At 43.7% G+C, this 62,657-nt stretch overlaps 1 protein-coding gene across 1 annotated transcript; it reads right to left on the reverse strand.

Moving 5' to 3' along the window:
- Positions 1 to 33,623: 33,623 nt before the first annotated feature.
- Positions 33,624 to 36,220, reverse strand: LOC137323887 (ADP-ribosylation factor-like protein 4C). The gene has a single exon (XM_067987933.1). It carries the CDS (start codon positions 35,159 to 35,161, stop codon positions 34,583 to 34,585), a length of 579 nt encoding a protein of 192 aa, XP_067844034.1. The 5' UTR covers positions 35,162 to 36,220; the 3' UTR covers positions 33,624 to 34,582.
- Positions 36,221 to 62,657: the final 26,437 nt, after the last annotated feature.

Here is a 62,657-nt window from a genome sequence, read left to right on the forward strand (position 1 = left end):
TGTTATTCACCTGTTCACTTTCCCAGGCTGCTGAGATTTCTTGCTCTGGCCTTTACAATTATTAAAGAACTTTAAATTGACAATTTAAAGTTCTGCTGGTTTTTATGGTTTTCACATAGCTGCGTAACTGGATTATCATTGGCACTGCTGCGATTTTTTAAAATTGCAAGACTCCTTTGGCAGACACCTTTTCCCCCTCAGCACTGTTGCTGACGACGGCAGCTTCATTTGCAGCAACCAGTAGTTAGCATGGGACTTCCAATGGCAGTGCTGGGATTTGAAGTAGGAAGACGAGGAGTTCATGCAGAGGGAAGGAAGGCAGCTGCAACTGCACACCCTCTACTGTCTCAGCTCCCACAATTGGAAGGGCTACCTCCTCACGGTGATTCAGAATTGGGAGGTTGTCAAACCCGCCACCAGTCCAATTTGTCTCTCTGGAGTGAGCAGCCGCCTCCTTTTGAAAGCAAACAAATCATACCCTTTTAGCGCTTGGAAGAACAATGTCTAGACTATAACCCACCTCTTGTATGAGTGGATGTCTAAGCAGCAATGCAAGTGGTTTCAGATGGGCAGTTTCACTTGGCACAACTCGCAACGTGTGATATTAGAAGCATTTACAAGCCCCCGCCACAAAATTCAAGCTGAAGTATTGTGAACTTGGTGCAGTGCAGGTGTGAATAATGTGAGCCATGCGCCAGTGTATCCAGTGCTTTGTTGCTGCTACTGTGCCATGTTCTGGGTACAGTGCTTGTGACATGTACACTATGGACACAGACTTAATTTGAGCCACCAGACGACTTTAGCACTCTTCCTCGGGATGGAGAATATCTTCCTTATCTGCTCCCACGACTTATGGGTGTGTGAGACTGCATTCACTGGATCAGCCATCTGCTGCCATGCTTGCTACACTTTGGGACACTGGTGGGGGGAGGGGGATGTTCTGCTCAGACTCAAATATGACAAACCTCGTCTGCTACACTTATTTCAGCAGACCATCCAAACATCAAAGAGGAGAGTTCTGCCCACACTCTCTTGCCGAATTTCCACAGCTGCTCTTCAATGCCGAGGCTCACTCCCATTGTCCTTTCAAAGATGTAACTGGGTGACCTTCACTTTGTACATGGAAGTCCCTCAGATTGCCCACTGATACAGATACCATTCTGGTGCCAGTTGGGTAATAGAATGCCAGCGAAGTACCAGCTCAACAGGCGCAGTGCCAATCCGCATGTGGCAATGCAGGTAAACCCAGCTCAGTGTCCCCTTCTGAATGCATGTGTGGAAGGGGCATGACATCATGTTGTCCTCATGCACAGTTGTTGTGATGTCATCAATATGGCTGCTCTCTGTCGACCTCTCGCGGTGCCAACAAACGAGTTGTTTTGAGTGCTTTAAAAGAACTCTCCAGGAAAATCTCACAGTAAAAATCATCGACTGCAGTCATTACTCTGTTACCTGCTCAAGTTCAGTTGCCAACACTGTTCTGAAATGACACAAGATGAGTGAGTGCCCAGCACTCCAACTGACTCTGGAGCTGAGCAGAACACTAACTGCAAACAAAATCATAATAGAGCAAATGTACTCCCACTCCTTGGGCAGTCCAATTACACTGCTTGTGATTGAAGACCATACAGAGTCACTGCTGTGTTGAGCATCTCCTCAGCTAGTGAGAAAACCAGCAGAACAGGCCAGTTGTAAATTGGTGTGTTCACTGAGGTGAGAGATGCCAACGTTGGGGAATGGAATCTTTTTGGCACACTGTCCTATCAAGCACTCTTGAGTCAGGTATTGCAAGGGTCAAAAAAAAGAGTAAAGCTGCATCTACATTGCAGCTACAAGGAGAGATTGGATAGGCTGGGGTTGTTTTCCTCGGAGCAGAGGAGACTGAGGGGTGACTTGATTGAGGTGTACAAAATTATGAGGGGCCCTGATAGAGTAGACAGCAAGTATCTGTTTCTCTTAGCAGAGAGTTCAAGAACTAGAGGTCATAGATTTAAGCTGATTGGTGGAAGGATTAGAGGGGACATGAGGAAAAACGTTTTTACCCAGGGGGTGGCGGGTGTATGGAATTCGCTGCCCGAATTGGTGGTAGAGGCAGGGACCCTCAACTCTTTTAAAAAGTACCTGGACCTGCACCTAAAGTGCTGTAAGCTGCAGGGCTAAGGACCGGGTACTGGAAGGTGGGATTAGAATGGGAACCTGGTTGTTCTTCGAGCCGGCGCAGACACGATGGGCCGAATGGCCCCCTTCTGTGCTGTATCTTTCTATGGTTCTATGGTTCTATAGGTTCAAGCTCACCATCCACTCCTGGAAGTGGAACCTGCATCCCCTACAATCTGGAGTGCACCTTTTCCTGCCCAATATCTAGGTAAACAATAGCGAGGTTCAGGGATCACAACAAAGAACCCTTAATCTGTACAGCAGCTATTGGGATGTATCACGTGCCACCATGTGATTTTCCTCTTTTTAAAAGTTAGACTGAATACACATTCTAACAGACTAACACTGAGGTAAGAGTCACTAACTTATTTATTTTAAGCAGGCTAATCACTGTATTTAAAATTTATTCATTCATGGGATGTGGGCGTCACTGGCAATGCTGGCATTTATTGCCCATCCTTAATTGCCCTTGAGAAGGTGGTGGTGAGCCATCTTCTTGAACTGCTGCAGTCCATATGATGAAGGTTCTCCCACAGTGCTGTTAGGTAAGGAGTTCCAGGATTTTGACCCAGCGGCGATGAAGGAACGGTGATATATTTCCAAGTTGGGATGGTGTGTGAGTTGGAGGGGAACATGCAGGTGGTGTTGTTCCCATGTGCCTGCTGCCTTTGTCCTTCTAGGTGGTAGAGGTCACGGGTTTGGGAGGTGCTGTCGAAGAAGCCTTGCTGCAGTGCATCCCGTGGATGGTACACACTGCAGCCACGGTACGTCGGTGGTGAAGGGAGTGAATGTTTAGGGTGGTGGATGGAGTACCAATCAAGCGGGCTGCTTTGTCCTGAATGGTGTCGAGCTTCTTGAGTGTTGTTGGAGCTGCACTCATCCAGGCAAGTGGAGAGAATTCCATCACACTCCTGACTTGTGCCTTGTAGATGGTGGAAAGGCTTTCGGGAGTCAGGAGGTGAGTCACTCACCGCAGAATACCCAGCCTCTGACCTGCTCTTGTAGCCATAGTATTTATGTGGCTGGTCCAGTTAAGTTTCTGGTCAATGGTGACCCCCAGGATGTTGATGGTGGGGGATTCGGTGATGATAATGCCATTGAATGCCAAGGGGAGGAGGTTAGACTCTCTCTTGTTGGAGATGGTCATTGATCATAAAGGAATTTTAACTTGTCAACCAGTGCACCACCAGAGGAACTTGCTCTACCCCTCCCCCACCCCAACTCATAATAAATAATGTATAATCAGAATATTGTAGTTTTCTGGGCCATTTTATAAAAGTACAATTTATTTATTTCAAATTTCAAGATAAAATAAAGGAATTTGTTGTTATTGAAAATATTTGCAGAGAAGTAACATCAATGTTATTGCTATTGCTCACATAAGCAAGCTTGGAAATGCCAATGCCAAGTGCCCTCGAGTGCTAGAGGTGTAAACATGCCATTAGGGAGGGGAAGGATGAGCAACATTACTAGTGCCCTACTACCTGATTTCCCCCTTCTCTTGATGGTGCTAATGCCAGAAGCTAGTACTGATTTCACAACTGTAGCCAGAGTTATATCTTTCATCCTAAGACAGCTACAGATGAGGTAATCCATTCAATGCCTGCATCTGGAAAAGGACCCACAGCTCTGCCACCCTCCCTCATTGCCTCACAGCCCCCAACAATTTGTTTCCTAAATGATTCCAGAATTTTGGCCTCCACTGCTCTCCCTGGAAGTTCATTCCATGTGTTTGTCACATTTTGGATGAAGAGGAACTTCCAGACATCAGTCTTAAATTTGCTTCTCACAAGAAAATCTGTCATTCTCTCTCCCAAGAGGTTGTGGGTTCGGGTCAATTGAAATTTTCAAGACTGAGATTGATACTTTTAAGGAGAAGCTAGATAAACACATGAAGGAGAAAGGAATGGAAGGATATGCTGACCGGATTAGATGAAGTAGGGAGGGCGGAGGCTCATATGGAGCAAAAACACCGGCATGGACCTGTTGGGCCGAATGGCCTGTTCCTCTGCTATATAATTCTGTGTAATTGATAACTCAGATGTGTTGGTTCAGAAGCAGGTGTGCTTCCTGGTGCTATGAATCCTCACTTGATTGTTTCACAATCTTAGTCGGGCCTGTTCTTGGCAGGTATTAGGTGAAGCAACTTTCCAGCAAACAATGGAGGGCAAGTCTAGAAGACTGAGAAGTTGTTTCACCTAATGTCTATTAGTTGGTGCAGTAGGATAGACACTGACCTTTCACCTCTGGGATCTAGGCTCATATCGAGCCAGGACCCCTCTGTCTGCTCACTGTAAGGATTCTACTTGAAATGAGTCAAAACTCAGTGGAGAGAACAGACAGCGTTCTGACAAAAGCACAAAGGGAACGGAGAGGTGGGAGGGGTTAAAATCATCCCAGTCCCCTTATCGCTCCGAGGCCACACCCTTCCCGCCCGGCCACATTTTGTCTCCACTGACCTTGAAATCGGCCCAGGCTGCAGGCAGGCGGGGGCCTAATTTAAATCTTAAAGTTGCGGCCTGATGACATCAACGACGCCGCCACGGCATTTTAACTTCCACATTCGGGGGCCCGCGGGAGGCCAACTCCTCAACCATAGCGGGAGTCCATGGAGTGCCAGAAGAGGCCAAGGTAAGTTTGTTTCTGTGCTATACATTCTAGATAATTCTATGTGATAGATTTTTGTTAGTTAAGAGTATCAAGGGATATGGATCAAAGGAGGGTAAATGGTGTTGAGGTACAGATCAGCCATGATCGTAGTAAATGGTGGAACAGGCTCAAGAGGCTGAATGGCCTACTCCTGTTCCTATGTTTGAAATGGTGTCCCCTTGTTCGTGTTCCCCTAACATTTGATGTAGAGAAATTGTTCCATTCGCAGTAAAGGACTCCAGCTGTACAGTCACACCTTCCTAACTGCACTCCCTGTCCTCCATCCTCTCCTCCCAAAGAAGGAAGACCACTTACTCCAGGAGGGGGAACAGGCTGCCCATTGAAATCTGATTACTCCTAACCACAATCAAACATTAATTTTACAGAACCCAAATATAGCAGCAGGGTTCAATAAATGCTTTGCCATCAGCACTGGGGGAACTATCAAGGTTTCAGCTGGAACATTTATAGTAGTGTCAAGAAACTAGCCAGATTGAGACAGTTATACAGTTAGTGAGGCCCAGAGCCATGCTGTTTACAGACAGGCTGCTATACAGTTCCAGATTGGCTTCACAAACATGAAGAGCCTGGAGGGTAAATAAAGTATTTATTTTGCTGTCAGAACAGTGTGGATCTGTACTTGGTAATTATACAGTGAATATCATGCTATGGGTTTGGTAGTGAAGACAGATTTGTGCATTGTCTGAGCTGAATGACTCAGTAACACGCACTGTTCCTAAAGTGCTGATGGGCAACAAGCACTTGGAATCTGAATCCTACAATGGTCTTGTAAGAGAAAGAGAAGTCCCACTCTTTTACATCTGCTGTTCCCCACACACTAACCTAATTCTGGGACATTGTCAGGGCCACTGGGGGTGGAAATGGGTCATTGCCCCCTGCAGAAGATCAGGTGAATCAACCGACACTGTTCTCATGCAATACCGGTAGCTGGTTTCACATTAACATCTGCAGACCTACCTGCCCTCTCAGTTAACAGATGCTGCATTCCATTTGGGGATGAAGGGCTGAGGAGGAGCAGGAATCTCCAGTTATAGAAGCTGCAGATCATGATTTGCCTTAAATTCAAAGTTATTGTAATGTGAACCTCTCCCATTTTGTTTTTTCCAATGTGACTTCCATTTCTTCAGGAGAACCAGTGAGCTGAGCACAGACCTATATCACTGGCAGCACCAGTTAAATACCAACATACAAAGCAGTATTCAGTGGAATGGAAAACTTTGCTACATCTCTGCAGTTCTGAAAATCCCACGCCGCCCCGCTCCGTTTCCCTTACTTTAGGGGAAGATGTGGATGCAATTTTTGGTGCTTCTCAACTGCAATGGTCAAATTCTATGTGGACCCCCCTGTTTAAAAGATCTGTAGCTCCATCACAGATATTGACAAGAAAACACCAAATTCTACAGATTGCCAGTTTATTGCCAAACTTGTAAAATGACTGGCAACATTTTGTTATTTATTTTCACAGTGGTGCAAATCATAGGTAAAGTAAGGCGGAGTGGATTTTCTGAAGGGCTGTACTCGGTGCGGAGCCTTGCCCACAGGACCGCATATCAGGAAATTGCAGACGCACTCCCCATAATTTTTCGTCCATGGATGGAAAATTATGAGGCACACATCCAAATGTTCTCTATATGTGCTCCCAGCTTTTGCCTACATTCAGAAAGTCGGCCCTTATTTTTATTCACAGTGTGAAAAATGGTTTTGACAAAAAGGTCAATAAATAATATTTTGATATTTTCTTTGTGAAAAAAGGTTAACTCCACTATTTGGTTTTCTTTAGCGGGAACAGTCGGTCCAAACATTCTTTCTAGGGCCAGTCTGTGACACATTCGGGAAAAGGAACACTCAGGGCTGTCCCAGAATTCTATTGGGTTTGCTGTCAGTAGGCTTCTAAAGATGGTTGATTAGTAACGTGCCTGAGCTGTGTGGAGAAAGGTGATATGTAGTGGACTACTATAATCAGCAGGTTGCCAAGAAAGCCAACCTGCATGGATAACAGTGCCCGCTTAAATTACATGCTGCAATGCAAGAATATAATGACTAGAGACATCAAATACATTTTCAGTGCTTGATATGTCTCCCGCTCTCTGAAGTTGTGAGGTAAGAGAGTTAAGGAGGATAACTACTGATCTTGGAGGTTGATGTTGTTATTTTTTCTGTTTGAAGCAAGGACGATCCCATTCTTCTGTGAGGTGGTCTTTTGGCGCATCAACCAGATCTAGTGTCAGCAGGTTTCTGACCTATTGGGTGGTATAGCACTTTGAGATTGGAAGGCATTCCATGCTGTTGATGTTGTCCACTTGCTTCTCTTCCTCTAATTTTTCCTCGTCATCTACATCCTGATACTCAGATAAAACAATGGCAGCTTCTTCGCGGACTTTATAAAGGAAGAACTTGCATTTATATAGCGCCTTTCCCATCCTCAAGATGCCCCAAAGCTCTTCACAGCTAATGAAGTACATTTGATGATTGGTCATTGTTGTGAGATAGGAAATGCATCAACTAAATTGCACGCAGCAAGGTCTCACAAACAGCAGATAATCTGTTTTAATGATATTGGTTGAGGGATAAATGTTATCCAGCACACCAGGAGAATTCCTCTGCTCTCCTTTGAATAGTGCTGTGGCATCTTTTACGTGCACCTGAGAGTGCAAATGGGACCTTGGTTTAAACTCTCATATTAAAGACCGCACCTCCGATAGTGCAGCACTCCCTCAATACTGCACTGAAATATCAGTCTAGATTAAGTGTGCAATGGGGTATAAATTGGTCCTCATTGTGCACATTTGCAGCGTGGAAAACAGGGGGAAAAAGGACCAATTTCGGGGTGCAACATCCCAGCCCCGATCTGTGCCTGTGTTACGGGCGCCACCATATTGGTAAAAGTGGCTTTACAAGCGTTCCGGTCAGGAGTCTAAAACGTTCGATAGGCCCCGTGTAAATGGAGGGTCTAAGGCCTGGTTTAGGTCCTCTCGCCAAAATTGTTTGGGGAGCAGCAGGGCACTGCTTAAGATTCTTCAGTCCCCCCTGCGGCTGCCAAGGAAATGTAAGTCAGTAAAGAGAAAAAAATCTATTAGTAATCGTTGCTGTGGAGGCAGGAGGATCAGGAATGCTGCCCTGACTCATACAGCAGTCGCAATCAGCACCCCTCCCCCCAGCACCTGTTGCCGTTCCAACCCTCCCTCTTCAGGGACTTATCTGCAGGCCATTGCCAGCGAGGCAAGCAACCCAATATTCATTTCTTCAATCAGGCGAGGAGCTGCCTGTGGCAGAACGATAAACGGCGGCAGCTCACCTAGTTTATTGAAACAAGGTCCGAGGCCCAATTTCAGCCAGCCTTGGTCCTTCTGGTTGGGACCAAGTCGCTGGAGTGGGGCTTAAACCCATTACCTCCTGGCTCAGAGGCCTGAGTGTTACCACTGAGCCATGGCTGACACTTAATGACTTGAATGGACATGGGGGGGGGGGGGTGGGGGGGTGAGGAAGCTGTTTGTTTCCCCAAAAAATAACCTTATTTTGTCGAAACAAAGATAACCGTATACAGATTAATCATCTGTGTAGATCGGAAGGATATTTGGGAGTGTATCACCTTGCAACCGAGGAAGTTTATTTTTAAGCACATACTTCATCTTTGCTTACAAAACTCTGTGCAAAGCAGATAAAAATGGACAGCCTGTTTCTACAATCTCTGCATTGTGTTTCTGTATCTCTATCACATGAACTTAAATTAACTGTCTTTGAGATAATAACACTGTGAGTGAGACAAAAAAAAATCCTCTTCCCTTGGGAAGTAGAACAGAATGGCCACTTTTGTTACAGTAGAATGTCATTTCTTGAGAGTGAATGAACAGCTCCCCGCATGCCCTTGCTTTACAGAACTTTATTAGAAGTCACCTTTTGATTCTTTTGACGTATTCAGCTGTTTCTTGCAGTCACAAGCTGACAAGGTAGACAGGAGATGTCAAAGGTCATTTGAACCATCCCAGTTCATCCATCCAGAAAAAACTTAACTGCCTCCCACATCCTAACATCCGACTGTTTCTTGAACAGTTCTGGAGTACCTGCCTCCATAACGCTACCCAGATCATTGATTGTGTGGAGGACTTTGACATCGGTTCCTTTAATGTTCCTTTCACCTTAGTTTGAACCTACCCCTCATTGTCCTACTGTCATGGTTTAGTGCGCAGCACTGTTCCAGATTTATCTTTTCGGCACTGTTTGCTGCCTTATACATACATTCCAACCATGAATACTACCTAAAGCTGTCCAACAGCTTAAAATAAATAGCAGATAGAGCCCACGAAAAGTTGACAACTCAACAATGGCCCTGGTGGGTGAAAACATGTAGTTACACAGCCTTTGTAACTTAAGTGCTGGGTATACATAACTTTCCTTCACTTGTGTTGTGGAGAAAAAACATAAGTACATGGAAAGCTGAAGGGGAAATCAAAATGTTGAAGGATCAAACTAGGCGGTGCCATTTCCACTTCAGTTTTGTAAATTTTAATTATTTTATTTGGGCAAAATTTCACTCCGACGTTTCAGTGCCCATTGCTGTAGGTCAATGGCTACCGCACTGTCAATTGCTTGTTTCTGATTTAAAAATGCTTCATCTGAAGTATGAAGCTCGTGTTTGCTGAAATACGTCTTATGCCTTAGTGGGCTTAGTTTGCCATTTATCTCAAGTTGCCATGTTTAAGCTTGCTAAAGGTCAAGCGGTTATGTTAAGCTGTTTGATTTCATCTGATGCTCCAGGGGGTGGCTTAACTTACTGCCTTGGGCTAATGAAGACGTGAAAAAGTGCTAAAGTGCGTGTGAAAACTTGGACATCAAATACAATTAATTCTCCCCACCCTAGGTAACCTTAATAATGGTAAAAGACGTGGTGATTTGGCAAAGCTGAATTCCTGAATATCACGGTGACCCTGAAGTCCTGAATTTCCACAACCGCTCCTGAATTTCAAAATGCCCCAATGCCCACATTCAAACATACCTGGAATATGCACCTTTGCAGTGCATGTTGCACAATGGCAGCAAGATTGCTCTGGTTTCGCTCATCCCTTGCAATGGGGTTTTGAGGCTTGGAATGTCTGCTGACGTGATTTATGAAACTGGATCTGTTTTAGACAAGTTAAGCTGTCAATGGAGTCAGCCTTCAATGGTTAATGCTCTTTCTAATCCTGGGTGCTAACTTCATAATGGATAAGTATATATTAAGCTGGACAGATACGAGATACCAAGCATTCCTGGAATTCAACTCCAAACCCCACCCTGGGAGCCAGGCATTTTGTGAACTATACTGAGGAACATGTTTTTGGGATTCATCTCATAATACAGCATGGATATATTGGCAGTCTAGGCTCAGCTGTACTATAACAGAAAGCCTTGTAATGAGGCTGGTTTATGTGTAGGAGCACATTATGCTCACAGGGCAGTAGATTAAAAGTGTGGTTTGAAGAAAGTTTTAATTTAGGTCTAACTAATGTCCTCTTTATATTATAGTACTGCTGCTAACAATAGCCCCAGCTTCTGCCACAGTGCTGTTATGGCGCCAGGATTGCTAAGAACTATCTTAGTAAGTGAATGTAAAGAGCTACTGTTATTACTGGTCATGAGCTAGTAATAAGTTTCTGCACTGCAGCCCTGTATGGACCCCTTTCAAACCATTGGCAAAGGTCCACACCAGAAAATGAAAGTCCCAATTCTCTTCACCATGACCGAGCTGACCTCCATTGAACTGCACTGCATCAAATTCAAAAAGCTTGCCTTTGTTTACAAATATCTCCTTGGTCTTTCTTCACCTTAACTCTGCAAGCTCTTCCAGCCCATGCCCTGTTGTCTCTGGCCTCCTGACAGCCCCCTCCTGGCACTCCTTACTTGATTGTTGACCTTTCAACTATCTTGGTCCTATCCTCCAGAACACCCTCCCTAAGCTTCATGACCTTGCTCGTTTCCTCCTTGCCATTTAAAAGCATCTGTCCATGCGATCAACTCTTGGGAATTCGACAACTGCTGCTCTCCTATGTGAAGTACCTTGAGGAAAGTCCTTCCGTTAAGGTACTGTAGAAATGCAGCATGTTGCTTCTGTTCCGCCTTCAAACTTACACCGACCCAACTGTTTCTCTCTTACTGCCAGTGTGCTGAAATCCAACTCGCAATACAAATTGCTGGATTCCACAGCACCAGAAAGCCACAGACATTGCAGAGCGCTCCGAGTAGAAGGGGTTCTGAACAAAAGAAAGGGCAAAGGTCTTCTTCAACCAAACCTATTACCGGAATGCTTATCTTTAGAATTTTCCAGCAGCAGCACACTTTGTCAGTAACTTTATAAATAGAACATTAAAAAAAAGGTAGCTTATGGGTTCTAGGTGGCACAGTGGGCTAGATACTGGCCTTTCAACTCTGGGTCCTGGGGTCAAATCCCTTCACTGTTGAGGGGCTGGATCTTTGGGCACGCCCTGGAGATGCACCAGATTGTGTTCTCTCTCTCACGCCTCTTCAGTATTCTGCCAACTGTCTTCTTTCAAAAGAAATTGAAACTCCTAACAGTTCTTTTGACACAAAGCCTCATTGAAATAGTTAGTGTAATGCACGAAAACCTTTCTAACTAGATTCAGTGTTCTAAATTAAACTTAATAATCACATTATAAAATCCTCCCTGTTTCGTGACACACAGTCCTCCGTTGCCCAGAACCCAATTAACAGCAGATGAATCTATTGGGTCTTTTGATCTGAACAGATTCTTTCTTCCTCTTTCTCAAGGTCATGAAAAGACCAAAGTGGGCTAGTTGTAGGCAGTATTGAATTACTCGACATTCACTTCAGATGGTATTCTTTTGAATTTTAGAGGAACAACTGTGTTGAATACATTTAGCTCTCCATCTGCTCTTTACAGTATTCTAAGGGGAGGAGGAAACAACTGCTGGGACTGGTTTGATACAGTAGCTCAACCCCCACAGAATGCCCTTTTGGGGCTGTTATAATTTCGGGCCTACAATAGATATCTTAACGGCTGCAGTGGTATCAGTCACTCCCTTAGGCAGTCTGAGTGCCTTCTTTTACAGAGATTGACTGCCCTATTTCTACTTGTGCGGTAGTAAGATCCAGGAGTGTAACAATGAAAGTCCCTTGTGATCTGGACTGGATTTCAGTTTCTTTGAAGGCGAACCGAGTTCATGTGGGATGAGATGAGGTTTGGTTCAAATAGTAAGCCGCTTTATTCCACAGTCGGTAAAATCAATGGGATTGATGAGTCTCTTGATACAATGAGTACAACTTCTGTTCGCGCACTGTGACAACAATAAAGAATTGTAAACAATTTTACAACACCAAGTTATAGTCCAACAAATTTATTTTAAATTCCACAAGCTTTCGGAGGCTTCCTCCTTCCTCAGGTGAACGGTGTGGAGGGCTAGTTCTACACCGTTCTACACCGTTCACCTGACGAAGGAGGAAGCCTCCGAAAGCTTGTGGAATTTAAAATACATTTGTTGGACTATAACTTGGTGTTGTAAAATTGTTTACAATTGTCAACCCCAGTCCATCACCGGCATCTCCACATCATCAACAATAAAGAACACACAAGTGCTAGCCCACTCTGGTGGATCATTTAACTCAACTTAGAAGCACAGTCATTTCATTGCTGTTTGTGGGACCTTGCTGTGCGCAAATTGGCTGCCTCGTTTCCTACATTACAACAGTGACTACATTTCAAAAGTAATTCATTGGCTGTGAAGCACTTTGGGACGTCCTGAGGTCATGAAATGCCAGTCCTCTCCTTTCCTTTTAATCCATCAGCCGCAAGCCAAAGCATTCTAAAGATTCCACAAAATCTGGTTTCCAATTAACAATGAAGACAATACCAATTGTAACAAATTGTTCTGGGACATAACCAAATTCGGTCCTGAGTGCAATACAAACAGGCCATAAGTGAAGATGTGTGATTGTATTTCTCTGGAGTCCCAGCCACGTGATGGCTGCTGAGAATAGTAAAGGGTAGTTCTGTGATCCCGTGTTCCCGTGCTCTCAGCCCTTTCACCGACCTCCATTCTTATGGAGCAGAGGAGCACAGGATGGCAGAATTAGCCCTCTAGACTTTTACATCAGAGCCCGATCAATGCATTTCGGTTTGTTTACGCAGGGGCCTTAACATCACGCCTCCGAGCGTAAAGTGCTATTTGGTCAGATGGGGATGGTAAAGTATGGGGAAGGGTGTGTTCAGAATCCAAGATGTTCAGAGGCCTGTGGAGGACATCATGTTGTTTGTGGAATGGGGTTGGGAAGATTGTGTAGGTGAAGAACTATCCTGGCGTATGTATGCCGCAGAATTGTATTTAGGGCGCATATGATTGGTTGTTTTTTCAACTGAACCAGTCAGTAATGATACTATAGAGATGGTTCTGGTATGTGATGGGTTCCTGGTCACATGACTTTTGGCTATGAATGGTGGAAGGGACAGGTTTATGAGGCAGTGAATCCTGGGACTGAGCGCTCAAACTTCTAGGATGTGATTGGTTGAAAGAACAGTGCTCTCTGCTTTTGCTTTATGATTCTGCAATCTGATTGGTCAAAGAGTACACTTTTTTCAGAGTTTCAACCATTTCTCAAATTGTGCTGCTCTGTCTTGAGGCGTGAACAAGACATCCCATCACCTATTGCCACAAGGAGCTGCAGTAGGACACCTGTGCAAGCAGAGTTCATTCCATTTACATAGATTCCTGTTTTGACAATTGCACATAAGAACTTGAGGGTATTTTGTATGATTCAACTGAAGTAAAGATGGGAGAGAAGTAAAACAAACTGCTTATGGTACAATATTTAAACTAGCATTTGGGTATTTCATTTATGACAATCACATATTCTCAACAAAGCATTTAAGGTGCAAACGTCTGAAGAGAAGATGGCTCTGAAATAAGAACTGTAGACTGGTTTACTCTTATCCTCTTCTCCACCCCCATGCCAATGCAATGGCAATAGATCTGGGAGAAATATCACAAAGAAGAAATCATTTTAGGGACTGCCCTGTTAGAGTTTGACTAACAGCCTAATGCACAGCATGACGGGAGAAATTGAAGTATACATGTAAATGCATTTTCAATTCACACTCATTCTCTGCTTTTCAGTTTGAGTCAGCTGTTTTTCTGCCTCTCTCTCTCTCTACCTCTCACGCACACACAATGGGAGAAGGGCTGTTATTCTCCATAATTAATGACCTGTAAAAAGAAATCGCAGGAATGCAGGGCTCTGAAACATGCCATTTCTGGTGATTCGATTTCACTAGCCTGACTTTCTCCGTGATTAACATTCTCCCAATTTTTTTTGTTCAAAGATTAATTTCACTTCCTAGCTTTTGGTGGGATTTTTTTCCAAGTGTGTCCGGAAAAGCTTGGTGTCAAAAAATGGGAGTCAGGTTGTGCGTTGAGAGGGTCGGCTTATGAGGCTGAGGGCTCTACTTACAAACATATACACTCAGGAATTGAAATTACACTCTGTGATATTAATAATGAGCATGCTCATGCATTTTGTATGAAATTTTTCTGTCCACTATGTTAATAAAAGTGTTATACAGCATAGATTTGAAAATCCTAACTGGAACCATCAATCTGTATCACTTACTACACACCAGTCAGCACCCTGAGGGTTGAGGGACAGAATGTTAAATGTAGGGGAGCTAATAATAAATAATGGTGCTGTTATAACACATTATGGAGGTGAAATTTATCTTGGTCTTGTTCAAAAATGTGCATTAGTAAATCGGCCGCCCATTTTACACCCCGCCCGATTTTCTTTTCCATTTGGAAAACCTAAGATAAATTTCACTCCCTGTAGATACCACAGCATGCTATGATATTCGAGTTTTAAAGGCTTTTGCTCAAGTGTGGAAAGACGAAAGGAAACAAAGTCTGTTAAACCATACATGCCAACCTACAAAACTCACAAAATCTGGCGTAGCTCCCAAAAATCACGACAAGTCAAAAATAAAACAAAAGACAACTCAAAACCAGCCTTAAATATGCGCCCATGACCAGAGATACTGCTTTAGGGTGAATGAATAAGTAAAATTCAATTCTTATTACTTGGGAAACCGAGATTCTTACTAGTATTTTGGGGATCACATTTAACAGTTTAACCTGTTTTTCTGTAAAAACTGAAACCCAATTGTTTTTCCTGTAAAACAAGTAGTTACGCTGCGAGTACAGTGGGACATGAGCTTGTTGTAACGTAAGCTGCCGGTTGCTGATATTCTATCACTTAGAGGTGAGAGTGACTGCCCTTGACATCAAGGCAGCATTTGACCGAGTGTGGCACCAAGGCACCCTAGTAAAATTGAAGTCAATGGGAATCAGGAGGAAAACTCTCCACTGGCTGGAGTCGTACCTACCACAAAGGAAGATGGTAGTGGTTGTTGGAGGCCAATCATCTCAGCTGCAGGATATTGCTGCAGGAGTTCTTCAGGGCAGTGTCCTAGGCCCAACCATCTTCAGCTGCTTCATCAATGACCTTCCCTCCATCATAAGGTCAGAAATGGGGATGTTCGCTGACGATTGCACAGTGTTCAGTTCCATTCGCAACTCCTCAGATAATGAAGCAGTCCGTGTCCGCATGCAGCAAGACCTGGACAACATCCACGCTTGGGCTGATAAGTGGCAAGTAACATTCGCGCCAGACAAGTGCCAGTCAATGGCCATCTCCAACAAGAGAGAGTCTAACCTCCTCCCATTGGCATTCAATGGCATTATCATCACCGAATCCCCCACCATCAACATCCTGGGGGTCACCATTGACCAGAAACTTAACTGGACCAGCCACATAAATATTGTGTCTACAAGAGCAGGTCAAAGGCTGGGTATTCTGCGGCAGGTGACTCACCTCCTGACTCCCCAAAGCCTTTCCACTATCTACAAGGCACAAATCAGGAGTGTGATGGAATACTCTCCACTTGCCTGGATGAGTGCAGCTCCAACAACACTCAAGATGCTCGACACCATCCAGGACAAAGCAGCCCACTTGATTGGCACCCCATCCACCACCCTAAACATTCATTCCCTTCACCACAGGCGCACCGTGGCTGCAGTGTGTACCATCCACGGGATGCACTGCAGCAACTCGCCAAGGCTTCTTCGACAGCACCTCCCAAACCCACGACCTCTACCACCTCGAAGGACAAGGGCAGCAGGCACATGGGAACAACACCACCTGCACATTCCCCTCCAAGTCACACACCATCCTGACTTGGAAATATATCACCATTCCTTCATCGCCGCTGGGTCAAAATCCTGAAACTCCCTACCTAATAGCACTGTGGGAGAACCTTCACCACGCGGACTGCAGTGGTTCAAGAAGGCGGCTCACCATCACCTTCTCAAGGGCAATTAGGGATGGGCAATAAATGCTGGTCTTGCCAGCGATACCCACATCCCATGAACAAGGGGAAAACTACATAGAAACATAAATGGTGGATTTAGAGGTTTCTGAAGGAATTGTGAGCACCAAAAACATGAGATTTATCTCTGGGGATTTGGAAGCAATCCCCTTGCCACTCCCCTGGGGAATGTTAAATTTTTATACGTTTGTAATGCATTTTCCAGCATTTGAAGGCTTTTTCATAGAATCCACAGCTGTGCCCTGGAACACCAATGATATGCGTACCTCAAACGGAATCATTTACACCAGCCTCGGAAAAGGCAGCAGCAAGAGGAATCAATGGTTCCTGGTACTGCTCTGAGAACATTGATAATTAGCATGTAATTATCAACTCCCTGGATGTATAATGTACATCACTCTCTCAGTATATCTATCGGTCTCTGCTGCAGTCCTTTTAATAGAATTTACATCACTTAGTCTCTCTAGTAGAACTTACGAGATCAATCTCTACAATATAATTCTTCCAAAAGGTTTGAAGTACAAATCCAGCATCAAGTGCCCTTTCATCACAAGTCAGCACAAGAGTCACCTGATCACATGGACACGCATACACGCAGGTTCTGCGCACATGCAGAAGATATTTGTACCAGAGCATTCCAGGGTAACCTCGGGGTAGTGTGGGAATTAAAAATTTCACCAGCAAATACTGAGAAGCAGACACCACTAGCAAGACATTCAGCTGTCGGTATAAGAAGCCAGCAGTTGGCGTGTATGAAAACACAGGCCATTTAAAACTGTGAGCGCACAAACAGGAGCAATGGTAGACTTTAGGACCAAATGCAATAATACACGGTGTATAACCCACTGTCTTTACAATTGCTAACACAGTATTTGGGTTAACACATGAACTGTCAAACATATTACAAGACAGTGACTATCCTCGTAAAACAGTGTACAATAAAACAGTCGTGGCTGCGTGGTAGCATTCTCGCCTCTGAGGCAATAGCTTGTGGGTTTCAGTCCCACTCCAGAGACTTGAGCACAACAATCTAGGCTAGCACTGAGGGAGCGCTGTACTGTCGGAGGTGCCCTTTTTCGGATGAGATGCTAAACCAAGGCCTCGTCTGCCCACTCAAGTCGATGCAGAAGATCCATGGCACTATTCGAAGAAGAGCAGGGGAGTTCTCCCCGGTGTCCTGGCCAATATTTATTCCTCAATCAACATCACTAAAACAGATGATCTGGTCACTATCACATTGCTGTTGTGGGACCTTGCTGTGTGCAAATTGGCTGCCACATTTCCAGCATTACAACAGTGACTACGCTTCAAAAGTACTTCATTGGCTGTAAAACGCTTTGGGATGTCCTGAGGTCATGAAAGGAATATAGAAATGCAAGTTTCTCTGCGGTAATCTCTTGATCATGTGATCCTCAGTCATTGAGTACACTGATTGCAATACCTGTATGTCAGGGACATAGAGCTCAGGAATCTATTGCAAAGAGGGGATAGGGTGAATCAGTAGCTGTTTGTTATATTGGGTTTGGTGGCATGTTAGTCATTCACTCCCAAAGTGCAAATTCTGCACAGCCAACAGCAACCCTGAGGAAACTTACCAGGTTTGCTAAGGCTGGCACCTGGGGAAGACCATATTTTGCCAGATCTTTCAGGCATTGTGCTCAAAGTGCAATTATATCAACAGTTGTCTTTGTGCTGTTTCTGTATGCCTGTCAACTGGGACATTATGTTTTGAGCTATAGTTATAAATAGCAGCTTACCTTCTGCCACCAGGTATGGTGATTGTGAGACAGTGCGGGAGCCTTTTGACTATTCTGCTGTGTATACACATGTTCCACATAAATGCAGAAGAAATTTGTACCGGAGCATTCTGGGGTGACCCCAGGACAGTGGCAAGGCCACTTTAAATCCCACACTGATTTTTGTCAGCAAACACAGACAAGCGGAGACACAACCCATGAGATGTTGGCAGGTTGGCATGTATGGCCACAATGTCCGATGGACACATCACTGCTGGACTATGCAGGCTGGGTTAGGATTGTGAAATAGGTGGATGTTACAATATGGAATCAGGCCATTCGGCCCAACCAGTCCACAAGCAAATAATTCTAATCATATTTGCGCACCCTGTACCCATTTCCCTTCAACCCCTTTCCCTTCATTCACCTAACAATCTAATCGTGAATGTTAGCATAATTTTTGCCTCAACCATTAACCCTGGAAGTGAATTCCAAGGCTCACAACTCTCTGTGTGAAGAAACTTCTCCTGCCCTCTGTTCAAAATCTCTTACAGTTAATCTTGTATCTGTGGTCCATCGTTCTGGACCCCTTAACCACTGCAAACAGTCTTTTACTGTCTCCAACCTGTCCCATCCTTTTATAATTTTAAAACTTCTATTATATCAGCCCGTAATCTGCGTTCTTCTAACGAGGAAAGACCCAACTTTCAAAGTCTTTCTTTGTATTTGTGTATTACTATTGTGTGTGGGTGCGGGTGTATTTGTGTGAGTTGCCTGGCAGCCCTGCTTTTGTTAAAGGTCAGAGGTTGAGAGCTGCAGTTCTCCACGTTTGTTGCACTGTACTGAACAGATGCTGCAGGGCTAGATACAGATTGAAGCCTTTTGTCAGCAAAAAGCACATCTGTTCAATTGGACCTTAAAATCAAGCCCAAAATATGACATGTCAGACCTCTCCTTCCATGACTCAGCACCAATAATGTTGTTCTTAAAACAAGTAATAAACAGAGTGCTTCTGAAAGCACTCGACAATAATGGGCTTAGTTGAACGCAGTAAAAAGTTCATTCAGGAACAATAAAGCAAGGCAGCATTAATATCGCGGATAAAATCAGTTATCTGTATTTAACTGCATGATATACTCTATCCAAGGCATAGTAATACATTACTCTGCCTCCTCCCCTGACATCGTTAAGCATTAATAACCTCTTGTGTATTACAAGGAGGAATAACCCTGTCCCTTAGGTCAAACGGGGCCTTTATTATAAATCAAATCAAAATCAATGCTTCCTGCAAATGCTTTTCCAAGAAAATATCAAGGAATCGTATTAGAACGAAACTCGAATGGATGTGGGTAGAGGGTCAGGGGGCACTTTAACACAACCTGGTCAACCCCAGTGGAATGGGCGAAACCGATCCATCTGGAACCATGGTTAAATTAAATTCTCTTCAAATACCCTTGGTTGGTGTAATGGGTAATATGAATTCTGGCATTTTTCATCACTTTTTTGTTCATCACAGAAAAGGATTTGGAAAAGAGTTAAGTGCTGAGTTTTAAATCAAAGTGATTTCTCATAGGTTTAAAAAGACACAGGCTGCAGCCACTGAGATGGAGGGGAGAGGGATGATGGAGTCACCTATCCCTATTGCTGTTCACAATGACCAGGGATATTATGCAATTCGTTATCTCAACTCTGCTAAGCCTAACAAAACCACCCCAATAATGGTGGGGATAATACTATCCATGTAAACCCAGCATAAGGTATCGGCTGGGAATATATGTTTGGGAGAGGAGGTAGTCAGTTTGGTTGACAGGCCTACTGTCGAACCCCTAAATGGGGAAGGAGTCGGTGGCATTGCCCTTCCACATCCTGTGAAAGGGGAAACAAAACACTTGGACAGGCACTAAGGTTTTTAAAACAGGAAATTGCATGGTACAGGCCTGGGCCTAAAGCTGAAAGTTAAGATACAGGAAGCCAGTATTTGCAGTTAGAAGTTGCCTCAAAAGAAAGGTAATGCCAAAACCAAATAAGTCAGCCCAAGAAGCATGAGGTTTATTATTATTTTCCTCACTTTTCGAGGAGAGAAGTGCAAATTGAATGAACTAAGTGAGGATTGCTTACAGCTGTTACTCTGTATATTTACCAACTGTCTGTAAAATAAAGCAGCTTAATGTTTCATACTTGGCCTCGTCTCGCTAACTTGTTATCAGTTTGCATTTGGAAAGATTGGAGAAGTGCACGAGGGCATGTGCAAAAGAGCAAAAGGGCATGTTCACTTCGAGCTGGGAAGAGAGCGGGGAGGACGATTTCTGGGTGTGAAACTGGGAAGGCAAATTGGTGGACAGATCGCGACCTTAATGAGGCCAATAAATTTTACTTACGGGCTTCATGCCTGGCAGCCAACCTGATTGACAGGCCAGCTGGCTGTCGGGCAGGAAGGCCTGTGGAAGCCGGCCGCACCCAGGGATCAGAAGGAGGGTGGGAGGGATCATGGGCCAGGGAAGAGATTGAATGGGCCGGGATGAAGATCAGTGGGCCAAGAAGATGATTGGGGGCCGGGAAGATCAGTGGGCTGAGAAGAAGGTTGGGTGGCCGGGAAGAAGACTGGGGAGGTGGGAAGATCTGGGGGGCCAAGAAGAAGATCGGGGGGGGAGGTCAGTAAGAAGATCGGGAGAGCCGGGAAGAAGATCAGGAGGGCCGGGAAGAAGATCGGGGGGGGGCCGGAGAGGAGATCGAGGGGGCTGGGAAGAAGATTGGAGGATCGGGGAGGAGATCGGGGGGGCCGGGAATAATATCGGGGAGTCGGGAAGAATATCGGGGGGCCAGGAAGAATATCGGAGGCTGGGGAGAAGATTGGAGGCCTGGGGAGAAAATCAGATGGGCCGGGACTTGGAGATGGAGGTCGTTGGAGGTCGGGTGAAGAGTCGAAGGTAGGTGGGGGTCCACCATGGGGGAGGGGCGGTGGTCCCCCATTGGGGGACAGGGAGACGGCCGATCGCGGGGTCCAGGTGAGCTTGTTGGGCCTGGAAGAAGCACTCCTGCTCCTCTGAGCCCACAAGCAGTGCAATAAAGGCATTCACCTCATGGATCCGGCCCTTCCCACCTGCTTTCGCCTAATGTGAATCGGAAACGATGGGAAACCCAAACAGGTAAGTTTAAATTCATTTTAATTTTCCAATACTCAAAATATTAAGGACCTCAAGTATTTCAACAAGGTACATTGCCCCTTTAAGTATCAACCCGCCGGCTTTAAGTGGGGGCGGGACTTCCTGGTGTCTGGTGTGCACACGCACACAAACCTGCCTGGGTTAAACCCAAAAGTGGGCGAGTTGGGCAAGGGTGACCTGAATTGGATACACCTCGGGTTATGCTATCATGTTATTAGGTGTTGGCAGTATTACTTACAGGAGTGACCAACACCACTGTACCTGAGAGAATATCAAAGGCAGACTCAAAACTTGTTACAGTGAACTTCACTAAATTCCAATAGAAATAGGCGGAGGTGAACATAGGTAAGAACAAAAGAAAATGGTTTACTTATTAGAACAATCCCTTCTAAGTTACCTTGCCTTACACATAGGTGCCTCACTGTAATGTCAGAGTGTGAATACAGGCCTACACTTATCCATGGGGCTATTGACCATTACCCAGATGACCTTTGGATGTGATTCCTATTTACAGTGCCCTCATTGGCTCAGGTATTGATTAGGGGAGTTGCTGCCAGCAGAAACCTGGACTCTTCTCAGATTTGTTAAGTTTCTCCCTGGATATTTATTTTGATGTTGATACCTGGCTCAAAGCCATCTGCTTCCAAATGACTACTATCATGCTGGAGAAAAAGAGACAGAGAGAGACCACTCTTTTAAGGCGCTGTCCACTATTCTAAGGCGTGGACCCCATAGTTGCAGAGCTGACTGGGGTTGACCAGGTGTGAAAGTGTCCCCGTCCCTCCACCCACATCCCTTCTCGTTCTTGGGTCCCTATGCCTACTCAGCGTAAGGCCCTTGTAATCAGACTTCATTTAAATAGCTTCTGAGCTCAGTAGTGCCCTCTCTCTGCAGGGACATCTCAGCATCCTCCAGCAAGTTTTGTTTGTTTAATTTTGGTGATCTCCATGCACTAAGCTGGCCTCTATGGGTTTCCAGGTCAGGGTCATGCTGCACAATCTAGAGGTCCTCATGGCAACAAGCATCTTTCATTGTTGATAGTGTCCCTTCCAATTGAATGGGAGATACCAACCCGTCTGGGACCATGGTTCACTCAGGACTGCCACAAATCAACATTGGGATTAAGCATTTCAGTATGATGTTAAGGTTTATGTTGTGAAGGCAAGGTCTTTTACCTCTCACAGTCAGTGAGAAATATACTTGTTTTTTAAATTTCAATAAAATTTTTTGTACTGTTTGGACAGCTGTGGCTCAGTGATCGCATTCTTGTCTCTGAGTCAGAAGGTTGTGTGTTCAAGTCCCACTCCAGAGACTTGAGCACAAAATCAAGGCTGACACTCCAGTGCAGTACTGAGAGAGTGCTGCACTGTCAGAGGTGCTGTCTTTTGGATGCAACTTTAAAGCAAGGCCCTCTCAGATGAATGTAAAAGATCCCATGGCACTATTTCGAAGAAGAGCAGGGGAGTTCTCCCTGGTGTCCTGGCCAATATTTATCCCTTAACCAATACCTGAAAACAAATTATCTGGTCATTAATACATTGCTGTTTGTGGGACATCGCTGTGCACAAATTGGCTGCTGTCTTTCCTACACTACAACAGTACTTCATTGGCTGTGAAGCGCTTTGGGACATCCTGAGGTCATGAAAGGCGCTATATAAATGCAAGTCTTTTTTTTCTTTCTTTCTATTTTTCACTTCTTGCAGTGTACATTACTGTGGCATTCCGGTTTCCATAGCAGTCATCCTTGTGTCCTTTCTGAGTGCATTTGCCAATTCTTAGTGTCAGCCATGGCTCAGTGGTAGCACTCTTTCCACTGTGTCAAAAGGTTGTGGGTTCAAGTCCCACTCCAGAGACTTGAGCATAACATCTAGGCTGACACTTCAATACAGTACGGAGTGAATGCAGTACTATCAGAGGTGCCATCTTTCAGATGAGATGTTAAACCGAGGCCCCGTCTGCCTTCTCATAAAAGATCGCATGGCACTATTTTGAGGAAGAGCAGGGGAGTTCTCTCTGGTGTCCTGGCCAATATTTATCCATCAACCAACATCACTGCTGTTTGTGGGACCTTGTTTTGCGCAAATTGGCTGCCATGTTTCCTACATTACAATAGTGACTACACTTCAGAAGTACTTCATTTGCTGTGAAGAGCTTGGGGACATCCTGAGGTCATGAAAGGCGCTATATAAATGCAAGTTCTTTCTTTCTTTTCTTTCAGTTAGCGCCATATCAGCGGTAGTTTTAGGTTTCGGGCTTAAACCCTCCAGGATCTAGGTTGGGCCTGTCCAAACTCATTTCAGTCAGCAAGGCGAGGCAGCATTAATGCATTGGTCTGGAGGTGGGGGGGGGGTGCGGGGGGGTCGAACCCTACCAGTGTCTGATATCTTAAGAATGTTAAGATGGATTAGACACCGCCTTACACCTCTGGTGCCTGGTTTTGAATCCATTGGGTAAATGCACCAATGTCAGTAGTCCTGAGTAATAAGAGACCAGGTTCAATCTGTGATTGAGTTTGCTGATTTTAGCTGAGGAAATGGTGGGAGTCATCCCTAGGGAAGAGAAGAAAGCCAGTCAGGGTTTTAGCTAGATGCTATTTCATGGCCTCTGCTGGAAAATGTGTACATGTGAATGTTAGGCAAGGACAGGATAGGGCTTGGCTGTGATAGTCCACCCCACCCCTCCCCGCCGGCATCAAATACCCTGCAGCTACTCACTGGCCAAACTCACACATAAAAAATAGCCACATGGATGAGATACGAAAGGACATCTGATGCTCGTGGAACCAAAACCCCAGCACAAGTCACTGCCTTAAGGAGAGTAAATTGGGGGGACAAAAAAAGTTACCTCTTCAGATATAAAGACCCCCTCCCAACATATTATCCTACAAATGTATCATGGTGTGATGAAATTCATGACACTGCACCCATGATGCTGAACATTTGTGGCTGTCTGGCCAGCCTTACCTGTAAAAATATTTATCCTTAATCAGTGATGTCTATCCATCCGACATAACCATTGAATTCTTCTTGATACAATGCCTGTCATGTCACGCTATGCACTTTTACATCTTTATTGTTTGATGATGAGGAGGAATTTTGTTTTGTGCTTATGAAAAGGAGTAGTGTTAGTGCAGAAAAATGCAATACTCCCCCATCCTTGGGCACCCAGTGGTAACAATGCAGGTTTCCAGGTCAGCAGTAGCATACAGTAAAAGAAAGAAAGGCTCGCATTTATATAAGCGCTTGTCATGACCTCAGGATGTCCCAAAGCGCTTTACAACCAATTAAGTTATTTTTAGATGTGTGGTCATAAATCGCGCTCGCACTGCCCCAGCAATAGACAACTCCTACACAATATTCAACAATAACCACCTTTAGGAGTGAATCCTAATGACCTTTTGAGTTAGATTGTCAATTTAATGCTACCCGATGCTGAATTGTAGCTAGCTTCATACTGTGCCTGTATCCACTCAGCTTTGGGTTGAGTCTGCCTCAAATTCATTTTGCCTTGGGATTCACACATCGACTTCCATCTAGGAGAATGAGCGGGAAGTCAACTTTTGCCAGTGTTGTCCATAGTTGACAGTTAGTGGTCTGGATGTGCACTGGTTGTGGTCTGGATGATTCAATCCACTTTTTTCCCTTCCTTTGCCTCCGGGGGAAAATTCTGGCCTTCTCTTTGTGCCACTTTCTTTTGCCATAGCCAAGATGGAGGACTCAGCACATAAGGAATCACAGTAATTAATCTGCATCTCATCAACCAGTGGCACAGGCCATTACTTTAAAGAAAGAACTTGCATTTATATAGAGCTTTTCACACCTTCAAGATGTCCCAATGTGCTGCATAGCCAATGGAGTATTTTAAAGAGCAGGAAAGTGGGACTAATTGGACAGCCCTTTCAAAGAGCTGGTACAGGCACAATGGGCCGAATGGCTTCCTTCTGTGCTATTCTATAATTCTATGGAATATAGTCACTTGGAAAATCTAGATTGTGGTTTTCACAGTACTGCCTTAAATTTTTTAGTAAATCTCAAAAATATGTAAATATTTTTCTTTTTAATGGAGATCAATCAGTGATACGTTATACATTATTATGCATGCGGCCGAACAAGTACCTAGTCAAATCATTCAGCAATCATTCAGCAAAACACCTATTTAGGTATTAGAGCTCCAACGCCCTACATCAACACCTATCAAGACACTGGAACGTGCCAAAATACCAATTGGAATGTACATTAATTTTCCACATTGATATGACGTCTGTGATACTTGTAACGCAAGTTATTCCTGTAGGGAAGATGCAACTTGACTGGTGGCTGTAGGCACACCTCAAGTCTGTTATTTTAAGATTCTGTAAAGTTTGAAAATGTTCCCTTAGCGCTGAATAGAAGGGTGGGAATGAATTGGGTTGGTCCCAAAGACAGTGCAGTGTGATTGGAAACCTTGTGTCTCTACTAGCTGCACACAATTGGTGCTATTATTAACTCCAGCATAAAAGTTAGTAATAGCATAAAGCAAGGAAACAGCCATGGTCATTCGGCCCATCAAGCATGTGCCGTCGCAGAACAAGGTCTATCTTCTAGATGGAAAGGAGACAGAAGGACTGCTTCGAATAGAGAGAAAGCCAGTCAGCAAACCATCCTGGGGCAAGAGTTGAAACAATGGCCAGCCCCTCAGCCTCTCATCACATTCTCACTCCACCCATATTAATTACTGCAGGGGTTTTACTGATTAGTCTAGCTTTCTCAGAGAGCTTGACAGAATTCTCTATGGCCTTCTATTGTTTATCAAACAAGTCTAAATGAACTCTTAACCTATAGCATGTAATTTTCTCTATGCGAGGGTATCCCAAAGTACCTTTAAGCTACACATTAAAAACACAGCACCATTTGGGGAACTGTGAGGCAGGCTCAATTCTTGGACCAGTTTGCACCAAAAGCTCTTGTTTTCACCACTACCATTTTTGCACTAGGGAAAGTTTATACTGTTCCATACACTATCAACGCGTGAGCCTAAATTTTCTGATCAGTGAAGTTAACCTGCTTAAGTGAATGGGTTAGCACCTGCATTAAAATAATGTCAATTGGAAAATCTAGATTGTGGTTTTCACAGTACTGCCTTAAATTTTTTAGTAAATCTCAAAAATATGTAAATATTTTTCTTTTTAATGGAGATCATTCAGTGATACGTTATACATTATTATGCATGCGGCCGAACAAGTACCTAGTCAAATCATTCAGCAATCATTCAGCAAAACACCAATGCCCCTGAAATACACTTAATATTCCAAACACAACAAAATGGACAAGTCAGAATGTGTTGCATACATGATAACGCTCAGGCTGGAGTGTGATACAAAACAGTAGGACAATTCAGAGTGATGATAACATTATTAACTGTCAGCATGAAGTTTATCAACTTCATAGAATCATGTGGCACAGAAGGAGGTCATTCGGCCCATCATGCCGGTTCCGGCTCTTTGCAAGAGCTATACAATTAGCTCCACTCCCCTGCTCTTTCCCCAATGCCCTGAACATTTTTCTTTTTCAAGTATATCTCCAATTCGCATTTCAAGATTATATCAAATTCCAGGGTTGCTCTGGTACTTCCTGCCAGCCATTGAGCAAGGTCCAATGGCCAGCAATGAAAGTCATAATTGTGAGTCCCAGCTGCTCTTAGAGTGATTCAGTAATATGTGTTATGTATGGTACTTGCATATTGTTAACTGAACACTAGATGGCCCCCTGATGGGAGTAAGCATACTGTAGCAATTATACTACAGGGTCTCTTCATGTTACCTAATGTAATTCTTAGACAGAATGCTCTAGAAGGTCTGGAAATAAAAGCAGCTAGTTATTACCACACCAATTTCAGTGCTTATTCAGACATAGCAATATGAAGGGGCAATTATTCTACATCCTACTTTGGGAGTGTTTGATGCGGGTGTGCCAGGCGACAAAAAGAAAAAAATATTCCATCCACTAAGAGCGATGCTTTCACTTTCAACACAAAATAATGCATTCAAATCTCCAACAGAATAATCCTATCCATAGGAACACGTTGCTAAGGGTAGGACAATATTTATCACAGTTGTTAAGGACAACTGTGAAAAAAATATATCTACAGGTCCCTAAAAAGTGAAAAAATTATTTACATTTGTGATTCACTGGTGTAGGCTGTTTCAGTTGAGAGTTACCCAGAGGGCAGGGAATAATTATGAAACCTGATCTCCCCAAGCCATCACACATTGGGACAAATTACATAATAATCAAAAGAAAGGGAATAGAATCAAACTGGCTATTTTTACTTTTCATTGTGTGATCAGATGCTCACCTCGTTTTATTGATTAACCCAGTGTCATGACAATTAAATGAATGCTTCCTATTTTACTAGATCTAGGTGCATTAATCATCCTTGGTAATGTGCAATACATCTCTGATAAACACAGCATTGTGTTTCTGTAAACTGCACCAGACTTCCATGGAAACATTCTTGGAAAGCCCAGCAGTTTACCCTGATTAATTTTTTAAAAATTAAATTTTGAAGTGTCTACATACAAACAAATATTTTGTGAAGCCATTATATATTTTGATCACACTCTACTTTTAGAAGGCTACATTGGTGCCTGGGTTTGTTGGCACGACTGCACATACACTAAGAGTAATGTGTATTTAAGGGTTGAAGTAATTTTTTTTGGCCTTGGTCCCTAGATTGTGGATGAGTGTGATCCCCACCTACCTTCAAAACTTGCGAGTGGAACTGGAAACGGACCCCCATACCAAATCTCTATACACAACTTCCCATATACCCCCAGAAAAAACTTGTGGTAGCACAGAAGCACACAACAACGAAAACTTGGATTTATATAGTGCCTTTAACGTAGTAAAACGTTCCAAGGCGCTTCACAGGAGAGTTATCAGACAAAATTGGACACCGAGCCACATAAGATATTAGGGCGGGTGACCAAAAGAGGTAGATTTTAAGAAGCGTCTAAAAGGGGGACGGTGAGGTGGAGGGCTGGAGAGGTTTAGGGAGGAAATTCCAGAGCTTGGGGCCTGGACAGCTGAAGGCACGACCACCAATAGTTGGGTGAAGAAAATCAAGGGTACGCAAGAGGCCAGAATTATAACACTCCACATAGCTCGCAGTCTGGAGGGAAGCCTGAAGATCCCTCTTTATTTGGTGGCTATTCTCCCAGCCTGGCACAATATTTGGCTTCCAGAAATTTTTTAACTTTGAGTGCATTCAGAGCCTAGAATAAAAAGAATATCACCAAACTAGGTTAACTCCTCCACAAGAGCCAAAATATGCCCGTCTGAATTAGCTGAAAAATCTCACATTACCCAGAATGACATATACCATTGTCTTCAAATTAGAGACTACCTCAAGTACTCAGCTCAATTTTATTTTTTGTAACCATCAAAGTAAGGGATAGTAGTGCTGGGGAATGGAATGGTTTTTTTTCTAATTTTTGCATCCAATGTAATCATCACATATTCCCAGATCAGATATAATGGATTAGATGCAGAGTAAAGCTCTTTCTATCCTGTCTGAACAGATGTGACTTAACCTCAACCTCTGGAGAGCACCTTCTTCTATCAGTATTAACATTTCTATTTCCCACATCAACCATTCTCATGGCTTCAGTTTACTGTTGTGGACCAGCACTCATTATAAACTGGGTTGAGATTGTCCCAAGCATTGTCCCAAGTTTTTTTCTCCACAGATGCTGCCTGACCTGTTGCGTGTTGCCAGCATTTTCAGATTTTATTTCAGATTTCCAGCATTCGCAGTATTTTGCTTTTGTTTTATTAAAACCTGACCTGATTACATCACTGTAAAACTATTCCAGAGACAAGGGCCTGGGTTATGGTCTTTTTTTTAAACCACTAAATGATGCAAAATCTGTGAATTTACTAGCAAAGCACCTTTGTGGCATTTTTCACCTTCACTGTAGTGGTAGTTCACTTACCCAATGAAATAAATACAAGTTTAAATCTAACTTTCCAATATTGTTTCACAGAACTAACTTTTTTTAAGAAATCCAATCTTCAGTCATGTTCTCTTGGTACGATTAAGAATGGTTTTTGTATACAAAGTAATTTCCATTTTTGGATACAGTTGCCTTGTATTGAGGTGGATGTTTGACTTGAGGTATGTTATATATGATTCGTCTTCGGGATCCTCATCTAGTTACTGTATGTTGATATATGGGGGTGTTTTGACACCTCAGTTTTCTGGAGACAGTAGCTTAGCAATTGCTGCTGATGTCGCATTAAAGACGCATTCGAAATGACAGCAATGTATTCATGCACTTTGTATTTATAAACATATTTCATGCAGAAGTTATCTAGTAAGTCTAAAGAGTCTAAAACATTGGGTATGACTTAAAGCAAAGAAAGTCCTTGGATCTGTGAATGTTGATAGTATTTTTTGGTCCTCTGGATTAAACACTGCTAGCAGTTAACGGTGGAATTTGTGACTGAAAATTGTAACTATCCAGCCTTTTTACCCTTTAATTATGAAATTATTTGACCCAGAATGATTGGCAATTAACATTTTGGCCAGTGATTAATGCCGAGCAAAAAACTGACTGGCAGTAATTTTACCAAAAATTATTAGGCTGGTGTTAAATCCACCAAATGCAAATGTAAATACAATATTTGTGGCTCAGTGGTAGCACTCTCACCTTCTGAGTCAGACAGTTGTGGGTTCAAGTCCCACTCCAGAAACTTGTAGCACAAAATCTAGGCTGACACTCCAATGCAGTGCTGAGGGAGTGCTACACTGTCGGAGGAGCCACCTTTCAGATGAGATGTTAAACCAAGGCTCTGTCTGCCCTCTCAAGTGGACGTAAAAGATCCATGGCACTTTGGAAGAAGGGAAGCTTTCCCTGGTGTCCTAGCAAATATTTATCCCTCCACTAACATCACTAAACAGATTATCTGGTCATTATCACATTGCTGTTTGTGGGACCTTACTGTGTGCAAATTGGCTGCTGCATTTCCTACATTATAACAGTGACTACACTTCAAAAGTATTTAATTGGTTGTAAAGTGCTTTGGGACATCCTGAGGTAGTGAAAGGCGCTAACTTATAAATGCAAGTCTCTCTTTCTCTAACCTCTATTTCACAGGACGTACTAAGAAAACTACTGCACCACCCCCCCACCCTGCACCACCATTGTTCGCTTGATTGTTAGTACAGTGAGTAACCCTGATTGCTCAGTGTAAATAGTCAAGTCACTAAGTGCACTGTTCTGTGTTGAAGATCAGGAAGTGCCGTGTTCAATCCCTGAGACAGCTGATCTCAGCCAGAATGGTCGTAGGAATGCTGCAGTTAGTCTCAGTGCCCAGACAATGAGGGTTCCTGATCCTGTTCACCACTCAGCTGACCTCTGCTGGAAAATGCATGGATGGACATCAGATAAGGATAAGATCAGACTCAGTTGTTATGCATCCATGGTCCATGCCTGAAAAATTGTCACATTGGGTAAGGTATTAGAGGTTTGTTAGCAGCATGGAATCATACCCAAACAAGAGTATGTGTCTTCAGGAGAGAAAACAAAAAGATCCACTAAACTCAAGATAAATGCAGTTATATTACTGTAACAAGTTGTGCTAATTTGGAGGTGCCATTTAGCACAGCCTGTGAAGTGTTGTAGAGCAGTGTTTGTGTGTCATGCACCTTTCAGTTGTCCTCCCAAGGGTCCAAGTTGTGACCTTTCCTGACTGATTTTCTGAGCTGATTGAATGTGTCAAATTTGTGAGTCTTTAAGGCTCTTGTTGGTTTTTCTTGACTAGTGTCTGAAATTCTGCTGTGAAATGCAAATAGTCATCTCAACAGATCATGGAAATACAGCTGGATTCAATGTGAACTGCCAGACCATGAAAGGTCAGGAGACATTTGACTGTGAATAGTGAGGTTCAGAGGTTAGGAAGAAGAATGTGAAAGGATAGTTTGCTGCCTGTCACTCAGTGACTTAGAGACTTTGACTGATCCCAATCAGATGGGAGACAGAAACAAATCACTTTCACATCACATGCATGCTGCCAATAGCTTTTGTAAATAAATGCAACGTGTATACAGAGAGGATCACATACGTGTAAGATATGTAAAGAGCTGAGAAAAAAAAATGAAGAGATTGAGAGCAGGTGAGATCTGAGTTTTATGGAGATATGTGTAAAGAGATGATTATAGAGAGGTTTGTGCATGTATGTATTTATATATATATATATATATATATATTCCCTGACTTCAGCAGCAGTGCTATAAAGTGAATGAAGTAACATTGCTGCATCATGAAGCTTCAAGACCCACCTAAAGTGAAGGATTTTGCCAACACCTCTGGAGGCAGCACAGCTGCACAGATTCTGAAAAATCTGTAATTTATCTTCAGAATAAACCAACTCCGTGACAAAATGTCAATTGCATTGTATTCCCACAGTAACTATTGCAAAAACTGCAGATGCACAGTAATTATATGATCTGTGCCTCATGTTGATGGTGGGCTAAGAACTGCACTGTTAGTGTATAAGATCAATTGAATCAAGCAAGTTTAGTATAGACCTACCATTCTGGGAAGAATCATCATAAAATGAAGACAAGAAATATGTTTTATTCTTTCTGAACAGAAAATAAGTAGTTTGTATTGCCTAAAAGTTCACACACACATGTAAATGCACATATATATATACAGGTGCAAACACAAACATGCAATTGCAAACACATGCAAATACAGATACATACAAAAACATACATATATGCACACGCATGCATGAACACAAGCACATATACAAGAACATGCATGTGTGTGTTTTACACAGCTCTTTGTGATCTGTGGTAAGCAGATCCTAACGATTTACATCATTTTAAAGAGGCAGTGCCATCATAAAATAAAATGCTTGTTTGGGAAACTTTTTCTTAGAGTTTTGGGAGGAAGAAGAGCCAGAAGATTAGTATCTCGTTTTTGTCATAATGTGATATGCAAATAGTTCAATTGTGTGTTTCCATTTGATTGATATGATGGCAATTATGCCTTACTAAATAGATTTTGTTTAAAAATTAATTAAGAAAACACCAGCCCTTTAACATTGTGAAAATGAAGAATTACAGAATTGTGGAGTTTTTCTTTGTGAGTTGGGTAAAGGAACAGAGACAGTTAAATCTTGTAACTCCATAACTCTTGACTGATTTCATGTGAGAGTATTTCCCCTATTCATGATCTGTTATTTAAGCATCAGGATTAAACAGGTTCTGTTCATGATCTGGCTGGTTAGGCTGCTTAAAGTACTACAAGATTTAAATTAGTGGCATTGACTACAAACAGTAATAGGGCTCGTCACAAGATGAGACTTGTACTTATGGGGTTTTACCTCCTCTATTTAGTGTGGGTGGTTAGATAGACCGAATGTTTTTTTATTAAGGTGGGGGTTGACATGAAAAAGAAAAAATATATTTTTCTCCAAGTAAAATATTCCACCCACATTTAAACATAATGAGACTGTGAGCACCGATCTGTCATCTGTCTGCAGTCTGACTCAAGCAGATTTATTGGCAATTAGCTGTGTGTTTCTCGGGATTCAGCTCGGTATGAGCAGAGACCCCAGACTTCTGTCGTTAAACGGCCACCCGTGTGTTTTCCTTCAAAACCGCGTTGACACCAGATCTGCAAATCGTCACTCTTATGATTTTGTTACTGTTTTAAACGGCAAGGCTATAGCACAAAAATAATGAAGAATTTGCAATTTGTCCAAAAAAATATATTTTTAAAAAACTGAAGAGAGTATGATTTGCCCCATTTGCAGTGATTTTCTCAGGAGATTTTATCCCATCAGCAATGCATAAATCAAAAGCCGGGATGGCTTATCTCCCTCTGCCCCAAGTGGCTGTGATTTACTAGTCGCTTACCTTCCAGCAATCCTGTGTCCTACGCGAAACCTTACACTTGTGGATCGGAGGTCTGAAGGCTTCGCTTCGCCTCACCCCTCCTTATTCCTCCAAAAAAAAGACGATTTGCTAATGAGTTGCCACTTGCAATCCTTCCTCAAAAAACACTCAGTTTAACAGTCCATGCACCAGATTGAGATCCAAAAAAATCGTTTCAGCTGGCAGACTGAACGCATAAAGGTAACCCTGACTTGTTCTAACTGGGTTGGTCAAATATTTGCATTTTATGATAGTCATTAATGGGAATGGAGCCCTATTTATATATATATATATACAATTTAATTTGACTTAGACTATTAGATCTCCAAAATACTTACTACCAGCTTTTACAAATGGTACAATTTAGAATAATATATTCAATATACATTGCTGATTCCTACCACTACAAGTCTCTCATAAGTCAAAGTGCAAAATATTCGGTCACCACTGCAATGTGGTAAAATGATATTTAACAAGGGCACAATCGAAAGAGAAAAAAAGTAACTGGGACAGGGCAACGTGTTTAAAAATAACAAGACGCGGGCAAAGAGCTGACCTCGGCGAAGGACAGAAAGCACCACATGATCATTTTATCACAAGGGTCTTTTTATTATCACAAGATCATAATTCACCCTTACCGTCAACTGTTGGTAAAGATATGTTTAAAGTACGAAAGGCAGATAAATACAGTACACAGACGAATTAAAGGTGAGGGCCAGCCTTACCTATTTCAACTTAATAATCGGCTAAAAAATATTAAACTTAAAAGGGACTAATCAAAATGTAGCTATAAAAGGAAATGAGCCTGGTCAAGGGCGAGTTTACAGCCTCTCCTGCACAAACTCCATTCAGTAACATTTTTTGCTGACCATTGCCCTAACCACTACATTTCCAATACTTCGATGCACACAGCGGACTTTTCCAACAGTTCATGACACAGTTATGTGAAGGAGAATTACACTCTTTTTTTGCAATATGTCATCTTATAACAGCAGCAGTAAAACAAAGTGGAAAAGCGCCGTGAATGCAGTATGAATGTAGAATCCATTCCGAAGTACTGAACAATACTGAATGGGATTTAAATGGAAATGTCCTGTGCTGGAGAAGCCTTCACATTAAAAAGTATAAAGTATCCCTTCCTTCGCTGGTCCTCGTCTGTGTCAACAAAGTCTTATCCACGTCACCTGGCTTTTCCAAGAGGGAAGCAAAACAAAAATACAAACAAAACAGCCGTGTGTATATTTTCTCTCTGCAGAGTGGTCAACACTAGCAGTCAGTCCCCATATTTGTTGCATTTAGTTCCTTCAACTGGCAGCTGAGTCTCTCCATTGTTGACATACTTTCTCAACAATACAGAGTCGCGCCATAACAATTTATTTGATGGATGTTTTATTATTTAGTTCGACTTAGCTTAAATAAATATATATATATATATATATATCTGCACATTTGCTACAGTACCTCTGAGGAGACCTCTGAGGTCTAATGGGGTCAACAAAAAGTGCCAGATCTGTCAATCCAACATCAAAACACCTTGCAGCAAATCACCGCTTCTTCTTCTGCCTCAGGGCTTTCCTCCTTTTCACGATCATCTCGTACAGTTTGTCCATACCTTCGTGCAGCCCTTCGCCAATGATGGCACAGGCCGGCTGCACATGCCAGGCAGTGGACGGGCTGAGTTCGTGGAGCGCCAGGTGCTTCTCGACGTCGGCCACGGGCAGGGATTTGGGCAGGTCCTGCTTGTTGGCGATCACCAGCAGAGGGGTGCCTTGGTTCTCCGAGATCTTGGTGATCTTGTGCAGCTCGGTCTTGGCTTCCTCCAGCCTGTCCACGTCCACCGAGTCCACCACGTAGATGATGCCATCGGTGCAGCGGCTGTAGGACTTCCACAGGGGTCTCAGCTTCTCCTGGCCCCCGACGTCCCAGAAATGGCAGCTGATCCCTTTGGCCGTGCCATTGCTAAGCTTGATCTTCTCGGTGTTGAAGCCGATGGTGGGCACCGTGTTGACGAACTCGTTAAATTTCAGCCTGTACAAGACCGTGGTCTTCCCCGCCGAGTCCAAACCCAACATGACAATGTGAAGGGATTGAAAAGCAGAGACATTGGAGAAACTGTTGCCCATTTTCTCCGGACACACAAAAACGGCACAATATCAAGACTGTAATCCGTCCGGTCTGCTGGCAAATCTCACCTAACGCCGTCAGAAAGCAGCCTTCAAAACAATTGCATCTGGAATCTGGGAGGTTTCAACTCTCATCTCGACCTCCAAAGAGCGAAACCTGATCAATTAAGTTGCCCTGGCAGTGTTTCCAATTCCTGTGTGTTTGCTTTCGATGCCTGAACCCTCCTGCTTGTTGCTTTGGTGTAAATTGTTGTAGAGAGGTGGAGAATTGAAGATTCTCTGTCTGTCAGAGATTGCGTGCAAATGTAAAATGCAGAGTTCGCTACTCTCTCTGATATACAAGACAGTAATTCTCTCTCCCCCTCACACACACACACACAGACAGTAATTCTCTCTCCCCCTCACACACACACAGTAATTCTCTCTCCCCCTCACACACAGACAGTAATTCTCTCTCCCCCTCACACACAGACAGTAATTCTCTCTCCCCCTCACACACACAGACAGTAATTCTCTCTCCCCCTCACACACAGACAGTAATTCTCTCTCCCCCTCACACACAGACAGTAATTCTCTCTCCCCCTCACACACAGACAGTAATTCTCTCTCCCCCTCACACACAGACAGTAATTCTCTCTCCCCCTCACACACAGACAGTAATTCTCTCTCCCTCTCTCTGATGCACAGACAGTAATGACACAGAACGGCGGTAACACCCCCAGGTCACTTCGCTACTTCCGCCTACACAAGGGCTTGTGAGAGGCTGGCTCGACACTAACACCACCCCATTACTTAAATATAGGATTCCCGGCTGACTGCATGAACGGCGAATGCCGGGCGCCGTCTCCACTCCTTATTATTTATTACCCAACTAGCGATGCCCGAGAGTGCCAGCCAAACCTCCCCCTCTTCATTACCTGAAACGTAACCTTTCCGCTTCTCAACAATCCATACACACATTATAACACGCTCCACTCAGCAATTCTGTTTAAAACCCAGTTTGGCTTGAAAACGCGCAGCTTTTCTTAGAATTATTTTTTTTAAAATAAAATATTTGGCAAACCTCTTCCGTTTTCTTGCTAAACTCTCAACGAGAGCATCATTGCATTGCAATAAAATTCAATCTAGGGTTTGCCACTCCAGTGCAGCACGGAGCAAGTGTGTTGTAAGAGGTGTACTGTCTTTGCAATCACGACGTTAAACCTGGGTGTTTTAGTGGGACCTTAAAGATCCCATGGCACTATCTGATAAGTAGGACATTTTCCTGGTTCCAGGTCAACATTCCTCCCTCAACCAACTAAACACATTAACTGTTTTTTTTACCTCACGGCTATTTGTTAGATAATGCACAAAATAGCTACCACATTTACTGACATGAAAGTCACTGCACTTCAAAGTAATTCTTTGTATGTAAATGTCTGAGAAGCATTAAGACATATAAATGGAAGTCTCTCTTTATTGCTCATTTCTGAGAGAAGCATTAAGACATATAAATGGAACTCTCTCTTTATTGCTTGTGTCTGCCTCATTGTGTTGCAGAGATGTCATTGTGGCAGGTCCTAGCGAAATGATTTTTAAAATTCTCATCCTCATTTTCATGGTTCCATTCTATGCCACCTAAGCAATCTTCTCCAGCCTCATGAATCCTCATTCCCCACTTCCTCTGCTTTGCCATTCGGCCATTCTTTCAGCCACTACACGTCTGCCCTATGGACCTCTCTTCTAAAATAATTTTGCCGTACCATGCTACTCCTTGCTTTCAAAAGTCTCCTTAAATCTCTTCTTGTTGATCATGCCTTTGACTCCTCTCCTCCATTTTGTTTTTCCTCCTTTTATTTTGTTCGGTGTTCACCTTTTCCTGTGCTCTGAGAAATGTTTGTTATATGAGGAGCACTGTAGAAATGGATATTGTTATCACAATGAAATAAATGGCAGATGGCTGTTCCTACCCAGCTCTTCTCCCTCCCTGGTGATAAACCGAGTAGCATTTTAACAGATAGTGTGATCCACACTTAGATTCTTTTGGGACATTTTACTGCGTTAAATGGGCTATATAAGTGCAAGTTGTTGTTGTTTCCCCTCCTCCACCACCGCCCCTGGACTAGCTAACTTTTCAAGATTTCAGCAGGACACACAGTGATGCTGAAACAAATTCTGAAAATACAGCACTAAACCTCAAATATCAGAAGCAGCTTTATTAGTGTGATATTAAATCAAAAATCAACGCTGTTTTAACAGATATCTTCCTATGATGTATTTTTGAGTGCTATATCAAGCACTCTGGCCAATTGACCGGTTGTCTCATTGGCAATGCTGTGCAGCAAGTGCAGCCCAAATGAACTGTTTTGTAAGCAGTGTCTGAAAGGTTGGTCCTGAGAAGCACGATATTGCCCTGAGGCATTCTCATCAATTCCCGTGGAATAACAGGATACAACTTGAAGCCACCAGCTCAAGATTCAATGTCTCATGAATTTGGCCCTGGTGGTTCCTGGGAGTACAAACAGTCATTTGTTTAACCCCAAGATTTGTGCATGTACAGTTAATATCATAGAATCATAGTATGGTACAGCACAGAAGGAGGCCATTCGGCTCATCGTGCATGTGTTGGCTCTTTGTAAGAGCTATCCAATTAGTCCCATTCCCCTGCTCTTTCTCCATAGCCCTGTAATTTTTTCCCTTCAAGTATTTATCCAGTACTTTTGAAAGTTATTATTGAATCTGTTTCCACCACCCTTTCAGGCAGTGCATTCCAGATCATGACAACTCGCTGAGTAAAAAAATGTTTCCTCATGTCGCCCCAAGTTCTTTTGCCAATCACCTTAAATCTGTGTCCTCTGTTTACTGACCCTTCTGCCACTGGAAACAGTTTCTCCTTATTTACTCTGTCAAAACTGTTCTTGATTTTGAACACCTCTATCAAATCTCCTCTTAATCTTCTCTGCTCCAAGGAGAACAACCCCAGCTTCTCCAGTTCTCTTACTGCAGTTCCTCATCGCTGGTACCATTCTAGTAAATCTCTTCTGCATCCTCTCTAAGGCCTTGACATCCTTCCTAAAGTGTGGTGCCCAGAATTGAATACAATACTCCAGCTGAGGCCTAACCAGTGTTTTATAAAGATTTAGCATAACTTCCTTTCTTTTGTACTCTCTGCCTTTATTTATAAAGCCAAGGATCAAATATGCTTTTATAACAGCCTTCTCAACTTGTCCTGCCACCTTCAAATATTTCTGTACATACACCACCAGGTCTCTCTGCCCCAGCACTCCCTTTAAATTGTACCATTTAGTTTATATTGCCTCTCCTCATTCTTCTACCAAAATGTAGCACTTCACACATCTCTGTGTTAAATTTTATTGTACTAAAATTGTGAGCCCCTCAATTATATTCCAATCTATATCTCACTCCTGGAGTTTTCTTCTTCTGTATATTATGACATATTCATTATTACTCTCTATATGTAAACCATTGGATCTTTTCCATTAGATTCCAGCCGGTAACTCACTCAGGTATTGATTACTCGGTGCATAACACATACACAGACATAAATTGCTTTGTAACATGCTGTGATATGAAACCCAATATAACTTCACTTCAAATCACATAATTCAGTCAAAGCAACCAGCTGTTGTTCTGCCTCCGTGACACTTGTGACTAACAGAAAAATCTCGTCGTAAACGGAATAAACCAAGAGCAATACTCCACGAATGAATTACATAGAATGACACAGGCTGGTTGTTTTTTGAGCACGTAACGCATCTTAAGGTTGAGATGCTTTTAATGTAGAGAAGTGTGAGGTGATGCATTTTGGAAGGAAGAATGAGGAGAGGCAATATGATCTAAATAGTACGATTTTAAAGGGGGTGTGGGAACAGAGAGTCCTGGAGATTCACATAAACAAATCTTTGAAAGTGGCAGGATAAGTTGATACGGCTGTTAAAAAAAGCATATGGAATCCTGGGCTTTAAAATTACAGGCATAGAGTACAAGAGCAAGGAAGTTATGCTAAACCTTTATAAATCACTGGTTAGGCCTCAGCTGGAATATTGTGTCCAATTCTGGGCATCACTCTTTAGGAAGAATGTCACTGCCTTAGAAAGGGTGCAACAGAGATTTACTAGAATGGTACCAGCGATAAGGATTTTCAGTTATGTACAGAGACTAGAGAAGCTGGGATTGTTCTCCTTAGAGCAGAGAAGGTTAAGGGGAGATTTAATAGAGGTGTTCAAAATTATGAAGGGTTTCGATAGAGTAAATAAGGAGAAACTGTTTCCACTGGCAGGAGGGTCGGTAACCTGAGGACACAGATTTAAGGTAATTTAAGGTAAAAGAACAAGAGGGGAGATGAGGAGAATTTTTTTACACAGCGAGTTGTTGTGATCTGGAATGCACTGCCTGAAAGAGTAGGAGAAGAAAGTAGTAGTAGATTCAATAGTAACTTTTAAAAGGGAATTGGATATATACATGAAAAGAAAAAAATTGCAGGGCTATGGGGAAAGAGCAGAGAAGTGAGACTAATTGGATAGCTCTTTCAAAGAGCTGGCACAGGCACAATGGGCTGAACCACCTCCTTCTGTGCTATATGATTCTATGACGTTATCTTCGTGCCGACAGTTAACAATGTCATCATCACCTTGAATTGCCCGACTGTTTTGTATCACACTCCAGCCTGAGTGTTATCATGTATGCAACATATTCTGACCTGTCCATTTTGCTGTGTATAGCAGGCTCCACCCTGCATGGTTCTCTGTGTGTAAAGCTCTCCAGCCTGTACATTATCCTATGTGTAATACAAACCAGCCAACGGGTCATTCTGTCCATAATGTTTGTTTTCCTTTGTGTGACAAACTCCAGCCTATGTAGAAAAGATAATATTCAACCAGAAATCTAATGTGAGATGCATATCTGAATAATTCTAACACCAGTTCGCTGAAGCAATAACTGAATTATTGTAGTTTCAGAGAAGGAGGACATTTTCAGATTCTTTCACTACCAAAAGATTACTGTGGCCATTTTTAAAGTTTCTCCTCAGTCGTTGAATCATGTGTTGTTTGTCAAGATGTTGGAGCAGTAGTTTTGATCAGAGGGTTACAGTTCCAGGGTCTTTTAGATTGCACGGGTGCTTTTGGTGGCAGACGCACTGTCCTGCTATCATCAGCTGGCCTGCCCTGCCCTGCGACCGGCAGGAAGTCTATGGCCTTGTAAATGTACGAACCTGTGAAGATCGGGGCCTCCTGTCGCTCTGTGTGGAGCCAGAGTCCGTGCATTCACAGACCTCAAGTAAGCGGAAACCGATTCCCCCCGAATAAATGTTAAAGACACAGTGGCCTGAGACAGGATCAAAAATGGTCAAGTAAAATCACTCTATGTTTCTCTTTGTTAACTCTTCGGAGATGGAGCAACAAACTGTGTTAACTTCAGTTCCCCTCGCACGACCATGCTACTTAAACACATTAGTGCTTTAACACGATTAAAATGGTTTTTTAGCTGCGAATGTAAACTTGCTAGGATTCAATAAAGCAAATTTTCCTATCTTCCCAATGGCCAGTCTTAGTGAAACCCTGCAATCTTACTCTAAGCTGTGTGAGACCTGAGTGCTAGTAGCGGCACTGTTAGTTCCTTCTTAGTGAAGTATGACAGCAGCTGTTGTGATTTTGTAATCACCTCAATTCTCCATCTCCTTCACTTTGAGGGGTTTATTCCCTGGCACCGGCAGTAACTGCGCATGTGTAAGTCTATATATGAGATTTGCAACTTAATTTCAGCCTGTTGGACATTCTCCAGCTATGGGGGAAGCTGGTTCCCCGGCCTGTACAGGTGAGCTGGAACCCCCTTCTAACCTACTTCAATTATACATACCACCGTTGCTGGGATTAGGTCCATGCTCGCACTTCACACACTGCTTCGCCTACCTCAGCAACCCACTCACGCTGTATTTGCCGAGCCAGCACTGCCTTCAAAGGGTAATCTAAACAAGGTGGTGCTCGTGAGTGAGAGAAATCAAATGTGCCCAGAATGAGTGGCATATTACAGACATGCAGGAGATCACAAATCTGGCAAGAGGTGAAATTGTGATCTCCCAAGGGGGACGCATGCCCAATACGGGAGAGGTGATCGGCCTGGAAATTATGAGGTACTTTTTTTTACAAGTACAACTGGGTGTTTCCAAAATCTTTGTATTTAAGGGTTACAGTGATAATGTCTCCATAGTGACAAGAGCATTTACAGTGTCTTACTGTATTACCTCATTCGGTGCTGAGAACAATGAATGAATTATAATATATACTGTTCATTATTACTGAATATACCAGAAACTGAGAACAATGAATGAATTATAATACATACTTTTCATTATTACTCAGTATATCAGAAACTGAATACATTATAATATATACTGTTCATTATTACTCAATATACCAGAAATTGGGAACAATGAATGCGTTATAATATATGCTCTTCATTATTACTCAATATACCAGCACTGATTTTGTCATAACTGCTACTCGTTTAGTGTGGACATCCATCATTATGAATCCCAAAGAAGATTTTTTATGGCACATTGACAACAGGGAAGCAATTTCGTGGTGGACAGCAAAAGAGATACAAAAATTGCCTATAAACTACTCTGAAACAGTGCCAAATAGGCGTCCATAAGTGGGAACAACTTGCTCAAGATAAGAAAGCATGGTGAACCATTGAAGGGACCCCCTATTATGAGGCCCATCCCATTGCTGATGATGGATGTAAACGCCAGCTGAGAAAGTCTTGCCTGAAAAATCAAGATCCCCAACCTGGTGTATCCAGGATCCACTGTTCACTCTATGGACGCTCATTGCGAGCAGAAAGCGATCTCATCTGTCATCAAAATACTGCAGAAAATGAGATGATATTCTGGCTGTCTTATTCAACATCGAAGGACGAATGAACGAATGACATGAGGTATACCGCTAAAAGAAGGGACCCAAAAGGTGCAAATCTCACCCTCCCCCCGCCACCACCACTCGCTCCACGGCACTAATTCATGTACTTTCAAATAGAGGGAGGTAGTTTCACGAGGGTATTCAGCCCTGGCTAGTCGCTTTTGCATGGCTCCTAATCATCAGTTGTAGAACAGCATTGGCAAATGTTTGGGAGCTTGATGGTAGTGGAACATTATGCGCCATAGAGAAACACAGAGAAAATATATCAAAGCAAATTACAAACAACATCGCCTGGAGACATCAGCATATCGTAGGGAACAAAATTAGAGAGTTTACAGTTCTGTGAGCAGCAAGGTGTGACATGCAAATCAGGAAGGTCCCCCGGATTCAATCCCTGGTCTGTGTTGAGTAAGCCAATCTCTGCAACAGTGAGAGCGATACAATTGGCTTCAGTGTCCCCAGGCCGAGTTTCCCACTCCAGATCACTACCTGGAAAGTACATGTGTGCAGACATTAGATGTGGCTCAGCTGTGATGCCTCCATAAGTCAAATAACCCGCCAACACTCTCTGTCCAGGCTTCCATATGAAGAATAGTCACTTACTTGGGTGAGATGCTGAAAGGTTGTTGGCATCCATAGAATGATACACCAAGATGGGTCAACCAAGGAAGCTCATGAAAGAAGGTTGCGGAATTGCTGGCCAAGCGGAGAGTTGCAGTGTGGAAATGTGAGGTGCTGGGTGGGGTGTCACGCATTCGTTGTAGCAAGGGAAGTGAGATTCCTAAGAAGGTTGGTGATGAGTGAAACAAAGATGGTGCGATGAAGAGGATTAAAAGTGCAACAGAGAAGGTGATGGGGTGCCTTGCTAACTATCACAGGAGAAAAGGAATAGGTTAAGAATGACTGTGCAGGGGGTGGTGGGGGAAGATCCTCAATAGCTGCCCGCTCAGGTAGTACAATAGTGTTGCTGGGGCCAACACAGCGATGATGCCTGGCAATAGCTGGGGGCTGAAATTCTTCTCTGCAATATTATTTATCCATTGGTTAATTCGTCAAACTCATGTGTACACAATTTCAATAACGTCATCAGCCTGTTTATTTTAAATACTGAAAACAGTACACAGAGGAATTTGACTCCCCGATGGCCTAGATAGTGGGAAAGATTTGCTATTATGTATTTCTGCTGAATGTGATTAGATTGAATCACAGGATTAGAGACTACTGTCAAACTATTTTCAGTTTGCTTCTTTAAACCTGCAGTTTAGAGAAACCTAGAACCAAGTATATCGCTACAGTCTGCCTTGGCAATATCTTTACTTGTGGGTGTTCAGTCACTTTAAACAGTATTTTTCAGTGTGTACCCTCACTTAATGCACAAGGTGGGGACTCGCAAATTCCACTGGCGGAAAGTTGAGACACCCAGTCAAAAGTGAGTTGGGTTCCCTTGATGGCTCAGTGAGTAAATGTACTGCCCGTTGTTGTACTGTGACATGCAAATCAGGACGGTCCCCCGGGTTCAATCCCTGGTCTGTGTTGAGTAAGCCAATCTCTGCAACAGTGGGAGCGATACAATTGGCTTCAGTGTCCCCAGGCCGAGGTTCCCACTCCAGATCACTACCTGGCAAGTACATGTGTGCAGACATTAGATGTGGCTCAGCTGTGATGCCTCCATAAGTCGAATAGCCTGCCAACACTCCCTGTCCAGGCTCCCACATGAAGAATAGTCACTTACTTGGGCGAGATGCTGAAAGGTTGTTGGCATCCATAGAATGATACGCCAAGATGGGTCAACCAATCAGCAGATGAGGGAAGAAAACTGGCAAAAGAATGGTGGGGTCAATTTTCCAAAGACTCGAGCCTGGAGAATGTTTGTTTACCAGGCACAAGACACAGGAAATAGGGGCGTGATACTGGGTCTCCACCTCTTTACATTCCCCAGGGATTTCTAAAGCTTCCCTCAGGAAGGGGATGTAGTAGGCGCAGGCTAAGGGCAAGCATGGGAATGAGGCGGGAAGGGAGGGTTCCGATCCTTTTCACCTCCATTTCTCCAGCTTCACTGGACGAGCAATCAGACGTGAGGGCAACAGAAGTTGGTGCTGGACCTTGCACCTGGACTGCTCTCAGATCAGAGAATCTAAGGTGTGGGGTAGCAGCAAAGCAAAGGAGGCCTGAAAAGATAAGTGATACCTTTCTCTTCCAGTCTCTCTATGGATCTCGAGGCCTTCTGGCTGCTGTCTCTCAACAGGCTTGCAGCTGGCCTGCATTCCTGACCCTGTTTCTAGGCACCTGCCAGGAGGCGGGCCTGCCTGTGGCGCACCTGGGCTCTTCAAATGATCTGACCCACCAAATGCAGGCGTAGTCAGGTCGAGACAGATGCAATATCTAGGAAAAAGGAAGGGGAGGAATATCAGGGCCAGTGAGTTAAAACTGCAGTATTCAAATCTACTGCTTTAAGAAGAGGTGTTCGATGCATGCTGATAAACGTGACCCTTTGCATTGGTTGCAAAAAAGCATTAGAGTTGTTCAAAGTACAGTTGCATAGCGAGAGATTGGGGTGAGTTGGGGTACCAGAGAGATAAGCTTCACTGGGTCAAATGACTGTTCTGGATATCATTATACAAAATGGATTCTGACTAAACGACAAAAGCTGAATTGTTTATTTTGGTGAGACAATCAATCAAATTCAAAGATGCTTCCTTTGGAGTTAAATCAACTCTGCCAACCCAAGATGGGTAGAAACAGGAGCAACCATGATATCTGATACAATTCATCTGTACGGTCCAGGCAAACAGTATATATACTGCAGGTGTGCACGGACCTTCCCTAGTTCATATTATGAGTAAGCAGACATGCAAAAGATTGCAAATGCATGGTCGCCTTAAGGTTGCAGTTGTGACTTTTGAACCCTTGAGTATCTGCAATCTTATACATGCTCATGGACAGTTGTTTCAGTGTTGCCACTGGTGCTCTGAGCCCATCCAGAATGCATACAAAGAAAATTCAGGGCATTAGCAGCCTCACCAGAGAGTGGAAACTCATGGTCAATTACATGAGCATTTGTCCTTGTTATAGGCTACACTCTAATCTATTAACAAAAATGTAAGTTTCATATTAATTATTGATAATATGGTCACTTCCAGCATGTGGATGGCCTTTGCACTTATCAAGTTTTCAATTCCAACTCTACCCATTGTACCCCAATCATAACTTGTTGTAGTAAATAAAAGATAGCCATGGGATTAAGTGCTACAAAGGGCCATCACACTGTCCTTTACTCTGGACCTGGGCCTGAATCCAGTCCAGTATGATGGGATGAAAGACTCTCTGCTGGAAGTATGTAAAATGATACAGTATTGGGACAGAATCAACCCAATTCCAGGTGTGGACTCACTGCACAAACCTGCCCTTAAATTTAGCAAATCAACCTTGGCTCAATGATAGCACTCCCGCCTCTGAGTCAGAAGGTCTTGGGTTCACGCCGCACTCCAGAGACTAAAGTACATAATCTAGGTTGATACTTCAGTGCAGTACTGAGGGAGTGCTGCACTGTCAGAGATGCTGTCTGTCATATAAGATGTTAAACTGAAGCCCCGTCTGCCCTCTCAAATAGATGTAAAGAACCCAAGGCACTACTTGAAGAAGAGCAGGTCAGTTCTTCTGGCGGGTTCAGGTCAACATTTAACCCTCAACCAACATCCCTAAAAAACAGATCATGTGGTCGTTTATCTCATTGTTGTTTGTGGGACTTTGCTGTGTGCAAAGTGGCTGCTGCGTTTTCCTATATTACAACATCAATTCAAAAGTATTTCCTTGGCTATGAAGCACTTTGAGACATTCTGAGGTAATGAAAGGTGCTATCTAAATGTAAGTTGTTTCTTCAAATTGGCAACCAGACTCTGACATACCACAGGATGGCTCAGGTGGAAATGTTATTGTCACACTGATGCAGTGGGACATGGGAGGCTCGTCCACGTCTTTAAGGTAAGCTGTTGGAGCAGAGTGAGAGGAGTTTTATTCTATCTCTATGTCATGTCCCATCTGACTGTGGGTGGGAGTGTGAAACATTAACACTGGGTGCATAAAGTAGAACTTCGTTTCATTGTCCACACTGACATCCTTCACCTTGAGGAGCACAGAATTCATTCCCCCAAAGTAAAAGAAACCAAGAAAGACTCTTTGTAACCATTCGATAGGATCCTGAGGGGGAGACTCACTCATTAAGACAAACCTTTTCACTTGCTGGATACACACGTACACACATGGTTTGTTTCTTGTACCATGCAGAATTGAAATGCCATGTTGTCGGTTAATTGTGGGCTGTGATCCCGAAAAGGTCCAGAATACGGTACCCTGTGGGCTTCCCAAATACACACATACCTTGAAGTATGTGCTTCACATTCCAGTGAACCGAGACTATGAGTTCAGCTGGGAACAAAGCAGGTGTTTGTGTTCCAGGTCGGATCAGTCCAATGTGCATAGAATGTCAGATGATACAAGGATAGAGTTACCACCACTATTCAAGATCACTTTACAACACTCCGGGTACCTCAGCAGATGAGCTGTGGAAAATCTACATACAAGCAATTTGCACACTTGTTAGGACCTGTCACACTGAGTAACGTAACTACCACAGCCACACTTATAAAAGCAATAGCAGCAAAAGACTGCAGCACTTGCAAAAGTGCTACGTTAGTGTTTACTTTCACTGGCTCCTCCCCTTGTCCTCCCTTTCCTGAAGGCAGTGGCGTGTGCAATGGCACATTTCCACAGGTGCAGTCTTCAGGTACTTCACCCAAGTGAGTATTCTCGGTGCCAAAGCCTATCCTATCTCCGCCTGACATATACTTCCATCAGGGGCCACTGAATAGCAGTCAGGAACAGGAACCGTATCTCATTTATTCCCCTCCCTAACCTGGCAACAGCTGTGGTGTCTGTTCCAGTGGGCTCAGCTATCAGTATGCCATGGATTGAACCTAGTATACTACTGGTGTGTAAGGTTCAGTACATTATTCTTATTGCTTATTTGGTTTTGGAAGCTTGGCTATGTGTTAAACCGTCCTATTTATAACAGTAGTTTGGGAGTAAAGGCAGTGATCCTTGATCAAATACGGACCAATAAAGATAATTCCAGACTTTGAGAGTTTTCTTATCAAGCAGTGGTCCAAATCTGATCTAACACACAGTCAACTACCCAGCATTTATTGTTTAGTGATTTTGAACCAATCACCAAAGCAAGAATTATTGTAGTTTAGCACCTTAACAAGCTGAAGATGAGCTCGAGAAAACCAAGCAAAATCTGGCTTCTAATCAACACATGGTGCACAACAGGAGCTCAAAGTGGTGATACTACTCAAAGAAGCTGTTTGCCCCAAGCAGTCTGAAACGGGTGACAAAAGCCAGAAACATATGTACATCTGTCAGTAACTGCACTAAAGTCACTTGGAGAATACAGTGAGGAGTGGCAAGAATCCCCAAGCTCCAAACAGGAGGGCTAGCAGGCACACAGATCAGTGAGGATAATAAAACACCAGTGTCCTGCACACAAAGTAATGCACCATATACGCTTTTCTAATCCTTAAATTTAATTGTGTTCCTATTTAAGAATAAAAGAGGAAACGGGCATTGAGGGATTGTCGTAAGCAGTGTTATGTGTCTTTGTAGCAGACATGCAGTTTCACAGTTGTGTTTATGTACTTTTCACTACAAGATGCTCAACCTAGTTAATTTCCGTTGACTTAATTTCTGACCGTTTTGCAGTTGCAACAGGAATTCAGTGCACGTTGGCCTGTGGCATCTGATGTGGTAGTAAAATTCAGCCCAGGAATCAACGGTATGAGTTCCACGATTGTTGATGTGGACACAGGGGACACAGGCGTGCTTCTCAAGTGCAGAAAAAGAAGAAGGAGACAGAGGAGAGTGGAAAGCATTAGGAGCCATCCTGCGGTATCTGTATCATATCAAGGTGCAATTATCATTGATGAACAAGGTTGAAAAGGAATATTCTGATAACAGTAATAGCAACAATGGCCAAACCTCTCACTCAAATTGAAGGGAGTAATTTGGGGCAGACTTGATGGACTAGCTGGTCTTTTCCTGTCCGTCATTTTCGTATGTTCGTAGGAAGCAACCAGTTCCAGATTTGATATTATTGAACTTAATGAAGGATTACCTCAAATACATGAATAAGAAGTTGTCTTATTCAATGGTCCTGTTTATTGGCCATAAAGGATTGAGTTTAAGAGCAGAGTAGTAGTTGTGGAGAGTGGTCTGGTGTAGATTACTGAGTACCTCTTTCCCAAAGGTGACGCAATTATAAGTCCTTCTTATATTACTAGTGTAAGCTTCAAAATGGAGAGTATCTTCAAACAAGGTAGCCTGTGGGAGAAATGTTTTTTTTTTACTGTTTCTGTCAATTAATCAGAACAGCTTCCATTCAACTGTCAGTCAGTGGGAACGGTTACCGGCAACAGAACATGGCAATGCAGCACAAAGAATACGGCACTGTGATTGACCTCGTTCAGTCTTGACGTGGGTCAATTATTGATCAGGAGAACCAAGCAAGAATTGTGAGTGAAAAGCAGCACTAGGGGAATGTATTCCAGGTATCACTCAGAACCTGCTAAGTACAACATAGTAGTGCTGAGAGATAGTACACTCAGAACAATACAATAATTTGATGCTAGCGATCATGTTGGTTTTAGTAGTGTCTTAATAGTTTACTACAATATCTGTTTATTCAGTCCTAGTGCTATAATGCTTCAGTACCCGGGTTTCAGCTCTGAATAACTTTTATAGAAAATTTTTAGCAATTGCATGCAAAAATACTGTATTTGCCAATCCGAATCAAAGAAACGCCAAGATGTCTGCCACATAGGGTCTCAGAAAATGTAGGGTCAGTGCCATTTTAGACTTCAATTGCTGCTGCATTTGGAAAAGATGGTCCTTCTCTAGCATCAGTTCAGAACTATACTTAATGGCAGCAAGCTGCAAGTCCCTTAAAAAACTGGAATCGGACCTGCTTATTTGGGTCTCCCCTTCCTGTTGATGAGCTTAATTATCTTTTTCTCTGTTTCTAACATCAAAAATAGGCATTGAAAACTTGTAACCAACATTCCTAATCAATGAGCCAACACGTGGAGCAAAGCAGCAAGGCAGTTCCCTGGTGTCATTCCATCATCAGGACAATTTACAACAAACAGAATTTCACCCTCACTGAGTCTAAAACACCAATAAAATGGATCAAACCGGCCCAGATATTGGTGCTCAATCTTCCTGATCAGCTTATTCCAGTTGACCCTCTCTAAAAGTGTATTGGTTATTCATATATGAGAAACTGCAGAATTAATGAATGTGGTTAGTTGTAGGCACATTCCATTCTCACTCACTACAATGTATCTAATTGTAATACAATCCCATTGCTTAATCACAGATGTGGAGATGCCGGTGATGGACTGGGGTTGACAATTGTAAACAATTTTACAACACCAAGTTATAGTCCAGCAATTTTATTTTAAATTCACAAGCTTTCGGAGATTTTCTCCTTCCTCAGGTAAATGTTTCAAGATCTCCTTGAAGCCTACGCATTTATACATATTGAATAATACATGGTGTTTACAGACTGCCTCTGCAACTGCCCGTTGCCAAGGCAATCACCGTGTTCAGACAGAGAGGTGTCATCTGCAGAACCCCCGAATACACATTCAACAAAAAAACAAACAGGGAAAAAAAAACAGTTTTTTTTTGGTCTCTGTTTTTTTTTCCCTGTTTGTTTTTTTGTTGAATGTGTATTCGGGGGTTCTGCAGATGACACCTCTCTGTCTGAACACGGTGATTGCCTTGGCAACGGGCAGTTGCAGAGGCAGTCTGTAAACACCATGTATTATTCAATATGTATAAATGCGTAGGCTTCAAGGAGATCTTGAAACATTTACCTGAGGAAGGAGAAAATCTCCGAAAGCTTGTGAATTTAAAATAAAATTGCTGGACTATAACTTGGTGTTGTAAAATTGTTTACAATTAATCACAGAGACCACAGAATACACTTAACACTGGGGGTGAAATTGGTCTTTGCCAGTAGCGTGTTACGGGCGATAGGAAATTGGCAGCCCATTTCACACCGCGACTGATTTTCTTTTCCACTGAAGTGAGTGGAAATGTAATTCAGGAGTGTTGTGAAAGGGGCTGCCGATTCACACCCGTGACACACTCCCACTCTATTGCAAATCCAGCAACGTTCTGCAGGAACTGTCGATCACCGCAGACTGTGGGAAACAAACCTTCTCAGTTACAACAGCACCATTCTGTAATGAGCCTTGTTTGCATGCAGCTAAAGGATTCTGTGATTGGAAAATAAAAGTTGTTAATGTCCTGGTAAAATAGAAATGTCGTTCATAACACCAGAATCAGCAACACGGACACTTCTGCATCTAACCAATACTGCTATATTTTAAAATATTCTGAAAATATCTCTAAGTTGCTCACTTTTATCTTAGGCCATTCAGGTTATATTTCTGTAACTCTTCACCTCTGATATCTGATTTCCATTGTACAATAGCCTCTGATATTACCCACAAAATGGGCTCAATTTTACGGGGAAATTGCGGGTGCATTGGGGGCGGGGGGCTCCGAAAATTGGGGAAATCCCATTTGGGTTCGGAGCTCGGCTCCAACCCGTCAACTTCAGTCGTCTGCACACAGGTGCGTAAGGCAGGTCACCGACGGCTTGTTTCGCAGTGCCCCACAGTACGTCAACTTCCCCATGGACGACCTCAGCCAGACAGAGAGGACAGTGGGATTCCGCTCTGTGGCTGGCTTCCCACGTGTACAGGGTGCAATCGAGTGCACGCTTATAGTAATATGAGCACCTCCATATGAGTCAGGACTGTTCATCAACAGGAGGGGGTATCACTCCATCAACACTCAGCTTGTTTGTGACCACCGCAAAAGATTCCTTCATGTGTTCACCAGATTCCCTGGCAGCTGCCACGATTCCTTCATCCTCCGGGAATCTAACATCCCGCCCCTCTTCCACACACCGAACACCCTTAAGGGCTGGCTCCTCGGGGACAAGGGATACCCCCTGCACACGTGGCTCATGACACCTCTGAGGAACTCCATTACCGAGCAACAGCATCAATACAATGACAGCCACATCGCCACCAGGCCTACAATTGAACATGCTATAGGGCTGCTCAAGATGCGATTTAGGTGCCTTGATCATTCTGGGGGAGCGCTTCAATACGCACCAGACAGAGTGGGACGCATTATAGTCGTGTGGCACAACAGAGAGAGGTGCTGCTCAAGGAGGCCCCATCCACATCTGCCACCCACATTAAGAAGGAGGAGGAGGAGGAGCAGGAGCAACCCATGGGCAGATCAGCGGTTCACCTGGCTGCTCGTGAGGCCAGGGAGTCACTGATATGTGAACGGTTCTCCTAACACCAGACAGTGTGAAGAGTCCAGTCCTCACATCACCTGGACAGAGCAGCACCCACAACAGCCCCCCCCACCCCCACCACCCCTCCATGGACAAAACAGGCCTCCAACTACACATACACCCACTGTAGAGTGACCCAATGGGTGGCATCAAGTGTGGCCACTCATGGTGAATCTCATGAAAGGGCCTTATTACAGAAGCCAGTCAAGAATGGCCAAGACATGGTGACAATAATAATATTTAATATGAGTTTAACAAAAAGCTAATATAAATAAAAAACATGACCAACCATCAAACACCCTTGTGCATCCCCTTCGAGCTTACAAAACCTTTGCCTTTCTCTTCCGACTACTTCTTCGTGGTCCATCCCCTGTGGCTGCAGCAGAGGTAGTGGCAGGTTGCTCTTGTTCATGCCCTGACTGATTAGATGCTTTGGGCCTATGCCCTCTGGGTTTTGGTGCCCATGAGGGCCCCCTCAAAGACTGCTCCATCTGCACCTGTGCATGGGCAGACTCGGCCACCTGGAGAGGAGGCAGCATTGCGGGTACTGGTTGAGAGGTGTGCTTTGAGTGGCGTCCCCACTTCCATGTCCCCTTTCGCCATCATCCCTCCCCTGGGCCAGGCCCACACCACTCCTTCCACTCTGCTGGACAACAGTTTGGAGGACATGTGTGAAGCCTTGTAAGGCCAGTGCAAGTGTATCTGCCTGCCTGTTTAAGGCGGCAGAATGTTGTTCACTGTGAGTCTGAACAGCTGTTGTCAGGGTCTGAATCGACTCATTTGTGAGCCGTGCATGAAGCTCAATGGATGCTAGCCTTCTATCCATCGCAGACATTCGCGCACTTACCCGTGACTGTATCCCAGCGATGCCCTCACATCCCTGTGACGCTATCTCAGAGATACCCTCACATCCCTGTAACAGTATCTCAGGGAGTTGTTCACGTCCCTGTGACATTATCTCAGAGATTCCCTCCTGTACCTGTGCCACCATTCCACTCATGCAGGAGTTGGACTCCTCCATCCTCTGCGCTATTGTGGAGAGTGCGCGTGGCACCTGTTCCAGCACCTCGCAAATGTGCTGCTGCCCCTTGATCATTCTCCTTTTAAAGGATGGCCCCCAGGGTTCAGCATCTGAGCAGAGCCTGGGGAGGAGTGCTCCCACCGACGCGGTCTCTCCACAGCTGCCCCTGCCACCAGTGTTTGTTTGTGCTCATTTGTGCACGGTAACTCACCAGGTGCGACCCCAACTAACTGAGGACTAGGACCCACTGAGGAATGAGTATCTGCACTGGTGGATGGCTCGCTCAGATGTGACAGTGCTCAGATGTGAATCGCGCTCTATCGTCACAACGGTCGCTGAAAGCCCTGTAAGAGAACAGAGGGCAATATTAAGGGTCATCACAGATGTGTCATGTTGCGATGAGCATACTGAGGTTCTGAAGATGGCAAAGCATTTTAACATCAATTCATATTGTGTGTGCTGAATGTTAAAGTTCTGTTACCATACACCGGGTGCCAGTCTCGGTGTCCCCGATGGACAGGCACTCGAGGGCTCTGCTGAGCTCCAGCGCCTCCTGCTTCGCGTCTGTGAGGATGACGATTTGTTGTGGCCCCCCTCAGGTCTTCGCCCTCTCCCATGCATTCTGGGCTCTCTTCTCCGATAAGGGAAGAAAGGACAGACGAATGAGTGAGGGATGGTGACGTAGCCAACTGATGAATGCATTGGTCTGGGTGAGGCTGACCGTGAAAGAGATGCATCAGAGGGTGAGTATGAGACAGAGCCATGACATTGTATGAGGATTGGGTTGAGTGGTCGTGGTGGGGTGAATAATGGGGAGGTGAGGAAGTGCTGAGGAAGTGCAGGTAAGTTGAGCATGAGCCTTAAGTGGGTGTGGGGAGTGATGTGATGGAGTAGTGTTGGCAGTGCAGAATGAGTTGGGGGGTGTGGGTGGTAATGTGGAAGACAGAATGTAGCAGAATCAGTAAGTACTCACTTTGGCTGACCTAGTTAGGTCATTAAAACACTTCCTGCGCTGGATCCGGGTGCGGGAGATGTTGCTGGTGCTGGTGACTTCCTCTGTCACCTCGAGCCAGGCCTTCTTGGTGGCAGAGGCAGGCCTCTTCCTCCCGTCCGCCGGATAGAACACATCCCTCCTCCTCCTCACCCCATCCAGTAGCACCTGGAGTGAGGCATCGCTAAATCTTGGAGCAGCCTTTCCCCTGTGCTGCTCCATTGTGTTATTTGGGTTTTTGCTCCAGGAGCAGCCATTGGAGGACTGCCCCTTTAAATAGGGCTCCTCCAGCTGTCAGCCTGTGATGCGGGTGTGCAGTCCGCCCGCTGCGCAGATTTCAGACGGGAAACCCGGAAGCCACGTGAAGTGGCTCCAATTGATGCGCAATCACGTGGAAAACGGACATTTTTTTATTGGGCGGGTCATCCACGCGCCCAATCACCACCTCCCCCCCTCCGCTGCCATCCCACCTCCACGCTAATATCAGGGCCAATGTTCCTCATCGCCTATAGCCCACTGCACTAATCAATTTATATCCACCTGGAATGTAGACCGGAGGAATGCATAATGTCCTATTTGCATTATCTTTGCCTCAAAAGAGACTATCTGTAAATCTCAACATTGAGATGCTCAGTGAGCCAGCAAAGGTGCCTCCTTAGTAACTTAACCATTCACCAATAATAGATAACCTTCCTCCCCCCCCTCCCCAGTTTTTATCCTTTTTCTCGTCTCCTCTCCTGAAGATGCTGACTAATGATGGAGGACAATCCCACACGAGCTTGCAGTGCTCCAGTACCTTGCCCCAAGTAGGCATTCTTCATGAGTAAATTTGGTGAGCAAGTGACAGAAAACATTTGAACCATGGCAGGTGTTACTCCCGCCCACATACTGGGGTCGATTTTTGGTGCCTTCGCCTGATGTTAATGGGTCGTTAAAATGGGTTTGGTACCCTTACCACCCGTTAACAGCGGCAATGCATGTGGCGCCACTTTGAAAAGGGCCTACCGGCAGGTTTCCCGAGCACCCACCTGTCTCACGCTCTATCTTCTTTTTAATATGGTAATCCATCTTATAATGTAAATAGGACCCCGAATGCCAATTTAGATCGGAACTGGTCAGAGCCTGCGTCATGCGCATACTGACCAGTTCCACGGGCAATGGGACCAAGAAAACCCGCCAAAAGAAAGTCCAGGGCCTTCAAAAAGAATCTGGGGCTGCTGCCACCCCGGGGCCCCCACCCTCTGTGATCGCGACACCCCCTCCCCGCAACTTACCTTGCTGGCGACCGCCCCGGACCCATCTTGAGGCCTCAATCCGGTGAGCTGCATCGTTTGTCGCCTGTTTGAAGTCCCATCGCTCGCCTGCCTGATATAAATGAGGCCGGGGCCTCAAAATCCCAGAGGCCTCTTCACCGCCGGAATGAGCGACTAGCCAGCCCGTTCTGTCGGTCGACCATCCAAAAGTCATTGTGCTCCACTGTACTTTTAATGGAACTATTGGCCGTGGAGCTGTTTGTTTTCCCCCCTCCTGCGGAGAAGTGCCTGAGGCCTCCACTTGGCAACTGTTGGGTGGCAGATTCAAAATCAGGAGATCACCCTGTAGTGAATTGAAGGTGCAGAACACTGGCATGTTTGTGGCGCTTAACAAAATGTTAGTGAAATACACTGGCTTCAAGTAGGAAAATGAATGTGTACAAAGAAGAGACACAAAGCCCATTTGTTCTCACCTGTGAATGAAGGGTAGTGGATTCTTCCTCCAGTATCATCCATTTAAACCCATTGGTCTTCTCTTCCAGATCAACATGTGGCACAATGATTTGGCAAATAACAGCATTTCAAATCTGGATTAGACAAATATCTTTCTCCTAAGGGAGGCATAACTTAACATATTAATACATTTTACCTCTTAAAGTAAATCAGTAGAGGTGAATGGGGATATATTGGAAAAAGTCTAACAGAGTACAACATTCATTTCAATATATTAAGCCAACCAATTAAAGAAAGCAAAAGGTTGCTTGGGGCAATTGACCAGATCCAACAGCTGCAAGATGAGGGTAAATGGCTTTATATAAATCAAAGATCAAGGGAGTTAGCCAAATCCCTAAATATTTAAAACCCATTCCAGAGTATCAAAGAGAGGAAATTAGCTCGATATTATTGGAGGGATGATAATGAATCTAAATTTTAGCTCCATCAGGACTCTGAAATATTTGGCATGTTTGAATATCTGAGTGACTGCAGTCCCAGGCTCAGTGATGTAAAGCAACACATTGTTTGCATAATGCAAGATTATCTTGTTCATTCTATTCTACATCCCTCCAATGTCTGGACCTACACTAACTAATGGCACAGTAACAAGGGTGGATAATAAAGGAGGAAAAAAGCACTTCAATCTGGTTCCCTTAAGGATTGCCAATTTTGATGATGTCAGCCACATTTTCTGAAGTGAAACAAAGAAGGAACCTTCCAATTCAATCTTGTCAAATCCTTTTCAAGTATCACAAGGGCTTGTCCATTTTTTTATTATGCCTCAGTGAAGCGTTTTGGGAAGTTTTTCTACGTTAAAGATGCTATATAAATCCAAATTGTTGTTGCATGCTCCTCTTATGAAAAATACAATTGATAATATTAACCCATCAGTAGAACTCAACAACAGAATGGCAACCCCTCGTCTGCTTAACTCAGTCAGTTGCACTCTGAGTCAGGGAACAGAGGGTTCAAACCCCACTGCAGGACTTGCTAAGTTGATGCTCCAGTGAACTATTGAGGGAGTGCTGTATTATTGGAGGTGTTGTGCTCTGGATGAGTTGTTAAACTGAGGCTTGTCTGCCTGTTCAAATGAATTTTAAATATCACATTGCACTTCAAAAGTAATTCATTGAAGAAATGTGAAGGGTTTCGGAGAGACGTGTTAAGGGACTATATAAATACGAGCCTTGCTTTCTTTCTTTATCTATCTTTCCCGTGTGCCCTAACTTGACTGGCAGAAACACCATAGTTACTACTTTTCATACCAGCACTTAATCCAATAATAATGTACCAGTGTCTAACAATGAGATTGACTTCTAATTCATGGTTGAATAGGGTTCCTTTCACTCTATGTAAATGAGAGGAATGAATGCAGAACATTTATATCTGAGAGAGATTCAGTAAACAAAACATCTAAATATTTACTAATCTAGAACCATGTTCACTGGTAAAATTCAATGGAAAAGCTATCGTTGCCTGGGGCCTTTTCAATCTGCCTGCTGCTAATTGCTTCCCTCAACTGCTTTCCTGTAATAGGACTATTCATCCTAACCGTGGCCTGGGCAAATCTATGTTGCCTAACATTGTAACATTGTTTAGGGGAAAGTTTATATCTGGAATTATAATAATCCAACAATATTTGCTTAATTATTGGCGAGTCCTGACTAAACAGGCCAATGTTTGTTTTAATGTATGGATCAAAAGATATCCTTCCAGTGATCTCCGCTCCTTTCCTTGAGGTAGTTATTCAGTTTAAGAGGAGCTGGTAGTGTCCCAGTACTTCGACCAAGTGGCAATTTTGCATTTATGAGGCCAGATATTGAGTATTGCTGGGCTATTTAACCACAAAAGCCATAACAACTAAGCCTTATCATGTCTCCGAAGTGCATGGACACTTTCTAGTACGGGTCACTGGGCAGCAATCTGGAGAAAATTGGCTGATTTTAATTCCCCCTCCCTTGCCCAGGTGTGCTCAAGCCAGTTGCAGTGCCTCACTGTACACAAATCTTTGAAGGTAGCCGGACAAGTTGAGAAGGCTGTTAAAAATGCATATGGGATCCTGGGCTTTATTAATAGAGGCATAGAGTGTAAAAGCAAGGAAGTTATGCTAAACCTTTATAAAACACTGGTTAGGTCTCAGCTGGGGTATTGTGTTCAATTCTGGCACCACACTTTAGGAAGGATGTCAAGGCCTTAGGGTGCAGAAGAGATTTACTAGAATGGTACCAGGAATGAGAGACTTTACTTATGTGGAGAGACTGGAGAAGCTGGGGTTGTTCTCCTTAGAGCAGAGAAGGTTAAGGGGAGATTTGATAGAGGTGTTCAAAATCATGAATGGTTTCGATAGAGTAAATAAGGAGAAACTGCTTCCAGTGGCAGAAAAGTCAGTAACCAGAGGATACAGATTTAAGGTGATTGGCAAAAGAACTAGAGGCGACATGAGGAAACTTTTTTTTACTCAGCGAGTTGGAATACACTACCTGAAAGGGTGGTGGAAGCAGATTCAATAATAACTTTCAAAAGGGAATTGGATAAATACTTGAAGGGAAAAAACGTACAGGGCTATGGGGAAAGAGCCGGGGAACGGGACTAATTGGATAGCTCTACCAAACAGCCGGCACAGGCACGATGGGCCAAATGGCCTCCTGTGCTGTATGAATCTATGATACTGGCATTTTAGCTGAGATCTTCTGACTAAATATAGAATAGTGATCAAATCTAGTCGCTTTCTGATCTGCATGGTTCAATACCATCACCAGGGCAGTGTAGGTACAGTCGGGGCTTTTTTCATTAGAACAGAGCTGCAGCTACTGGCTAACCGCATTTCGGAGTTGGAGCTGCGGGTGGATTCACTGTGGAGCATCTGCGATGCTGAGACTATCGTGGATAGCACGTTCAGTGAGGTGGTCACACCGCAGGTAAAGATTACGCAGGCAGAAAGGAAATGGGTGACCGCCAGGCAGAGTAAAAGGACTAGGCAGGTAGAGCAGGAGTCCCCTGGGGCCATCTCCCTCTCAAACAGATATTCTGCTTTAGATATTGTTGGGGGAGATGGCTTATCAGGGGAATGCAGCAAGAGCCAAGACCGTGGCCCCATGAGTGACTCAGCTGCACAGGAGGAGAGGAAAAAGAACGGGAGAGAAATGGTGATATGGGATTCAATTGTAAGGGGAACAGATAGGTGCTCTGTGGCCGCAGACGTGACTCCAGGATGGTATGTTGCCTCCCTGGTGCTAGGGTCAAGGATGTCACGGAGCGGCTGCAGGACATTCTGAAGGGGGAGGGTGAAAAGCCAGAGGTCATGGTCCATATCGGTACCAAAAACATCGGTAGATAAAAGGGATGAGGTCCTGCAAGCAGAATATAGGGAGTTAGGAAATAAATTAAAAAGCAGGACCTCTAAGGTAGTAATCTCAGGATTACTCCCAGTGCCACGTGCTAGCGAGAACAGAAATAGGAGAATAGACCAGATGAATGCATGGCTTGAGAGAATGGTGTAGGAGGGAGGGGTTTAAATTCCTGAGGCATTGGGACCGATTCTGGGGCAGGCTGGTCCTGTACAAGCTGGACGGGTTGCACCCAAGCAGAACCGGGACAAATATCCTCGCGGGGGCATTTGCTAGTTCTGTTGGGGAGGGTTTAAACTAGTGTGGCAGGGGGATGGGAACCAAAGGGCAGGTACAGATAGGACAAATTCAGACCAGGAAACGGGAAGTAGAAAAGCAGATAGTGACGTAGTTAGCGACTCAGAAAGGCAAAAGAAGCAAAGGTTAAATAGTGTTCAGTACAGGAATTTGACGGGGTTCAAGGGTATATACTTCAATGCAAGGAGTATTACAAACAAAGCAGATGAGCAAAGGGCACAGATAGACACATGGCAGTATGATATCATTGCTATAATGGAAACCTGACTTAAAGAGGGGGATAATTGGCAGCTCAATATCCCTGGATATAGAGTTTTCAGGCAGGATAGAGTGGGTGATAAAAAAGGAGGGGGGTAGCATCATTGGTTAAAGAATCAATTACAGTTGTGAGAAGGGATGATATGCTAAATGGATCATCAATCGAGGCCATATGGGTTGAGCTAAGAAATAAAAAAGGGGCAGTCACACTACTAGGAGTGTACTATAGACCCCCGAATAACGAAAGGGAGATAGAAGAACAAATATGTAGGCAAATTTCTGAGTGCAAAAATAAGAGGGCAATAATAGTAGGGGATTTCAACTACCCTAACATCAACTGGGATTCAAACAGTGTGAGGGGCACAGAGGACGCAAAATTCTTGATCGGTGTCCAGGAGAACTTTTTTAGCCAGTGCGTGACAAGCCCAACAAGAGGGGATGCAATTCTAGATTTAGTCCTGGGAAATGAAGATGGGCAAGTGGATGAAGTGACAGTGGGTGACCATATTGGGGATAGTGACCACAATTCAGTTAGTTTTAGCATTATAATGGAAAAGGACAGAGTTAAATCAGGAGTGAATGTTTTAAATTGGGGGAAGGCAAATTTTACAGAACTAAGAGGTGATTTGGCAGAAGTGGACTGGACACAACTACTTGAGGAGAAATCAGTGGCAAGCCAGTGGGAAGCGCTAAAAAGTGAAATTCTATGGGTACAATGCAGACATGTCCCCTCAAAGAAAAATGGTGGCACTGCCAAATTTAGTGCCCCCTGGTTGTCTAGAAGTATATGGGGCAAGATAAAGCAGAAAAAGAAAGCTTATGACTATCACAGAAAACTAAATACTGCAGAAAGCCTAGAGGAGTATAGAAAGTACAGGGATGACGTAAAAAAGGAAATAAGGAAAGCAAAGTGAGGGCATGAAAAAATATTAGCTAGTAAGATTAAAGAAAACCCAAAGATGTTTTATCAGTACATTAAGAACAAGAGGATAGCTAAGGAAAAGGTGGGACCTATCAGGGATGATATGGGTAACTTGTGTGTAGAAGCACAGGATGTGGGTAGGATTTTAAATGAATATTTTGTCTCCGTATTCACAAAGGAAAGGGATGATCCGGACGTAGTAGTTAAAGTCTGAAATATTGGATAAGGTAAACATTATGAGAGAGGAAGTACTAGAGGGACTGGAATCCTTGAAAGTTGATAAGTCACCAGGGCCGGATGGATTGTTTCCTAGGCTATTGAAGGAAGCCAGGGAGGAAATAACGGATGCTCTGAGGAACATTTTCCAATCCTCACTAGATACGGGGGGGTACCGGAGGATTGGAAGACTGCAAACATAGTACCATTGTTTAAAAAGGGTAGAAGAGAAAGGCCGAACAATTATAGGCCGGTCAGTCTTACCTCAGTAGTGGGCAAACTATTAGAATCAATACTGAGAGATAGGATAAATTGTCACTTGGAAAGGCATGGTTTAATCAGGGATAGTCAGCATGGATTTGTTCAGGGAAGGTCATGCCTTACAAATCTGATTGAATTCTTTGAGGAAGTGACAAGGAGGATTGATGAGGGTAGTGCAGTGGATGTTGTCTACATGGATTTTAGTAAGGCATTTGACAAGGTCCCACATGGCAGACTGGTCAGAAAGGTAAAAGCCCATGGGATACAGGGAAATGTGGTGAATTGGATCCAAAATTGGCTCAGTAACAGGAAACAAAGGGTAAAAGTCGATGGATATCTTTGTGAATGGAAATCTGTTTCCAGTGGTGTGCCACAGGGCTCAGTGTTGGGTCCCTTGCTGTTTGCGGTATATATTAATGATTTGGACTTGAATGTAGGGGGCATGATTGGCAAATTTGCAGACGACACAAAAATTGGCCGTGTAGTTGATAGTGAAGAGGATAGCTGTAGACTCCAAGAAGATATCAATGGGTTGGTGGAGTGGGCGGAAAAGTGGCAAATGGAGTTCAGCCCGGAGAAGTGTGAGGTAATGCACTTAGGGAGGGAATACACAGTAAAAGGGAATACGCAGTAAATGGGAATATATTGAGGGGTAGAGGAAGTGCGAGACCTTGGAGTGCATGTACACAAGTCCCTGAAGGTGGCAGTACAGGTAGATAAGGTTGTGAAGAAGGCATACGGAATGCTCTCCGTTATTAGCCGAGGTATAGAATACAAAAGCAGGGATGTAATGATGGAACTGTATAAAACGCTGATAAAGCCACAGCTGGAGTACTGTGCGCAGTTCTGGTCACCACATAACAGGAAGGATGTAATTGCTCTGGAGAGAGTGCAGAGAAAATTTACAAGAATGTTGCCAGGGCTTGAAAATTGCAGCTACGAGGAGAGATTGGATAGGGTGGGGTTGTTTTCCTTGGAGCAGAGGAGGCTGAGGGGAGACTTGATTGAGGTGTACAAAATTGAGGAGCCTAGATAGAGTAGACAGGAAATACCTGTTTCCCATAGCGGAGAGTTCAAGAACTAGAGGACATAGATTTAAGCTGATTGGCGGAAGGATTAGAGGGGACATGAGGATAAACCTTTTTACCCAAGGGTGGTGGGTGTATGGAATTCGCTGCCCGAATTGGTGGTAGAGGCAGGGACCCTCAGCTCTTTTAAAAAGTACCTGGACCTGCACCTAAAGTGCTGTAAGCTGCAGGGCTATGGACCAGGTGCTGGAAGGTGGGATTAGAATGGGCACCTGGTTGTTCTTCGAGCTGGCGTGGACATGATGGGCCGAATGGCCCCCTTCTGTGCTGTATCTTTTCTATGGTTCTAGGAGACAATAAGATTAAATGTAAGAGATTTAAGACAGAGAGCAGGAGAAATTGTTTTAACACAGAAGGTTGTGAGGCTGTGATTAGTGAGTTTAGAAAAAAAACTTTTCAAAGATTGGATAGGTGGCTGAAGGCAAAGGGGATAAAAGGATATTGGACAGAGCGGGCAAATGGGATTAGGACTACTGCTGGTGTGGAAGATAAACACCAATGGACTGGTTGGGCTAATCAGCCTGTTTGTGCGTTGTAATTTCTATATAATTTTAAATAAATTAGGTTTGTTTTTCTTCTTTTACACTTGGGTATGGTAGCCTAGCAGTCCAGAGGCTATTAATTTAAATCCCACCACAGCATGTTGTGAAATTGTGTTCAATAAATATGGTAATTTTCAAGTCAGGTACCTGTCTCGTATTTAAACCAGATGGTCGTAGGTTCAAGCCTCGCTCCAGAGACTTGAACGCATAATCTAGGCTGACATTTCAGTGCAGTACTGAAGGAGTGCCGCACTGCCAGAGGTGCTGTAATTTAGATGAGACGTTAAACTGAGGCCATGTATGCCCGCTCAAATTGACATAAAAGATCCCATGGCATTATTCGAAGACGAGCAGGTTCCAGTGACCTGATCAATATCTATCCCTAAACCAAATCACTAAAACAGATTATCTGGTCATTTATCTCATTGCTATTTCTGGGACTTTGTTGTGCG

The sequence above is a fragment of the Heptranchias perlo genome, chromosome 7, assembly GCF_035084215.1.
Source record: "Heptranchias perlo isolate sHepPer1 chromosome 7, sHepPer1.hap1, whole genome shotgun sequence".
NCBI classification, from domain to species: domain Eukaryota; kingdom Metazoa; phylum Chordata; class Chondrichthyes; order Hexanchiformes; family Hexanchidae; genus Heptranchias; species Heptranchias perlo.

What these genes read in the sequence shown, in the direction of transcription:
- LOC137323887 (XM_067987933.1), bottom strand. Translation starts at nt 35,161, where the DNA reads ATGGGCAACAGTTTCTCCAATGTCTCTGCTTTTCAATCCCTTCACATT.